The sequence below is a fragment of the Molossus molossus genome, unplaced genomic scaffold, assembly GCF_014108415.1.
Source record: "Molossus molossus isolate mMolMol1 unplaced genomic scaffold, mMolMol1.p scaffold_m16_p_20, whole genome shotgun sequence".
Lineage (NCBI taxonomy): Eukaryota > Metazoa > Chordata > Mammalia > Chiroptera > Molossidae > Molossus > Molossus molossus.
The window spans coordinates 4,935,934-5,008,022 of NW_023425356.1; the positions used below are offsets into that span (position 1 = coordinate 4,935,934).

General features: G+C 45.0%; 1 long non-coding RNA gene across 1 annotated transcript; it reads left to right on the top strand.

The window, feature by feature from the left end:
- Positions 1 to 14,673: 14,673 nt before the first annotated feature.
- LOC118637598 lies at positions 14,674 to 47,586 on the top strand. Its single transcript, XR_004960953.1, has 5 exons — positions 14,674 to 14,711; positions 18,709 to 19,230; positions 45,768 to 45,875; positions 46,975 to 47,186; positions 47,446 to 47,586. It is a non-coding gene; the product is annotated as an uncharacterized LOC118637598 (long non-coding RNA).
- The last annotated feature ends 24,503 nt before the right edge of the window (positions 47,587 to 72,089 follow it).

A 72,089-nucleotide genomic window follows, 5' to 3' on the forward strand; every position in this document is an offset into this window, starting at 1 on the left:
CTTTTTAAAAAATTTCTATTTATTTGAGAGGGGGGAGGGGACAGGAAGAGAGAGAGGGAGTTAGGGGGGAGAGAGAAACATTGATGTGAGAAATATTAATCAGTTACTCTTGTATATGCTCCAGCCAGGAATTGAACCCGAACCTGGGTATGTACCCTGACTGCGAAGCGAACGCGCCACCTTTCAATGTGCTGGACGATGCTCCAAACAGCTGAGCCACACCAGCCAGGGCTAGAATGAACTTTTTTAATCACAGACCTTATCTGCACCTGCCACTCCTTGCTCAAAACCCTTGACTTCCCATTCCCCTTCCAGAAAAGGCCCACAGCCCACATGACTTACAAAGTCCTCCTCTGGCATCTGGCGTGTGTGCCTACCCGCCTCAGTCCCATGTCCCACCGTCCTTCGCTCCCTGAACTTTCTTCAGTTGGCCTGGCTCTTCCTTCCCACATAATGTTGTTTCTGCCTGGAGTCTCTTCCTTCTCACCCTGCTCCCTTTTTCATCTGACCAAACCTTTCTTACTCTGGAAGTCTTAACCTTAAGGTAACTTTTTCAGGAAGATTTTAGTTATAGTAACCTACTATTTAACTAACTATTTAATAAGTTCATGGTCATCAAGTTTTAGTTAATATTAAAATTAGCATCACTCACCAAGTACATAATAACATAAAGCCAAATACTGGCAGCTGGTATTTTTCAATAATAAGGCAGCAGGGTTGCCAAGAATGCAATCAGAGCAAGAGATTTTTCATCCTGCTTGACAGAGAGTGAAGATGGGGTCATCGGAAGGATGAGTGTGGTGATTCCTACTTCACTGACCATTGACTAGATGGGTGTGTTAAACATTCTTTTAAGACTCAATCTATCCTTCAGACTTTTAAAACAAATCTGACATCATCTTCCTATTCAAAACCTTGAAAGCAGTTTAGAAAGTCCTCTCTAATCTGGTTTCAGACTGTCTTTTAGCAACTTGTGACAACATGGATAGACCTAAAGGGTATCGTGCTGAGTGAAGTAAGTCAGACAAGGAAAAACAAATACAGTATGGTTTCGCTTATATGTGGAATCTAAAACAAATAAACAAACAAACAGAGAAGACATATTTCTTAGCCCATTTTCTTTCTAACCATTCAAGAAGAAAACGTTTCTAAGTGAAAATCACTATGTAAGTTAAATGATGAATGACAGAGACTGCTTGTTATCCCCTAGGAGTTGTTCCCATGGTGGCAGGGTCTCAGATAGGCAACCATTCTTGGGGCACACTCTTCTCAGCGTGCGGCCAGGCATGGCCAACAGCATGCCAGTGGAAGTGTCTTGTGGCCGTTGTCATGAACTTCTCTCACTCTTGGCCTCTGGCTTTCCCTGGTCTGCGCCCCTGGATCGGGATGCTGCCATCTTGGTCTGTCCTCTATAAGACAGACATTAAAGTCAATGGGTCCTCGGTTCCTGGCAGCCTGGGCCACTGTGCCAGCCATGACCCACTTCTTAGACATTTCTATGAGACAGGAATAACCCTCCATCTGTCATTTGCTGCTAAATCTGATCTTAGCTAATACAGATATTGAATCTGAACTTTCTAACCAAGTCACTTTAAGCTTATTACTTGCCACAAATAACTAGCCACCACCAATAGCATATTGCTGCCTATGAATAGATGAGGAAAATAAGGACCAGAGAAGTTTCTATTCAGATCTGGGAGCACCGCTCATCACGAGACTGTATTTACATGCTAACTCATTATAGAAAAGTCAATGATTGCCTGCTTTTCTATATAGTTCTGTATCTGTTTCCAGACATTCGTCTCCTCTAGTTCCTCATAACCACTCTTCAAGTAGGTTCATAAACAAGGCCGTGAAAGCATCATCTGCACATATCAAAGTAGACAGTGGACTGGTTTCCTGGGTTCAAGTTCTATGCTTTTTATCATATTGCTCACCATTCTTTTTAAGCCTCATCATAAAGTATGTTACTTTACATCTCATTAACCCATCTGACAGATAATTTCCCTCTCCGTGTAGACATAGGACATCCTTTTCACATCCACGTTTGCACAGTGGGAGAGGAGCATGCGCATCAAAGATGTTCCTGTTTATTAAATAAGGCACCCTTTGGGAAGAAGGTGATATGGGAAGAAAGAGTAGACAAAGAATATGCCTGGATTAAAATACTCTCTGGGTTTAAGGAAACAGTGCTATTGATTGTTACCTATGCTCGTGACCCAGCTAGAGGATAATGAGGTATCATTTCCAGTCCTCAAAAAGTCAAGCGGTCCATTCATTGCCTGAAACACATAAGCCTAGTTAAAAACTCCACATGTAGAAAAAACTCAGTTGCTGACTTGAGTCCTAGCTAGTTCTCACTGACATTTTTAGTGTGCGCTTTGCATCTGGGTTCATAGCCCACTGCACTCAGATTTCACTATTATTCAGTTTCCCAAGGAACCCAAATGTGGACAACCTTAGTAAACACTGTTTTCCTCCAATTCCTATCTGATTGTTTAGATTACTCCTCCAGATTGCTTTTGCTGTAGCCTTAATGTCGGAAGGAAAATTTATATAAGGATGTACTGATCTTGACCTTTTCTCCACCCACTTTAAACAGAAGCCATTGGGGGTGGTCTCTTTTTAATCTGTCTGCTTATTCTGTATTCTGTTTCTCTTTGCTTGTGTTGGATAGCGACTGAATGTTGATGACTGAAAGTTTGGATTTCTTCTAGGACATTCATTTTGGGGCAAGTTCTGAGTCTGTTGGCACTAATATTCACCAACCACCCCCTTGCACCCTCTGCTCCCCACAATATGACATACACCCACTCTTTCCCCCACCCCCAATGTTGTGGGAAGGGTGGGAGTTCTTTTAAAAATCTCTGTAAATTTAAGTACTTATAGAGAAATTCTGGGTAGACACCTGGCCCGTGGACCTTCTTAAGGATAATAAAATTAGTTGTTCTAATATATATCTATTTTTTAAATTAATTAATTTATTTTTGTTACTGATGTTTCTCCCTTTCCCCCCACTGAATCCATCTCCCTCTCCCTCCCCGCCCTGTCCCCAACTTTGTTGTCCATGTCCATTGTTCATGTACACATGCATATAAGTTCTGTGGTTTATCTCCCCCCACCACTCCCTCTTCTGGGGATTGTCAGTCTGTACCCCACATCTACATCTCTGGGACTACCCCATTCCTCAGACTGTTATGTTCATTATATTCCACAAATAAGTTAGATCATATGATACTTGTCTTTCTCTGTTTGGCTTGTTTCGCTTATGATAATACTTTCCAGGTCCCTCCATGTCGTTTCAAAGGATAAGAGATCTTTCTTTCTTACAGCTGCATAGTACTCCATTGTGTATATGTACCAAAGCTTTTTTATCCATTCGTCTACTGATGGTCATTTAAGCTGTTTCCAGATCTTAGCTATTGTAAAAGTGCTGCTACGAACATGGGGGTACATATATTCTTTCTGATTGGTGTTTCAGGCTTCTTAGGGTATATTCCTAGAAGTAGGATCACTGGGTCAAATGGCAATTCAATTTTTAATTTTTTGAGGTAACACCATATTGTTTTTCATAGTGGCTGTACCAGTCTGCATTCCCACCAGCAGTGTACTAGAGTCCCCTTTTCTCCACACCCTCGCCAACACTTGTCGTTTGATGATTTGTTGATGGAGGCCATTCTGACAGGTGTGAGGTGATACCTCATTGTTGTTTTAATTTACAGCTCTCTGATGATTAGTGATGTTGAGCATTTCTTCATATGTCTCTTGGCCATTTGTGTGTCCTGTTTGGAGAGGTGTCTATTTAGTTCCTCTGCTCATTTTTTAATTGGGTTCTTTGTTTTCCTTTTGTTGAGTTGTATGAGCACTCTAGATATATTGGAAATTAACTGCTTATCTGACATATCATTGGCAATAATGCTCTCCCATACAGTGGGTTGCCTTTCCATTTTGATGATTGTATCTTTTGCTGTGCAGAAGTTTTGAGTTTGATGTAGTCTCATGTGTTCATTTTCTCTTTTGTTTTTGTTGCCTTAGGTGATGTAGCAGTGAACATTCTGCTGTGTAAGATGTCTGAAATTTTGTTGCCTACAGTTTCTTCTAGTATTTTTATGTATTCATGAGTCACATGTAAGTATTTTATCCATTTTGAGTTTATTGTTGTGTAGGGTGTAAGTTGATGGTCTAGTTTCATTTTTTGCATGTAACTGTCCAGTTTTCCCAACACCATTTATTAAAGAGGCTGTCTTTACTCCACTGTATGCTCTTGCTACCTTTGTCAAATATTAATTGAGTATATTGTCCTGGGTCCATTTCTGGGTTCTCTGTTCTGTTCACTGGTCTATATGCCTGTTTTTGTGCCAGTGCCAGGCTATTTTGATTACAGTGGCTTTGTAGTATAAACTGAAATCTGGTAATGTGATCCCTCCTACTTTGTTCTTCTTTGTTAAGATTGCTGTGGCTATTCAGGGTCTTTTTTGGTCCCATATGAACTTTTGCAGTATTTGTTCTAGCTCTGTGAAGTATGTCGTTGGTATTTTGATGGGGATTCATTGAATATATAGATTGCCTTGGGTAATATGGACATTGTAATGATGTTAATTCTTCCAATCCATGAATAAGGTATGTGCTTCCATTTTTTTTTATCTTCACCCGAGGACATTCTTCTACTTTTTTGTTCAGACAGAGTGGGAGGGAGAGAGAAGAAGAGAGAGAGAGAAGCATTGACGTGAAAGGGACACATCAAGTGGCTGCCACCTGCACAACCAACCAGGACCGGGGACAAACTGCAAACGAGGTAGGCCGCCCTTAGCGGGAACCGAACCTGGGTCTCTCTGGACCGCAGGGCAACACTCTAACTGCTGAACCAAACCGGCCAGGGCTGTGCTTCCACTTTTTTATATCTTCCTCTATTTCTTTTTTCAATGACCTGTAGTTTTGTGCGAATAGGTCCTTTATTTCTTTGGTTAAGTTTATTCCTAGGTATCTTAATTTTTTTGCTACAATGGCAAATGGGATTGTTTTTTTAGTTTCTCTTTCTGTGAGTTCATCATTGGTGTATAAGAATAACATCGATTTCTCGACATTAATTTTGTATCCTGCTACTTTGCCAAATTCATTTATTAAGTCTAGTAAATTTTTGATGGAGTCTTTGGGGTTTTCTATGTATAGTATCATGTCATCTGTAAATAATGACAGTTTCACTTCCTCCTTTCCCATTTGGATCCCTTTTATTTTTTCTTGCTGTCTGATTGCTGTGGCTAAGACTTCCAGTACTATGTTAAATAAGAGTGGCAAAAGTGGGCATTGTTGTCTTGTTCCTGTTCTTAAGGGAAATGCATTTAATTGTTGCCCATGGAGTATGATGTTGGCTGTAGGTCTTTGAAATATGGCCTTTATTGTGTTGAGATATAACTTCTCTATTCCCAGATTGCTGAGCGTTTTTATCAGAAATGGGTGCTGGATTTTGTTGAATGCCTTTTCAGCATCTATTGATATGATGATATGATTTTTATTTTTCGTTTTGTTTATGTGGTGTATCACATTTGTTGACTTGCGAATATTGTACCACCCTTGCATCCCTGGGATGAATCTCACTTGGTCATGGTGAATAATTTTTTTGATGTATTGCTATATTTTATTTGCTAGTATTTTCTTCAGGATTTTGGCATCTATGTTCATCAGGGATATTGGCCTGTGGTTTACTTTCTTTGTAGTGTCTTTTTTCTGGTTTTGGAATTAGAATTATGCTGGCCTCATAAAACAAGTTAGGAAGTCTTTCTTCTTCTCGAATTTTTTGAAATAGTTTGAGGAGAATGGGTGGTAGTTTTTCTTTGAATGTTTGGTAAAATTCCCCTGTGAAGCTGTCAGGGCCTGGGCTTTTGTTTGCTGGGAGAGTCTTGATTACATCTTCAATTTCTTTTGTTGTTATTGGTCTGTTCAAGTTTTCTATCTCTTCCTTGTTCAGTTTTGGGAGACTATGTGTTTCTAGAAATTTGTCCATTTTTCTTAGATTGTCGAATTTATTGCCGTTAATTGTTTATTATATTTGTTCACGATGCTTTGTATTTCTGTGGTGTCAGTTATTATTTCTCCTCTTTCATTTATGATTTTGTGTATTTGGGTTCTCTCTCTTTGTTTCTTGGTGAATCTAGCTAAGGGTCCATGAATCTTGTTTATCTTTCAAAGAACCAGCTCTTGGTTTTATTTATCCTTTGAATTGTTTTTTTGGTCTCCATGTCATTCATTTTGCTCTGAACTTTACTATTTACTTCCTTCTACTTGCTCTGGGGTTTTCTGTTTGTTTGCTTTCTAGTTCTTTAATTTGTGAGGTTTGATAGTCTATTAGAAATTTTTCTTGCTTCTTGAGGTAGGCCTGTAGTGCTATGACCTTCCCTCTCAGAAATGCTTTCTCTGTATCCCATAGATTTTGTGTTGTTGGGTGTTCATTTCCATGGGTTTCCAGGAAGTTTTTAATTTCTTCCTTGATCTCCTCGGTAACCCATTCATTGTTCAATAACATGCTATTTAGCCTCCATGTGTTCAAATGTCTTTGCATGTTCTTGTTGCAATTGATTTCTAGTTGCATGCCATTGTGATCTGAGAAGATGCTGGATATGATTTCAATCTTCTTGAACTTGTAGAGGCTTGCTTTGTGCCCTAACATGTGGTCTATGTTTGAGAATGTCCCATGTGCACTTGAGAAGAATGTGAACTCTGCAGTTTTGGGGTGTAATTCTCTGTAGATATCTATTAAAGCCATTTGATCTAGAGCTTCATTTAGAGTCTGTGTTCCCTTGTTAATTTTTTGTCCAGAAGATCTCCTCAGTGATGTCAGCGGGGTATTGAAGTCCCCTGCTATGATTGTATTGTTGTTGATTTCTCCTTTGAAGTCCTCCAGAAGATTTTTAATATATGTTGCTGCTTCTATATTGGGTGCATATATGTTTACCAAGGTTATATCTTTCTGTTGGATAGATCCTTTCAATATTATGTAGTGACCTTCTTTGTCTCTAGTTATGGCCTTCATTTTGAATCTACTTTATCAGATATGAGTATTGCTACCCCACCTTTTTGTTTGCTTGAAAGATTTTTTTTTTTTATCCCTTCACTTTCAACCTATGTGAGTCTTTTGTTGTTAGGTGGATCTTTTGTAAACAACATATATGTGAGTCATGCTTTGTTATCCAGTCAGCTACTCTGTGTCTTTTTTATCAGAGCATTCACATCATTCACCTTTAAGGTGATAATTGATAAGTACTTATTTATTGCCATTTTTGTTTAGTGTGGTTATATTTTTCTTCCTATTTCTTCTACTAATTACAGCAGTCCTTTTAGCATATCTTGCAGTGCTGGTTTGGTGTTAAAATATTACCTTAGCCTGTTTTTTTTTGTTTTTTGTTTTTTTTTTTTTGTCTGGAAAGCTCTTTATTTGACCTTCTATTTTGAATGATAGCCTTGCTGGATAGAGTCATTTTGGATTCATAACCTTGTTTTTCATAACCTTGATTACTTTATGCCACTCCCTCTGGCCTGTAGTGTTTCTGTTGAGAAGTCAGCTGAGAGCCTCATTGGGTTTCCTTTGTAAGTAACCAGTTGCTTATCTCTTGCTGCCTTTAGGATTCTCTCTTTGTCTTTAATTTTTGGCACTTTAATTACTATGTGTCTTGGTGTGGGCCTGTTTGGGTTCTTCTTACTTGGTGCTCTCTGTGCTTGTTGAACTTGAATGCCTTCTTCCTTCACCAAGTTAGGAAAGTTTTCTGTCACTATTTCTTCAAATATATTCTCTAACCCTTGCCCATTTTCTTTCTTTTTGGGGACTCCTATGATGCAAATGTAATTATGTTTCTAGTTTTCCCACAGTTCTCTTAAGCTATCTTCCTGTTTTTTAAATGTTTTTTCCTTCCGGTTTTCTGATTTGTTGGTTTTTTCTACCCTGTCTTCTAATTCACTGATCCGATCCTCAGCTTCCTCTTCTCTGCTGGTTAGTTCTTCCAGTGTGTTCTTAATTTCTGCTATGTCATTCTTCATTTCCACTTGGTTGGTTTTCAGTGTTTCTATATCTTTACTCATGGTGCTGATGTCCTTACTCATGCTGTTGAGCTTCCTCAAGATCATGGCTCTGAACTCTACCTCTGATAATTTGCTTAGTTCATTTCATTTATCTCATCTTCGATAGAGTTCTCTTGTTCTTTCACTTGGGATTTGTTTCGTTGTTTCACCATTTTGGCTATCTCAGTGTGTTTTGGAGCCTGCCAAATTTTCCCTGTGTGTGTTGGTGTTCTGCTGTTTGTGGCTCCCTCTACTGGGTTTGGATGAGCCTTGGTGGAGCCACGTTAAACACCACTGTCAAGTCTTACTTTCCTGGGTAGATTTGCAAGCCCAGAAAAGGTTCAGTTATCCTCTAGCTTTTTCCTGGAGGCTAGTAGTCTCAGTTACTCAGTGCCTTGGAATGTAGTCCTGGTGTTCTTCATAAGAGGATTTCCAGAGGGTGGGATAGATACTGTTTATTAATGAGCCTCAATTTGCATTTCTTTGCCTCACCTGGGAAAGGCTGAATCTGGGGGGTGGGGGTGAGGCTGCCTTTTTCCCACAGCTCTGGGAAGGAACAAACTGGCCACCCTCCTTTGTGGCCGCAATTCTGCAAAAACTCTGAGTGCCCTCCAAATTCCGGGTGTCCCCACAGAGTTCCAGCCCAGTCTGCCCTCCCTCTGCAGTAGCCCCCAAGTGAGTGGCTGTGGCTATTTTAGCACTCTGTCCCAGCTCTCTGTACTGTGGAGTGGGCTTGGTCTTTATTCCCCAAGGGTACTGCTCACAGCTAAGACTGCTGCGGTCCGTGGACTTCCAGCCCGCCACCCTCTCGCGCCTCCACAGATCCTACCAGTGTCCCTGGTTATATTGTCCTGTCTTGCTGCTTTTCTGTTGCTTTTTTCTGAGGATTTGTCTTTATTTTAGTTGTAGTTCTCAACTGGTCCTGGGAAATCGTCTGTGTAGCTTCCATTCTCTCTGCCTCCACTTTCACATCCTCTACACCTATCTTGTGCACAGCTGGGTCACACAGGCCTCTCTGGTGCCCCAGCACCCCACAGGTCCCATGGGTGGGCAGCTCTGTTTTACTATTTTTTAAAGGAAATATTTTTAGGTCACTTCTTTGCTGTTCCATTCAAGTTTCTAACTTGCACTTAACCTAATAGTCAATTCTCATGCAACTTTCTTTTTCCCTTCTACAGCATGACATATCTTACATAAATGGCTTTTCCTGGTATAAACATTAGTATTTTAAGCAATTGTATTTTCTGCTCTTTTTCTATATCTGACTATTTGTTTGAGGGTCCACATTCTTGGCATTTGGCTTTTATATTTCCATATTATGATAACTTTGAAATTTTTAAGTGAGTCAGAAGTTCTGAATGTTACTAGATAACCTTTGCCCAATCAAGGATCTCTAAATTTATTATTAGTAAAATTATAAATGATGACCAGTAATCAACTGATCTATACATTTGTTTGGGTTTGTTTAACTAAAGTCAGAGAAACAGTAATTAGTAATTAATTCATACAAGAATCACAAAGGACAGTGTTCTCGTCATTCATTTGGCTTGGATTAAGGAAAAGGAAGAACAGTTTCTTCAAACATTGTCACACGAGTAGTTTAAAAAGACTAGCAACCTTCCTGCTGAGTAGGTTAAGATAATTATATTCATTTAATCTGTTAAAAACAAAAGTAAAGCACCTTTTTTATGACTCCTTGATTCATTCACTCAGTTTGGGTTCCTCGTTAGCCATAAAAAATTCCTGCAATTATTTCATATCCCAGCACTTTCTATCTTCTTTGAATGATTATATATTGTTTATATATCCCATGACACTTATTTCAACCCTTCCTTATATAACAAAACTAGACTTTAGAAAAGGTCTGAAATCTCTCCAACACCACTCCGTTCCTCCCATCAGCTCCTTATGGTCCCATTCTCCAGAGGTTGCTCCCTGTCCTTCTTGGTTCTTCATATACTGTAAAAGCACAGTGACATGTCCACGTGTGTATACACACAGTACTTTTCCCCCCCATAAAATTGGGATTAGGCTATTCACAATGGTCTTGTATAGTCAATTATGTTTTCTTTCTTAATATATTATGTACATTTTACTAGATTAATCTGTACAGATTTATCCTTATTCTTTCCTTTACATTTTTTTGTGAAAATTCAGAAGCATGTAAGAACATGTACAATAATGTATGTTAATAAGCATATGCATAGCTATCCATTCACTATACGGTTAGGACAAAGGACACTGCCCTGTGTCAGGATTCCTGTCAGCACACCTTCTCGAATGGCCGCGTGGCTTTATACCTACACCTTCACTCATTTAGCTATGCACTTGTCAGTAGATACTTAAATTGTTCCTAAACTTTTGCTGTTACTAACAATGTTATAATAACCATCCTCTATTTTATTTTTATTTCCTAATGTAACTGTGTCTATGGGATGGATTACTAGAAGTGGGATTACTAGGTAATCGGATATGTACTTTTCCGATTTTAACAGGGAAAATGACATTACTCTCCAAAAGTTTGCACAGATGTTTATGTCCACCAACAATTTAATAGAGAGCTCATTTCTCTACATGCCACACCTATTCATCAGTTGTTGATAACCTTTTCAATTTGTCTAATCTGATTAGAATAAATATCACATTTATTTGTTTATTTATTTTTAATATGTTTTTATTGATTTTTGAGAGAGAGAGGAAGGGAGAGAGAGATAGAAACATCGCCATGAGAAACATCCATCACCTGCTTCCTGCATGCCCCCTACTGGGGATCAAGCCCGAAACCTGGGCATGTGCCCTGATCGGGAATTGAAACTTTCAGTCCATGGGATGACTTTCAATCCACTGAGCCATGCTTGCTGAGCATATATCACATTTATTTTAACTTAGATGTTTTAGTTGGTGAACTTTAGCATTCTTTCATATGTTTATGTATTCGTATTTCTTTGGTGAATTGCCAGTTTATACCCAAAACTCATTATCCTATTGATTTGTTCATGTTTCCTTACTAATTTGTAGTAATTCTTTATTAAAAAGGATATATAAATCCTTTATCTGTTATCTGAGTCACAAGGATTTTCTTTTGGGTATGATTTTTAAGTTTTTATGCATCATTAAATTCATGAAGACATAGATGCTTTCAGGTTCAAGAATGAATATTTAATAAACCATTTTTCACACTTCCATTTTCTCACAGTATTTTAACCCCTCACAACAAAGATTATTTAAAGACCAAGAATTAATGAATCTAAACTTATATTTGTCATTTGGTTTCCATTCCTCGATATGCACCTGCACTTAAGTCATTTGCCTTTCTTGTCATTCTCACAGGCAGGGTGTTACATTGCTAAGGACCCGGAGTCCTTGGAGACCATTTTAGAGTCGTGTGTCTAGGTTTCAAAAGAGGCAAAGTATTACTGTAGCAAATAAATCACTATTTAGAAGCAACATGTGCCTTAGTAAAGAGGCAATTATATTAGTTTAGAGTTAAGAGTCAAGGCTTCAAATTATCCTTCTTAAAGGTTCTTATGTATACACCTCTAACAGTCTCTTGGGATTTTATGTTTCTAGAATTTTTTTGTTAAGAGAGAAAGTTTGGATGTGATAGAAAGGTGATAACTGTTATGAAAACTGACAATTTATAAAAAATAATTTGAACACTCCATATATTTCTAATATAAATGAATAATTGCTTCTGTTAGAAAGGAAACTATGTTTACTTGTATTCTTATGCCTGATCCCTGCCCCCAACAAAAAAGACCAAACAGAAAAGGACACACATAGACATTTACAAAAAGTATTGACTTAGAACCATGGACACTTTTTTCTTTTCCTTTTTAAATGTATGGGTTATTCATCTTGGAGAAGCAGGGAACATTATCTTCTTGGTAGCCTGTAGATAGCACAGATGTTCTGTAATTTGAATTTTTAAATTAAAAATTTTCTGATTTGATTAAAACTTTTTATCTATAACTTGACTTGGGATGGTGAACACACAATGCAATATACATATGATATCTTATAGAATTGTATACTTGAAACCTATATAATTTTATTAACCAAGGTCACTCCAATAAATTCAATAAACAATAAAATAAGACAAAATAAATTTTATCTATAGTAAAGAAAGAAACATACTTCGAGAAACAGGAAAATCTGATTTATCATTTCTTAAGACTATATGTGCTTTATGGTCATTTATTTTTAAATGTTTTAATTTATTTAATGTATTTTTAATATATTTAATATGCAAGAAAATAAATGTGTTCTCTAGTTTTCCTTTCTCTGTTCATTGTATTCTGTTTGTTGTTTAGTTCATATGCATAAAATAACCAAACACTGGCAAGAGTTTTTAGCTGGGCTTAGCTTTCAGTAAGCCAAAAGAGTTTGAAAGAAGATAGTCATTCTTTAGCTTCCAAAATGTTGACTCTGGATTCAGCAGCTACCAAGTAATAATAGACTACCCACTGACTGGAAGGTCAGAGTCATAGAATGACTCGAACATCACGATTATGTTAAGGAAAAGCCACATTGCATCGTCTAGTGCCCAGTTTGGATTGGACTGTGTTTTGTGACCTACTTTCCTTAGATTGGTTTGGTCTCTATGGATAGAGTATGTACCAGTGTGCTCTGGAAATTATTAATTATTATTTAAAATTAGAAGTTTATTTATTATTTATTTATTTATTTAATCCTCACCTGAGGACATTTTTCCATTTTTTTTGTTCAGATAGAGTGGGAGGGAGAGAGAGGAAGAGAGAGAGAGAGAGAGAGAATCATCGACGTGAAAGGGACACATCGAGTGGCTGCCACCCGCACAACCAACCAGGGCCCGGGACAAACTGCAGCCGAGGTATGTGCCCTTAGCGGGAACCGAACCTGGGTCTCTCTGGACCGCAGGCTGACGCTCTAACCGCTGAGCCAAACCGACCAGGACAGAAGTTTTTTAATTTATTGTTGACACTATTTCATATGTGCCCCATTACCCCCACCTTTGCCCCCTCCATCCAATCTCCACCCCCTTCCCTGGCCTTCACCACTCTGTTGTCTGTGTCCATGGGCTACGTATACATGTTCTTTGGCAACTGTCTTCACCTTCTTTCATCCAGTCCCTGCCATACATCCCCTCTGCCTGTTCCATGTACCCATGCTTCTGGTTCTATAAAATTAGAAGGTCTTAAAGAAGTCATATATTAGTGATTCTTACCTTCCCAGCAACATTATTAATGTGGTTAGTTTTTCAACAACTATGTGATGTACAGAAAGTTATAGTGTGCAGAAACAGAGACAAGCAATATTACTGGAAGCCTTGATGTAGGCAAATATAAACTTCACTGGTACTCATACTGGTTATACAAGTAAGGTTATTTTGTTTATATATATTTAAATAATAACTTTTAAGATATAATTCACATGCATAAAATTCATCCTTTTAACATGTATGGTTCAGTGGTTTTTAGTATATTCATAGAGTTGTACAACCATCATCAATAATTAATTTCAGGACATTTTTGTCAACCCCAAAAACACACCCTGTGCCATTAGCTATCACTCCCCAAAGCTGTTTTTTGGGGTAAGCCTTTGACTAGACTGGCCAAGAAGAATATGGAGAAGACATTTAACAAATGCAGACTTTAAAGACATAATAATAGACTATCATTACTATTGTTATTATGAACAACTTTGTTAATAAACTTGAAAGTCTAGATGGAATAGACTAATAGGAAAACATAATTTATTAAAAGTAAGGAAAAGAGAAAGCAGAAAAATCTGAATAGTTTTATAACTATTACAGAAAATCAATTTATATTCAAAATCCTTTCCACAAAGAAGAAAAGTCAAGATTGAGTTAAGTTCACCAGGGAACTCTATCAAGGATTCAAGGAAGAGATGGCTCTGTTCTGACACAAATTGTTCCAGAGAATACAAAGTGAGCCATTTATCTCATGAGGCCAGCATAAACCTGTCTCCCAAATCAAGGGTGTTATGAGAAATGAAAATTACAAGAAAGAAAGGAAATTTGTGCGAGAAAACCTGATTATCTTCGTAGGTGCAGAAAAAGCATGTGATAAAAATTAACATCACTTTTTTGTATAAAAAAAAAAATCTTACTAGTAGTAGAAAGAAAGTTCATTAATCTGATAAGAGTCTCTACAAAGAAACAATCAGCAATTGGCCATTATACTTGATGGAGATACATTAAAAGCTTTATTTTTGAGATCTGGGCTGAGGCAAGGATGATAACTATCACCCCTTATATTCAACCTTGTTCTGAGTGCAGTAGGCAACACACACATGCACGCACACACAGATTGGAGAGGAATTAATAAAATTGCCGTTGTTTGTAAATAATGATTATATTGAGTAAAATTGCGAAAGCATTTAGATACATTATTGGAAAAACAATGCTAGTGAGTAGATCAGTGTTAGGCAACTGACTACCAATCTGAAATCTCTACTTGGGCACCGTGGAGTCATCTGAAACTTAACCCAAACTTAATCCCCCCCCTCCCTGTAAGACCCAGTGACCCCATTTGTCAGTGGTAACACCATTTACCTAGATACCCAAGCTGGCGTGAAAGGATGGGACTGCTTCTAGCCCTTCAGAAGAAGGCACTACTGCCCGTGCGGAGGCCCTGCTGGGGGACAGGACTCTGAGCTCGGTGTGTATGGATCTCTACTGCCACCTCTAAACTGCTGGGACCCGTGTGGGAAACCTCCCTCACCACTGTATGTGCAGCCCGCCTGGAGGGTCCTCAAAGTCAATGAATTCACAAATACTATATCCAAGCCTACCTCCAAAATATATCTTGACACCAGTGTCTTCTCTACCCCTCCCACCTCAGTCCGAGCCACCACCTCCCAGCCTGACTGCGGCACAGCACCTCCTGGCTGGCCTCCGCTTCTTGTCCCTCCACTCTGCTCTCCATGAACTCCAGTAGCATCCGTCTCCTGCTTTGGTCCTTCAGTGGCTTCTCATTTCACTAAAAAGAAAAAAATCCTAGCTTTTGGCTCTGAACATGGGCCTCACATGATCTGACCATGCCCATGTTTCTAGCTTCACCTCGCGAAGCTCGCCTCTGCCCACCGCTCTAGCCACTCTGATCTTGCTTCTCTCTAGTGAATGTCACACATCTTTCCTGCCTCGGGCTGTTGCACACACTGGTCCTTCTTTTTGGAATAGTGAGAAGAAGTCATATTGGTTTGCTCTGGCTGTGTGCCAGGCACTTTTTTTTTTCCTTCATTGATTTTAGAGAGAGAGGAAGTAAAGGGAGAGAGATAGAAACATCAATGAGAGAGAACATGACTGACTGCCTCCTGCATGCCCCCCTGAGGATCAGGCCCATAACCTGGGCATGTGCCCTGACTGGGAATCGAACTGGTGACCTCTTGGTGCATGGGTCAGTGCTCAACCACTGAGCCACACCGGCCTGACCAGGCACTGCTCTAAGTACCCACATGTAACCCTCACAGCAGCAGTGGGGCGTAGGTACTGTCATGCCCACACTTTATGCAGGAGGAAACAGACACAGAAAGCTGAAGCAAATTCACCAAGTCCCATAGTCTGTAATTGATGAAAGCAGGATATGAAATAAGATTGCTATATTTTAGGGAGGAAAGTTAATAGAATAACTTTGTGGTAAATATAGTCAACCTTCTACCAGCACCATGTATAACCCCAAATGGTAAATAATCTAAATTCAGCTGCACAGAAAATCTTAAAATCTTGTCTAGTTAGATTTAGAACGAATTCTCTGCTTCCCTGCTGTACTGTCTTCCCTGGCAGTGCACCCGATAGGTCGTCCCTTTTCTTTAGGCTCCCAGCATTCAGAATGTAAAGTTACCATGCATTTCCTCACCACATGTCAGTGTCGAAAACTCTTCTGGTGGGTGATAAGAAGGAAACTTGTCTGGGGACTAAGGGCTGCTTTGGAATCCCTAAGCAGATAACAAATCTACATTTACACGGCCATTTTCAGGGTTCCCGTGTGTGTGTGTGTGTGTGTGTGTGTGTGTGTGTGTGTGTATGCAGCCAAGATATCAGCAACTTGCAGAAAATAGTCTCAATCCTGCACAAAGAGGTCTGTGATACTGCAGTCGCACTGTTTGTAAATGTATTTCGGAACCTACCTTTGGGTGGAGTCAGTTTGCTGCCAACGGATTTGGTTGTGGTTTCTGTGTGAGGTGTGCCTTAGAAGACTGCATCATGAGGGCGAGGGCTGCTGTCTGGCCGCCGAGCACCTCCTCACAGTCTGCCCGGCCCCTCTTTCCGGTTCCTGTTTTCGTCTGAAAAATGGCAAAGTTGGAATTAGAAATATAGTCCTCACCCCCCCCCCCAGCCCCCTCACAGTGTGAGTCTTTGTAATCCAATGTCAACAAAAGCATACTTGGTTTTGAAATCAAATATAAAAGTATAGACAGTATGAACTCCTGTTTAAAGGGAATTTAAATACATCTCATGAAATAGCATGGTTCCTGCCTCTCCCTTTTATGTTCACAGCTTTTATCAGAACACGGGCTGTGCTCTTGGCCTTCGGTTACAGGCACACTCCAGTGTCCCTGTGTCTGAAACTCTCCCTGCTAACGGCCCAGCTGCCTCCTTATCCTCATTTTAATCTCGTTTCCCCAGATGCCGTCTGACCTGGCTCCCAGGACACTGCTTGATCGAAGCTTGCTGCTCTCCCCACCCCGTTCGGCTTTTGGGTCATGGGTCCACCCACCCTTTGGGAATCTTGGACCTGCTGCCTGAGCACCTTCTGCCTGAGTCCCTCCAGCCCCCTGGTATTGACTGTGCTTAGAACACACGTCCCAGGTTCAGGCGCTGGCACTTCTTTCCTCCCTCTCTACTGCCCTCGACAAGCTTATTTCCCCACAGCTGTTTGATAACCCTGAAAAAAACCAGTGAGTGTCCTTTGTGATTATATAAAAAATACAGTGGACTATCCAGTGAAAGATTAGCTGTCTTCCCTCCTCCCGTTCACTTTCCTGTATTAGTGTGTGTGCGCGCACTTGTGTTTACATACACGGACATGATACAGTCATGTGTAGATATATTCATATATATAACAAAGTTGGATCATATTAAATATTGCTCTACAACTTTTTTCCCTTCATAACAACACACGAGTGTCTTTCCTCATTGTGGATCGTCAGGAAGCCACATCACTGTGATGACTGTGCAGCTGTCTGTCCCCTTCACAGGCTGCAGTATTCTGTATGGTGGAAGCACCACACTTCTAACACCTGGACAGATCCACATGGCTATTCCACCAGCTAGTCACACTCAGTGCACAAAAGCCCTAAAGTGTCATTTTTATCCTAACAGTTGCATATCTACCCTGTGTCCCATATTGAGGTTAATGTCATCGTCATCCTTTCAGAGTGTAACTTGGATATTAGCACTAACATTTCCTGAGTCCCATACATTTCAGCTTCTGTTAAAGCCCAGTAGAGACCCTGGACTTGTCGCAGATGCTTCAAGCTCTGCTTATTCCAAACTGAACTTTCACTGGGTGCCACAACTCTCAACCTAGTAGTCAATAAAAAAGGGAGTTGGCTGCTTCACATCCCATGTCACTGAGTTTGTCCAGTTTTATTGCCTGAATACCTCTTAATTTTATTCTGTCCTTTCTCTATTATCACTGTCTTAGTAGGATTTCAATCCTTTTATCGGACCTGTTGCAACAGCCTCTTTGCCATGTCCATTCCCTCCTTACTCCTTCGACCCATTTATTCGCCAAGCTTTCATCAACATGCTTCTCATCTGTCCTTTTCTAAAGTGTGGATCTGTCGGCTGTTGTGCGACTCCCAGTCCATTCACATAATAAAGTTCCTGCTCCTTAGCTTGTAATGCCAAGAATGTTTATCCCTTACCCAGCTCTCCAATCTCATTTCCCATCAATTCCCAGTTCCCTTTTGTGATTTATGCTTTTCAGTAAATAACCAAAATACTTACACACACACACACACACAGGTTTTGAGACCTCCACATACTTGTAGGGGTTAATTCCTCTGTACGAGATCATCTCCTGTACCTCCTAACTTTGAAAATGCCTACTTATTCTTTTTTTTTTTTTTATCCTCACCCGAGGACATTTTTCCATTTTTTGTTCAGATAGAGCGGGAGGGAGAGAGAGGAAGAGAGAGAGAGAGAAACATCGATGTGAAGGGACACATCGGGTGGCTGCCACCCTCACGACCAACCAGGGCTGGGGACAAACCGCAACCGAGGTATGTGCCCTTAGCGGGAACCGAACCCAGGTCTCTCTGGACCGCAGGCCGATGCTCTAACCGCTGAGCGAAACCGGCCAGGGCGAAAATGCCTACTTATTCTTAAAAATCCTACTCAATCATCATTCACTCATTGGAGTCTTTTCTCACTCTCCCCAGACAAAATAGATTCCTTCTTTCTTGATATATGTGAATTTTGTATGCACATTATTGCATATATGTGTACACAATATTGCATATTATTTCATTTATGTACATTTTTATTTATCTATTTACTTAATTGTCACTCCTAGGTCTTTGATAGTAAGGACCAGATATCAGTCCACATTTGTATATTTAATATCTATCACACTTCTGGCACATAGTAAGGGCTCAATAAATTTTTGTTGGGGTAAACTGAATAATGCTTTATTCCTTTGTTTCCCTCAGATCAGCATCCAGCTAGTTATCATCTCTTCCCAGCCGCCTCAGTTACAGGGCCTCTCGTTTCTGTCACCACCACCACGAGCAAGTACAAGCACTCATGCCCTCTCGCCCACCAGTCAGCAGCACCTGTTAACATGTGTGGTTTGGGATACGTAAAGTCGTGGAAAACCGGGTGTCTGGCCTGGAGGAGCCCATGACAGCCCTCCGTGAAACAGACAGACAGACAGACCAATCGCTGGAGTGACTTCACCAGTGCTTTTGCAGCCATCATCTTCTCTTGACCTTATGTCCTCTTTACAGTGCCCTTCGGGAACTCCTCATAGCTCTGACCCTACCCGTCTTTAGCTTAAAACCTGTAGTCCTTCTTTTCTTACAGAATGAAGATTCGCCGTTGAGACTGGTCCCAGGAGCACACCTTTTATACCCTGCCTACCCTTCTTTCCTCTACTGCTTTCTGCTCCTGCCCACTCATCAGAGATGGATTCAGATGACAAGGTTCCCTGAAGCCTCCCGGACCGCCTAGGGGTCAGTAGCACGCCACTTCTCCTTTCCTTGTAACGCTAATGAGCATCCTTCCTGGTGGTACAGTTATGTATACATTTGTCTCCATTATCAGAGTGGGACAGTGCCAAGATTTGGGAGGTTTGGTTTTTTTTGGCTTCACAAAATCAATACTAACAGAAAAACAGTGGGCCTATAAATTTGAAGCTTATTTCTTTAAAAAAAATTTTTTTTAATCCTCACTTGAGGATATTTTTGTACTTATCTTCAGACAGAGTGGGAGGGCGAGAGAAACATTGACATGAGAGGGACACATCAGCTGGCCGCCTCCTGCACGACCCCGACCAGGGCCAGAGATAAACTGCACCCGAGGTTCGTGGCCATGACTGGAATCAAACCTGTGACTCATTGGTCCAAGGGCTGACACTCTACTGCTGAGCCAAATGGAATAAGCTATTTCTTATTCCATTTGAAAATCATTTACTCTCCCCGTTTACATAGTTCTCAGTGATACTTCTGTCTATGAGCTTTACAAGATCAAAGACCATGATGGTAAAATTTATATTTTATAAAGGACATGATTATTAAAAGATCATATTTTATATGAAATGATTCTTTTATGTAAAGAATAGGAATATTTTATGAAATAACTTCACACCAAGTTCAACCAATTCTTTAGAAAGGATGCCATTGCCTAGAGCCACAGTGAAATTACATAGCCACAAGCCTTCTTTAATGAAGAATAATCATTGCAGTGTGGTAATCTCAAATGCAAAGCAGTATGACAATACAGTATATGTATCACAGTAGCCAAAATCAATATTACTTACTCTTTTGATGAAAAGATCAAAGATTTTTTTAATTATGTCTGTGCACGTTTTACATGTAACCTGCTTAACCCAGTAACAAGCGATAACAAACCTATCGTTGGTGCGAATGTTCAGACGCCATACTGTGGTGAAGCTGGGGTTAGCTCTCACGGAGGAATGAGGGTGCACGTGTGTCGTCTTCTCCCCATGGCAGAGCCAGAGCATTCTGTTCTTCCAGTTGAGAGTCATTTACTAATACAAAAGTGACTTTCCATGGCCTTTAGGTCTTTAGTTGATAAGTGGGTCTGGAGGACAGATGGCTCACCAGAAAGAGTCGTGTGGAGTCCAAGGTAGACATGAAGAGCTGTGGCGGGACTGTACGGTGGGGAGGGTTTCCGTGCTTGCTGCAGTCCACAGGAACTATGATTCATCTGGATACACGACATTCCTTCTAACTAGAAATCAAATTTTCTTTAAAGATCTGTATATTATTGAAGTTTTCTTCTATTTCCATTTTATTGAGAGGCAATTTTGTACTTCAGGATCTGACTGTCCTCAGCTTTGATTCTGGCTTTGCCACTTACTGTCATTGTGACTTTGGGCAAGGTACATATATTCCCCAGTAATATAGCCGTACAGGACTGTTTGAGGATTAAATTATTTAGAATATGTAAAGCGTCTAGCACAACACTTGGCACATGAGAGGTCATCACAGAGTGGCAATCACTGATATCATCATCATCATCATCATCATCATCATCATCATCACCATCACTGGACTGTGTTCCTTAGACTTGATCTTTTTGTTATCGTGAATTGGACCCCAGAGAAACCTAGTTTTATAATCTGAATGTTTATGTCTGGCTTCCCTTGTTATCAACCTTTTAGTGCTTTGTGATTTGTTACTCTATCTAGAGCGTATCTATAACAGATTGTCATTCCCAAGGTCATTTTAGTTATCTTGTAAGTTATAAATGTAGTTAAAATATTGTTTTATTCAAAGGAGATGTGATGTTTACTGCCATAAGGATTTGAACCAACGATCCCAAACAAATGTGATAAATCATTTCCTTGCATGGTTAGCCATGCAGATTTTAAGCTGGAGATTAAGATTTATTTTTTAATATTGTTCCACTGGCTTGCTTTGATGATTCATGTGAATTCAGATGATTAGCTCAACTTCATACCTCTATCAGCATATTATAGAACTAGTAACATTACTGGAAAACAATACAAAAACACCCAAGGAGTTTAAGTGAGAGGTCATCTAAGAAAGTTCAGAAAAAAGAAAGGCAAGTTGTTAATAAGCTACTTGGGATTTTCTGGAAGGAAAGTTGGAAGACCAAGGTAAAGGGTGATTATTAAGTAGTGCACTTGCACTCTGGTGAGAAAGACTAACGTGGAACATCACCTTGACCATCATTTGTTTCTTTGTAGCAAAATATTCTAAGGGCAATGAAATTTTCTAACTTTTCTTTCTTGCTAAAATCTTTCTAAAACATAGTCTAAAATAGTGTTTTCTTAAAATTATGCACATTTTCTTTATAGCGAAAACATTTGTGAGTTCTTAGGGAAAAAAAAAAACACTGACTATTGCTTCATAAAATGGTTTCAGAGAAATAGACTCTTGGAGCTTCTTTAGTGTCTTCTTTTCAAATGAAATGCATCCTGTCTGAAGTGGAATTACTAACAAACCAAGGGCAGGAGCTTCAGGGTGACTGGACCTAAAAGTATTTCGCTTTTTTTTTTTTTTTTAAAGGTAGTTCTAAACATAGTGGGTGATAGGTTTTAGCATAGTAATAGAAAAAACAACCCTTCAAGGTGCTGTGGTAAGCCACAGTTATTTTTTCAATAGCTGTTAAACAGAAGATTGTGGCTCACACTGGTGGTCAGTGTGTGAGGAATTAGAAATGCTTAGATTTTTAATAAATCAAATGTAAGAATTGGAGAATGCAGGTATTTCTCTCTACATGGTAACTCCATCTCTAGGATTTGAAGGTTGCATAAGAAAAGGGGAGTGCACAGGATCACTTTGAAGACGTGAACCTATCCACATAGGGTGCTTTGAAAGGAGAACTAGGAAGCTCAAATACAGTTCCGTCCCTTTCGGTGCTATTTCCCTAAAAATGAGACCAGCCAGGGGCACCATCATGAAGGAGGTCCCAAGCTGCGCTCCTGCCGAAGGGGAGCTGCTGTTCCACACTGTCTCCCGGCTGCTCTTGACACTGACTTGCTGGGGTCAGATCTCCTGTCAGTGGAAGGAGTAGCAGCAACAGCAGTTCTGCTTATTCTTTGGTACTAATTTGTCATCAGCCAACTAGTAACAAAGAAGTATTTTTACACCAGAGGAAGAGAGAACAGTGGCAGCCACAGGCAGAGAAAAATTCTGTAGAAGAAAAAGGGACAGACCGGGATGTGCCACCATTTGTCGTGCACCCTAGAAACCTGGGGTCGCTGGGTCATGCGGCAGTTGTTTTTACTTTTTTGAGGAACCTCCACACTGCTTTTCACAGTGGCTGCATTGATGACATTCCCACCAACAGTGCACGAGGGCTCCCTCTTCTCCACATCCTCCCAGCACTTGTAGCTGTGGGTTGGATGACAGCCATTCTGACCGGTGTGAAGTGCCCAACTCTGAGGTTCTAAGAAACCACAGGGGCAAACTAGGACACAGACCACTGGCAATGAAAGGGTTGAGTGACCTTTCTAAAACAGCATTTGGAAAACTGAGAGGAGTAGCCGAGTCTGAACAGGGTCTCAGGGAGGGCTGGTGGCTGTGTAACAGTTCCGAGCGATAGTGGCTGGTCCTGCACCGGCATGGCCGGCTGGTGGCCCCTGAGCGTGGATATGCCCAGACAGCGGGGAAGCAGAGGTGTGCTCCACCAACTAGGGCTGTGCAGTCGTAGCCACTGGTTCTGCATCTGCAACTCTGTGAGCTTCCTCTGCGTTATTTCAAACCCGTGCTCCTGGCCACCTAGCAGGATCACCACTTGGAAGTGCCACAGGCACTCAGACTCTCCCAGGTAGAACAGAATTTGTCATCTTTCCCACCAGACACACTGCTTTCCCATTGTACCCTCTCCCAGTTAGTGGCACCACCATCTATTCGGAGACCCAGGTGAGAGTCTCAGCTATTCCTTTGCACCTTCCACTCCCACCACCCACATGCAGCCTGCCACCCTTTCCTGTTGACACGAATGTATTAGTCTCACATCCCTGTGCTCTCTTCAGCCTTCGATGACGGCTGCGCTTGCTTCTGATAATAACGTCCCTGGCTGGTTTCCCTCCCTCGTTCATTCTCCGTGCTGCAGCCAGTGTGTGAGTCCCAGAGCTCACACCTAATCATGGTACCTCTGCTGTTGGAGACCCTACAGTGATTCCCCTGCGTTACTCTCAGAATGAGGCACCTGGTGAATATTTGTTGAATGAATTGTCTCCTTGAGTTTTCAGAATAACACTGTTGGACATTATTCTGTTTTCTAGGTAAGGCCATGAAGGCTAAAGGGAGCAACTCGAAGGGCCAGGCTTGTTTGACCCCGAGATGGCTGTTGTTTCTGTGTTACTCTGCCTGTCCTCTCTGTCAGGATGTCCTGTTCATGCAGATAGTGAAGGAAGAAGCTGGGTACATGGTGGGTTTCCACCAGTCATACGCGAGTCAACAGTCTCTGGTTCCCCAAAACTGTAGTGAGTGCTTACAGAACTATCTTGTACTACAGGAAAGTGTGGCTACCCAGAAACTTCAACTAGGTAGCGTGAAGCAGGAGCCTGGGGGGAGGTCCCAGCAGAGCAGGTGGCAGAGCCCAGGTAGATGTTATTGGAAGAGCATGAGAGAAAAGACACTACAGAGTTGTAGCCAAAATAGCCATGTTACAAAACATGTTGATAGGAACTCTAAGAGCAGTTTGCAGGGTGGAACGTGGAACCTGGAACCTCTGCACAGCGAGCCCTGCTGCTGTACCTCTGCAGCCTGATAGAGGTTTGTCTAGAGCAGGACCCGCACATAGTAAGTGTTCAGTAAATGTTTGTTAAATGAATGAATTGATGAAGGGGAAAGGAAAACCCTTAGTGTTCTGAGATCCAGAACCACTTACTTATGGTTATCATATTTTTCTCACTAAGGGAATAATGCTCATAGTAAACTCTTATATTTTAGCCAGGTTTTCCAGTACATAGATCAGAATAAACGGGTTTTCTTATTTTCATTAAACTAGAAAATTCATTGAATCAGGACCATTTATTTCCCAAATATACTTGTAAAAAACACATATGATTCTACTTTTTAAAGTTTCTATGAAAACTTAACATAGATATTTCTATTTCTGCTTGTTTTCAACTATGAATTTATCTACATTGAGAAAGGAGATTGATATAGTTTACTGAAATGACAGTTTTGGATTGATGTGCAGGTTTCAATATCAGTTATCCCAGTCTGCATTGACATTTCAGATCCCTCCTGGTCATCTTTTCCTCACTGTCCACAGATTTGTACCTCACACATGATAACTTTAAAGGTTAACCAAGAATCATATTTATCATATCAAAACAAAAGAAAGTATCCTGGCTTTCTGGGTGAGTGTGCAATATGTGATTCTTGAATAGTCAGGAAAAAGATACCACTCAACTTGCACATATCACACACTATATAATGAGATCTTTATGTTAAGATGAAAAAAAAATTACACTTTTTATATTGTCCTCAATGTTTTAATACATAAAGGTCCAATTAGAAGAATCTAAAGGTGCAGAACTTAAGGACATTACATTTTCTCTGTCCCCTATTTTTTGGGAAAAAAGATCAGATCTTCGTTTGTATTACTGGTTATGGTGCTTGATCTGCTCTCAGTTTGTGCTGTAAATAAGACCAGAAAGTAGGGGGCAGGGAGCTGAGTTCCTGCTGCTGTAAAATTATGGTTTGGCTAGAACACACAAACGGCTCGTATCTTTATGAGTTTATGCTCCCTGTTTATGAATGTGGGTTAATATCTAACTGCTTCTAAGAGAATCTGTGTGGAAATTCATTGTATCACCAATACCATGGGTTTCTGATGGAAATTAATCCCATCCTGAGATCTGGATGAAATTATTTTAGGACCAAGAGTTCCACTACTTTAATAAAAATTGTTTTCAACCATGGCCTAATGCTGGCAATTTGGGAAATCCAGGGGTGGAGGTGATAATCACATCCATGTTCGATTTTAAAAGCCATAGATCGTTCAGAACCCTTTTGACAGGACGTGGGCTTCAGGAGAACCGGCTACAGCTGTCTGGGCATGGGCCTTGGCTGGGGAAGCGCGGCGTCGCTGCCTTCCTGGGGCCCCCTCCCCTCGCTGGTCCCGACCCGCTGAGGCGGCCGTGCAGCCTGGCACAGAGGCTCGGCCTCACAAGGGCTGCGCTCCGTGGGCAGCGAACGCGCCCTCCCTGCGCAGGTCAGGGCGGCAGGACCCCAGCGTGGCCTTCCTGTGCGGACTCCGGCCTCCGGCCTCTGGCCTCCAGCGCAGGCTTCCTTCCTGCAGCCAGCGCGGTGGGAAGCTCTCCGCAGCGCCCGGCTGTTTCACGCCTAGTGAGAGGCGTGGGGGCGGACCCATTCTCCGTGTTGACGTGGTCCACTTTCCCTCGTCGGACACCTGACGAACTGTGCACGAAGCGTGAAGCAGGGGCCTGGGCAGGTCCCCCAGAGCAGGTAGCAGAGCCCAGTGGCCCGTCTTCCCATCCTCAGCTGCAGTCTGCCCCTGTGTGGGTCCCTCAAGTTCTCAGGTGCCACAGTTCAAGGAAGTCTGACCATGTTTTGATTCCAGTAGAGAGAGAAAAAAAATCAACTTGAAATTCAAGATACCTATGTAATCACTTATGAAAAAAAAATCTCTCAACCTCTGCTTTAAAGAGTAAAAGAGGAAAGAGGTAGGAAATCCCCTCAACAGTTTTATTTAGAACAAAAAAATACATCACACCTATGCTACCTCCATGGTGACAGATAGAAATAATGCAGGAGAGGAGCTTGGTGGGCTCGCTTGTAATTGGATTACCAGTGCTCAAGAGCGCAGGGCATACGCTACTTGGTTTAGGCTCGGAGTTCACCACTGCAAACGGAATGACTTTCGCACGCAGCGCTGCTCCTGCTAGGGCAGCTTGGTGGTTACTGTGCATCTTGAACCCCACCCTTTTGATCAGATAAAGTTAAAATATGATGACAAAGGGAGAAAAGAAAACACCTTCATATTCATCAGCCAGTGTTTATAAAGGCATCAAATATCTAAAATAGAAATTTATTTATTGGACTTTTGAATAAGTTTGCAGCAACATTTTATGCAATGCCATTGCTTCTCAAGTTGCCTTTGGTTGGATTGGGCTGAAAGCTTTTGAACATCCAAGTTAATAGGAGGCTTAACTGATTTTTATCATGTTCACATTTGAGTTGTTAAAACAGCTTGAGTGTCAGGTAAATTGTGTTGTTGGTTATTGTGCCCACATCAGTAAGACTTCCTTTGTGCAGTGACCAGTCTACACAAAAATATTTCGGGTCCTCCAAATGCCCCTCTCCTTCCCCCACCCAATGGACACCCTGCAGCTCCCACAGGATGGGGTCCTGAAGCTGTCACCGGTACCAGTTTCTTCGGTTTGATCTTTAAAATCTCCAGAGCCCCCTCTTTTCTGTCCTTGTCATCAACGCCATCTGACAAACCTTTACAGCCATTTGCCTACGCTCTTCCAGGAAAGCTTCGAACTTTTCTGGATGTCTACTCCACAAAGCTGCTAGAGTTATCTTTTTAAATGCAGCACTGATAAGTTCACTCCTCTATGACACCTAGTAGTCCATGCACAAGTCTACTATATCAGGTATGCCTTTTCCTTACCTTGCTCAGGGGAAAGAACTGAGGACCTTGAGTTTGCAGGCTCAGCCCTGCTCCATTTCTTGGATTAATTTCTACCAAAGGAACAAACCAACACTAGTTTCAGACAGGCTAATAAATATATTACCACCTCCAACACCACCATCACTACCACCACCAACATCACCAACACCACCTCTACTACCACCAACACCAACACCATCACCAAAACCATGTCTACCATCAACACCTCCAACACCATCACCATCACCAACACCACCTCCACCTCCAACACCATCACCAACACCAACACTACCTCCAACACCACCTCCACCAACACTACCACTACCACCTCCTCCAACACTATCACCACCACCACCACCACCAAAAACACCTTCACCACCATCTCCACCACCACCACCACCATCTCCATTACCACCAACACCACCTCCAGCAACACCAATACCACCTCCAACACCACCACCAACATCACCTCCAACATCAATACTACCTCCAACACCACCAATATTATCACCACTATCAACACCACCTCTACCACCTCCAACACCAATACCAACTCCAATACTACCACTACCACAGTAACCACCACCACCACCTCCAACACCACCACCAATAACAACAAGAACACCACCACCTCCAGCACTACCTCCAACACCAATACCAACACTACCTTCAACACCACCAACACTATCACCACCAACACCAACAACACCTTCACCATCACCACTACCACCTCCAACACCACCACCACCTTCAACGCCAACACCACCTCCAGTACCAACACCATCACCGCCTCCACCAACAACACCTTCTATTTGTTTAGAGCCCTAATATCTTTATTTGCCTGCTCTCTCTTTCTCATCTCCTTATCTTGGAAGCCAGTTCCAAATGAAAGGCTTTCATAGGAATCGTTAACACTGGATCTTTCTTATTGCCTCTTAGTATTCCTACCCGAACTTAGAGATCAGTGCTCAACCCCATGGAGCCTAATAGTTCAGTTTGAACTGCTTGTCACTCTGTTAGGGAAGGCTGAACTTATAGCCAGTTTAGTTTTCCTGACCAGGGTCAGCCAGGTTTGTTTTCTACTTTGTTCTTTATCCAAAAAGCCTAGAGCAAATTGTCCAGTGGCAATGTTTGATAATCCCTATGCCTAACATTATGACTTCTCCAGAGTGAATAAATGAATGGACAAATGGATATATACACATATATATATATATATGTGTGTATATATATATATATCCACTTGATGTGTCCCTTTCACGTCGATGTTTTTCTCTCTCTCTCTCTTCCTCTCTCTCCCTCCCACTCTATCTGAACAAAAAAATGGAAAAATGTCCTCGGGTGAGGATAAAAAAAAATTTTATATGTGGTACAACGTTGCTGAACCTTGAAGATATTATGCTAGATGAAATAAACCAGACACAAAAAGATAAACACTATAATTTTGTTTTCAAAAAATTAGTTCAAACTCTATGAATTTGACTATTCAGTGAAATGCCAGAATAGTCAAATTCATAGGGACAGAAAGTAGAATAGTAGTTATCAGGGGCTGGGAGGAGGGGGTAATGGGTATTGGGCTTTAATTTGGGATGACGAATATTATGGAGATAGTGGTAATAGTTATAAAATAATGTGAATGTATGAAATGCCACTGGATTGTACACTTAAAGTGGTTAAAATGGTAAATTTTAACATAATTATATATAATTGTGATCTTTATTTCTTGTTTACCTAGGGTTTTGGGTCAGGCTTCTTTGTGCTTTTACCCTAGTTCCTCCTAAATTAGTTGTTCTACTCTCTGTGTATATGTGCGCACATGAGAGTGTGTGTGTGTGTGTGTGTGTGTGTGTGTGTGAAGGCCCTGACCTCACAGATTGAAATAGGTAGGGCAAGTTAATGTTGATAGTCATCTCTGCAGTCTGAGAGCTTGTCTTCAGTGTCCTGTGGCTCCCAGATGCTTTGTTCTACTCTAGGTATTTTTAACCAGTGGCCATTCGCCTTGGCATTGTCGTTTGGGATTTGTTCATCAGCAGAAAATGAATGCTGCTGACTCTGAGGAGAATATGAGTGGGAAAAGCATGATGTCCATCTTTCTTTTGCATCCCATTGCCATCATTCCACTGAGTCCCATATAACTTCACACCTAGACCACTGGGTAGTTTCCTTTTTGTACTTTTAACTCTTATCTCATTCAACATTACCTGCACTATTCTGCCATATTGATTTTCTAAAACACCACCTTTTGTTAGTAGATGACTTTACTTCCTATTTCACAAAGGCTGTGTCAAGCATGATTGAATGCTCTTAACTTCCTGCCCTTCCCCCTCCCCTACAAACATATCTGCTTGTGCTGTGACCTGGCCCCTTTCCTTGGTCCAAGCAAAGAGGTTTCAACCCTGAGTCAAATTCAGCCACTGTGCTCTGGATCATTCCTCCCACCTCCTCCAGGGCCTGGACCCACCAGCTGTCTCTTCTCTTTTCTGTACCTTTAGCCTCTTCCTCTTCTTAAGCTCCTTCCCTTTAGCCTATAAACAGGTTCAAGTCTTTTTCAGCTTAAAGAAACTAAAGAGTTCGTTTCTCATGCTGGGATCCTGAATGTATCCTTCTGCTCACTTCCAAGCTTCTTGAGAGACTGTGTTCTGTTTGCTTTCTCCGCTTTCTTCCCACCCCTAAACATGCCTGCCCCTACATCTCCATTGAAGTTGCTCTAGGAATGTTACCTGAGACGTAGGTGCTAAGTCCAGTGGGCAGTTTTCATTATTGATTTATCCGGTCTGTCTGCAGCTTTGATACTATTGGCCAAAAAAAATTTTTTTTTGCTGGTTTTCATGGAACTATTTCTCTGAATTCTACAGTCATTTCTTATTTTCCCTCTGCCTACACTCAGTTGCTGGTGCACCCTCAGCTCATCCCATAGATGAGGCAAGGGCTTCACTGAAGGCTGAAAGCTCCAATCTCTCTCCCTCTTCTTCAGCTTTCACCTATTTGCTAGGCTCAGTTGCATGCTGAATGTGTGTACAGTGTATTTTATTGTAATCTCCTTTCCCCAGAACAGTCCCTCTCACCCTGTTTTCCATATCTTGGTAAATGGCACTACCATCTATTAAACATAGGAAATATTCTATATTCTTCCATCTTCTATACACTTGATCCAGCTAGGCATGAAGTTCTGTGCATTTTACTAAAGTATCTTTTTGAGACTGTTTCCTTTATTTATCTATCCTTCTTGGTTCTTTAGCAATTTAGCTAATAGTTCTTTAATGGGTCACTTACTCCAGTAAGATGGCACCATGTTAAGATCCTATAAAATATATATTTTTTTGCTATAAAACTGTCAGTGATGAATTCCAAATCTTTTGAAAGAACATCTAGAAGTTTAGGCCAGGCACTTAATTTTATTCATAGTCACTACAATGACTATTAAAAACAACAGCAGCAACAACAACAAAACAGAAAATAACAAGTGTTGGCACAGATGAAGAGAAATTGGAACCTTTGTGCAATGGTGCCACCATAATGGAAAACATTGCGATAGTTCCTCAAAAAAATTAAACCTAGAGTTACCATTTGATCCAGCAATTTCACATCTAGGCATATATCCAAAAGAATTGACAGCAGGAACTAGAATGGATATTTGTACACCCATGTTCATAGCAACATTATTCGCAATTGCTAAAAGGTGGAAACCACCTAAATATGCATTGACAGATAAATGTATACACACAATGTGGTGTGTATATATGTATATATATACAATAGACTATTACTTAGCCTTTAAAAAGAATGAGATTCTGATACATGCTACAACATACATGAACCTTGAAGACATTACACTAAGTGAGATAAGCCAGACACAAAAGGACCGATATTGTATGATTCCACCTATGTGAGGTCCTAGAGTAGTCCAACTCATACGGAAGGTAGAATGGTGATTACCAGGGGCGGAGGGAAGGGATGATGGGGGCCATTGTTTAATAGGCACAGAGTTTCAATCTGGAATGATGAAAAGCTCTAGAGATGGATCGTGTTGATGGTGCACAACGATGGGAATGGATTTAATGTCATTGGACTACATGCTAAAAAATGGTTACATTGGTGAATTTTGTTCTACATATTTTTTTTTATCCTCACCTGAGGAGATTTTTCCATTTTTTTGTTCAGATAGAGTGGGAGGGAGAGGGAGGGAGGGAGGGAGGGAGAAAGAGAGAGAGAGAGAGAGAGAAACAGCGACGTGAAAGGGACACATTGAGTGGCTGCCACCCACATGACCCAACCAGGGCCGGGGACAAACTGTAACCGAGGTACATGCCCTTAGTGGGAACCGAACCTGGGTCTCTCAGGACCGCAGGCTGACACTCTAACCGCTGAGCCAAACCAGCCAGGGCTGTTCCACATATTTTACCACTGTCTTTTTCAGTTCAGGCTGTTCTGTCAAAATACCACAGACTGTGGAGCTTAGGCAACAAACACTGATTTCTCAAAGTTCTAAAGGCTAGAAGTCCAAGGTCAAGGTGCTAGCAGACTTGACATCTGGTGAGGTCCTGCTCTCTGGACTATAGACAGCCACCTTCTTGCTGTGTCCTCACGTGGCTGAAAGACCATCTCTCTCCTGTCTCTTCTTTGGAGGGCACTAACCCTTCTCATGGGGGCTCCACCCTCATGACCTAATCACCTCCCAAAGAGCCCACTTTCTAAACCATTGCACTGGGGATTTAGGCTGCAACACGTGAATCTGGGGAGCACAGACATTCCGTCTACAGCCACCAGAATTTTAAAATTAGAATATATTCATCATACTTTTCAAAACTGCCATTCTTGAGATGTCTTTAATGAGCGTTCCAAAAGCGGGTCCTTCGTGCTCAGTGGTACAGGGCACGTAAACTCTTGTTGGGAGGGGTTGGTTCTAAAAGACAGTGAGAGATATCAAAGGGACTGTCAGAACTCCTGGGTGAAGAGAAACAGAGCCCATCTGTAGAAGTGAGGGGTCCACCCCTCCACGGGGGCTGTTCCCACAGCAGAGGTTCCTCCCATCCCGCTCCCTGTACCCTCCAGAGCTTGGCAGTGGAGCGTGCTTCCCAGCTGGAACAGGACCCTGATGGTGACCTGCAAAACAGTGTGCACTTCGGGAAAAAAAGTTTAAAAAGACATGCATTTTTGGAGTAATTCTGAAGCAATCCAAAAGTGGAGTAAGAGAAAATCACCTAAGAGCTGAACAAAGCCTGTGGGAGTTCTCTCAGGAATATGTGGGATGGTTCAGGGCCAGTGTAGACACAGCCCCCAGCTGCTTCTGTGTGGTTTGCCCAGGGCCAGTATCTGTGCAGAGCCGGTCTGACTGCACTGAAGCCATTCAAGGTCATGGAAGTGAAAACAAAGGTCAGACTGTCTGCAAACCTTTGGCGAGCGCGAGCCAGGTTTTCTGGGTATCGTCTCAGTTCTGGGGGGGTCGGCAAGAGGGGCAGTATGCTCTCTCTCTGTCTGCCTCACACACTATTTTCTCTGAGCCCCAGGAAACAGAATTCAAATTTGCAGTGAAAGGTTACCAATGAGAGAGATGACCTCCTTTTAATAAATATGTATTTTCAAGAATAATTGCACTGTAGTTAAAATGAAAGCTATTGTCTTTAAAAGTGACCTGCTTTTCGGGGCAGTAGGTGCCCTCTTCAAATTTTCCTCCTTGTTGTCATATCAAAATAGCCTCAGATAAAGGAGTGAATGACACGGTGCCTGCTGTAGCCCAGCAGGTCACACCTCTCTCTGTGGCTGTGCCGCAGTTTCTGAGCACAGCTTGGGGCTGTTGAAGTGTTAGGTGACAAATTACATTGGTTGAGAAAGCAGCTACACTCACAGCTGAGGGCTGGGGACAAGCCCCGTTTCTGTTTCAGTTGGTTTGGGGGAGTGGCAAGGTGTAGACACGAAGCAAGTAGTCCCTTCGCGTGTACTGACCTGCCCTGTGCCGGTCACCGCTAGGTGCAGAGGTGAGCTGTTAGAAGCTCACATCTGTTGAGTAACTTCCTCAAGGTCCCATGCTAATAAGTAACAGAACGTAGGCCTCTGTGACTCTAAAGTCCATGCTTTCCACTCCTGTGTTACCTTTCAAGTCTGTTTGCTGAAAGGGCAAGGTTCCCATTATCTGTCACACTGGCCACTCAGCCCTATGCCCTAGCACAGTTCCTGTCCCATCGGCCCCTCCTGTGAACTGCACAGTCAAAAGGTCTTATTAGCTGACCCCAAGTTCTGTGTCGCTGCCACTGCTGCCACTGCAGTTGACCGTGCTGTGTCTGTGACACGACTGCCACCAATAACAACACCTGGTAACTCGCACTGAGTACTTACTGCGGACTGCGCCTCTGCCAGGACCGTCGGCAGCCTTCCTCCCTTTAACACTCTCAGTGGCAGCAGGAGGTGTGTGCTCTGGACCAGACACGTGCCTCTGGCTAGATCCCAGTCCCTTCATCCTTCAATGGCATGACCAAGGGCAAGGTATTTAACTCCTCTGACTCTTGATTCCTCATCTGTCTAATGGAAATAATAGTTTCTAAGAGTGTTGTTGGAAAAATTAGGTAACATAATTTAGAGAAATAGTATAGATAATAAGTATTGGCTAATTATTCTTATTGTTAATATAAATGCTACTGAGAGTTTCATCTATTTGTAACATCCCTGCCGCGTCCCATCCCAGTGCAGCTGTGAGGGCTTTGGCCTTGGTGTCCCTGTTTGTTTGTTGATCCTCACCCAAGGATATTTTTTCATTGATTTTTAGATAGAGTGGAAGGGAGGGAAGAAGGGAGAGAGAGAGAGACAGAGAGAAACATTGATGTGAGAGAGACACATTGATCGGTTGCCTCCCACACAACATCCACAGGGGCTGGGGATCTAACCTGCAACCCAGGTACATCCCCTGACCAGGACTTGAACCTAGACCTTTGGTCCAAGGGCTGATGCTCTAACTGCTGAGCCAAATCTGCCAAGGCATTGCTATCCCTTTTTAAATTTCAGTTTCCTGCCTGGAACTGAAACCCTATTTTGAACCCCCGTCCAGTTGGCTGGACCTTTAACACACTGTGCTCCACTCCTGGGAGCTGGATCTTGCCTCCCTCTCTACTTCCGGCTGGGACACTCCATGCCACTCACTCTAGTGCAGCCAGGATGCTCTGCACTTGCTGGTTCACTGTCTCTGTTGTAGCCATATCCCTGGCCCATTAGATCACTTGGCTCTGCCTAGGCTCGAACTCCAGCCCAACATGCTCCTTTGTTAGCTGTTAAGTGGTTTTCTGTTTTACACAATCCTCCTTCATTGTCCTAGCTGTCTATGACATCAGTTCACCTTGAGGTCAAGCTCATCTAAGACAGAGCATGTAGCATTAGAGTTTAGAAGGTTACCAGAGAAATATGTGGATGGTTTTTCTCTGCTGCTAATGGGAGCAGGATTCTTGGTGTACTGCTGGAATAAGCATTTCCGGAGGCCCTCATGAGAGGATGAGATGTGGTAAAAGCCTTATTTTCATGGAGTTACAGCCCATGGTTTCCAAAGTCCCATTTCCCTTACTCCAGTCCTGGAAGAAGTGCAGCTGGGGATTCAGTAGAGCTAGACGCAAAGCCAGTGTCCAGAGTTTCCGTTCCATGGTGGAGCTGGGTCTGGCACTGCACTGGGCTGGCTGCAGTCCATCAGTCCATGGTGTGGGGTCCACATGGCTGTGAGCCAAGTGGGCAAATGCAGGGGAGTCAAGAGAGCCCGCCCCCTGCAGCAAGAGAGTGAACTCCGTTGTTTAGGAGATTAAATATCCCAAATCTTCCCGTGCTTGCAGGGACCACGCCTACTCTGGCCAATGACTGTTCTCAGGCAGGCACCTTCCCTCCGTCACCCAGACCTTACTGGGCATGCATCTGTTCTCCCCTGTCCAGTCCCCACCCTGTTAAACTGCAGCCTCCTGGCGAAGCTGTACAGACGGCACGCCTGGACGCTTGGGCCTTCCCTTCGCTCCTTTCCAGTTGTTCATAGCTAGGTTAAACCACAATGCTTGTCCAAATAGCCAGGTAGCCAGCCATGTGCCCAGAGTCTGTGGGCACTTCTCACACTTCCGGGCATGAAATTTGGCTTCCTGGTCAGTCAGATATGACATCCAGAAGTACAGGAGAATGAACTTCCTGTGGGGTCTGTGTGAACCCGTGGAAACCAGGAGACCAGATGGAGCCAGACATCAGTTCTCTCTCCTCACTCCCTCCCATCATTCGCAGGCAGCTTCCCAGTGTGGCTGAGCAAGTGAACCTCACAGCAGTGGTCTCAGTCTCTGCACGGCTTACAACGTAGCCGAGGCCAACACGGTGCCTTTGTTACTTCTCACCCTCCCCACGCTCCCCTCCTTCCCGTCTCCTCACCCTGCAAGTGCGCCTCCCTGTGAGGCTCACTCACAGCATCTGTGCCCCGAGCTCTATTTTTAGGGAACTCGGGCTACAGTAAGTGTAAGCAGAGCTAATAGTCATATCCTGGTGAGATTTCTAGTAGAATTATTAAGGTACTTTGGGAATCTAGAAGAGGAAAAGATTAAGTTAGCTCGACTTTGGATAATACCAAGAAGGGTTCATATGTATTGACTACCTGCTAAGGACCAGTCATTTTCCTATGAGATTTGCATGCATTATGATTTTCCTCATTTACATGTGAATAAGCCCAAGCAGAGCACAGTTCAATACCGTCCTCAAGGTCCCATAGCTGACCAGTGGGCACTGAATCCCCCTGGAAAGCCAGTGCTGTTCCTCACTGCACCCTGGATAGTTCCATGGAGAGTGCAGAGAGGGAGGAGGGCCCAGTGGGTGGGCCCAGAGCTCCACACCTGAGCCTCTTGAGCCAAGGGGTGGGAGGGCACCCAGCGAGAGAAGAGTAGGCGTGGAGGGAGGAGGGACCCCTACTTGGCCTAGTGTTCTTCCTGACCCTTATTCTCCACACACTTCTTCCTCCAGCACCCACGCCGCCCTAACATAACTAACATTGTTTGGCCTTCACGTTTAGCATCTAATTCAGCATTTTCCTCCCACTAACTGTTTTGCCTAAAAAAAAAATCACATTGCCGATAAAACTTTTCATTCCACAGTTAGAGATAAGGAACTTAAAATACAACTATCTGAATCAGTTTTAGTATAGATGATATCAACCTCTTTCCTGTTTCGATGGAGGAGTAGGGTTAGAGGGCAAGCAGTCACTGGGCCCTCCGAAGAGCAGCCTGGAGCCAGGGAACGTGATCGGATCCAATTAGGCGATTCGTCCAAGGACCTGCACTGTTCATTTCCACCTGAGAAGAAGCAAAGAAAAGCCGATCAGCAGTCCTGTGGGGATGTACTGAGACAAATTTCAATGGGAACATGACCACAGAGTAAGCTTACGCAGAGATCTAATTCATGATAGAATATTTATTTTAAAAAACAGACTATTCTATATTGAATGTCAACTGTATTAAACAAGGCAATTGTATCAGATGTCAGGTATTATTGGAACTGAATGAACATTATTGTTCAAATTTTGTTGAAACACATGTTATTTCAAGACAATCCCTTACAGAAGGTAATCTAAGCCTAATCTTAGCATGATAGTCCCTTGAATTAAAATCACATTTATTACACTGTATCAGCAAAATGCAGATCTCAGAGTTCATTGTCAGATGTGTGAGGTACTAGTGAGGAAGATCAAAAGGAACTGGCAACATTCGAAGAAGAGTTGCAATCCTTTGAAGTTCCTAAGCTTGTCTTTTAAGTTCAATTTCCCATCAGTACTAAAATGTTTTATTTTTCTCACTTTGTTCAGTGCCCTCATATGTCTTGGATGTTCTCAGTTATGTTACCATTTTAAACAAGGTCATCGATGTAGTAGCGTTGCCCAAGCTTGTGCATGTTGTAGCTATTTAATATAAAAATAATCTCTGTCCTGATTTAATCCTTTTATTCACATCCTAATTTTCAAACCATTGCTATTTGTTTGGTTAACTTTAGTTAACTATCAGAGAAAAAGCACATGCCTGATTCTGTGTGTGTCTTCCAAGAAACAAGAAGAACCTAATTCATGACAGTTAAAAGCTCCCCATAGTCCCATAAGCTAATTAAAATGAAGTAGAGTCAAACATAGTAGCAATAAGAGATTCATATTTAATTTAAAATAAGCAGTTTTAAATTGCATTTTTGTTTTCCAAAGTCTATTATAATCATTTTTATCCCAAAGTTTAGTAATGTGAAATGTTAGTTTTTCTATTGCTGCTATTAAAAAATTAATCACAAATCTAGTGGCTTAAGACAAACACACTGAGGGAACATGAATGCAAGCCACTGGGCTGTGTTGCTCACTTGCTGTGGCCCCAGGGCGAGCTTTTGACTGTGCTCTGCTTGTTTCCTTCGCTGACCGTGTGAGGTTGCCGGGAGGGTCAAGTGTGTAAATGAACATAAAATGCATTGCCTGGCATATATCAAGAGTTCAGTAAGTGTTAACTATAATTATATGTGTGTCCGTGTGTGCATGCACGTGTGTACACATAAATATACATGCACTTATATGGGTAGAACTTATAGAAGATTCACAGAGTATGGAATATGTAGTCTTTGAAAATGCAGTGAAACAGGGAAAGTATTCGTATCTTAAATAGAAGGAACATTTTTTCCAAATGAAAAAGTGGAGTTTTATTAATTACGTTGACTTTAGTTTTAAAAAGTGAAGGAATTGTACTTTCCAATCTTTCCTTTGACCTTTTTTATAATTTGGAGAATCTTATTTTATTTATAATGATTTATTTTCTAGGTGGTAATAATCTATCCAACTTCCATAACTCTGCATATAAATGGTTGTTTTGGTTTAATTCAACAAGAAAAATAAGAGTAATAGCTGTCATGCATAAAATACCTGTGTGCCAAGCAGTTATAGACACTTTAACTGTCTCATGTATTCTCATTTAAAAACGAGAAAATGAGCTAGAATTAAAGACACTGTCCAGGTTATATGACTAAGACGTACATAGCCAGAATTGCATCCCAAGCCCCACCTTTCCCGCCATGCTTGCCCTCCACCCCACCTCTCCACCCCCACCCTCACCCCACTTGTCCTTGCAGCGTATGTGAGGAGAGCTTGGAACTGCCCTGAGATCAACACTTGGTCCCCTTCTATCAATAGTTACCAAATATGGCTAATGATTACATCTTTTGGGGACCCAAGTGTCCATCAATGGACCAATGGATAAACAAAAATGGTCTATCCATACAATGGAATATTGGCCATCAAAAAGAATGAAGTGGCCCTGGCTGGTTTGGCTCAGCAGTTAGAGCATCGGCCTGTGGGCTAGAGAGACCTGGGTTCGGTTCCCGCTGGGGGCATGTGCCTCAGTTGTAGTTTGTCCCTGGCCCTGGTTGGGTTGTGCAGGTGGCAACCACTCGATGTGTCCCTTTCGCGTTGATGTTTCTCTCTCTCTCTCTCTTCCTCTCTCCCTCCCACTGTATCTGAACAAAAAATAAAAAAATGTCCTCGGGTGAGGATAAAAAAGAATGAAGTGCTAATACATGCTACAACTTGGATGGACCTTGAAAATGTTATGCTGAGGAAAAGAAGCCAGTCATAGAAAATGACATATCGTGGGATTCTATTCATCTAAAATTCAGAAGAGGGAATACTCTAGAATCAGAAATGGTTTCTTAGAGCTGAAGGTGGGGATGGGGGGATAGTGGGATAGTAGCTGAAGAGTATGGGGTTTCCTTTGAGGTGATGAAAATGGTCTGAGATTCACAGAGAATGGTTGCACTTATCTATGAATGTCCCAAAAATCATTGAAGTGTATTCTTTAAATGGGTGAACTGTATGGTATGCAAATTATATCTTAGTAAAGGTATTTTTTTTTTTATTCCTCTGGGGAAATTATTAAACAATTCTGCCTCCCAGCTTCTGCCTCACCCCACCTCCATCTCAACTGCCACCTCTAAAACTCCAATTCAAGAATCAAAGGTACCTTGAGTGATCTAGTGATAAACTGTGTTTGAAGAGATTACTGCTTTAGACAGGGGAGCAGCAGCCAAGAGCTAACCCAGCACTGGGCCAAACATGTTATAATCAAGAATTCCAGGGGAGACCTGGCTGTTCATAATTGATAGGACTTTTGGGGTGGCTGGTGGACTACCAAGGGGCTCAGTATAGGCCCACCTTGCTGGCTACCAAGGACCCCAAAGTTTTCTTGGACACTTTTTGTAAGAGAATAAAGTAACATCCAATAAAATCTAGAAGAATGTTGTTTTACCAAAACATCTTGGCATTCCGGTACAGCAAGATTTTTACTTTTTGCACAATTTTGGTGATCCTCTTTTCTCCATTATAGATAATTTCAAAAGTTCTCCATTGCTTTATTTTTTAAACATATCAAGTTTGTTAATAGAGTACTCTATTTCTGAGGGGTGTAGATGAGGAGTGAAAAAAATTAATATGGAGAAAACATATTAATTCCAGAAGAAGGAAGTATGATAAGTGTGAAGATTAAAAGCAGAAACCTCATTTAAATTGGAGTTGGGAGGGCCTGTAGGGGGAGCTCTCATACCCTACCACTCACTGACAGTTACCCCAAAGGGGAGGAGACTACTCTCCATCTCCAATAGGAAGATTTTTTCTTCTCTACTGCTCCAGCAGGAAGAAGGAAGATCTCCTTGTCCAGCAACAACTCATCCAATGAAAGGCTGTTACATCTCAGCCAATGAAAAGACACTACACTTCAAACACCCAGTTTCCTCCTGGACTCTTTGTTTACTGTAAGGTTTCTCGCGAGGAAGAAGGAGAAGGGGAGCCGCAAAAGCGTGCAAGAAAGTTATATTGGAGCACCCCTGGGCAAGGTCCGCTGGTCTGGGGTTGGGCCAGGGAAGTTGTGCTGTATGGCTGCCCAGGAAAGTGTTATGGGACAGGTTGAGGAACAAAGAGGGGAGGTACTTGATTGGTCGAGGGGTAAGGTGGGGTGGAGAGGGGAAGTATTTGATTGGTGGTTTCAATTTCTCCTCGTGCCATCTCCCCGCCCCCAAGTCATGTGACTCCTCGGAGCCCACGGACCTTACATTCGGACCTTTGTGTTAGACATGGGTGCCGTTTTGTGTGTGGCTGCTTCCTGCTGGGTAGGGGTGTCATGGGGAGGGAAGGTCGGTGGTCGGTGGCTCAGAAGGGAGTTGCTCGTAGGGGTGAAGTAACATCTGGTTGACAGCTACTGGAGATTGCGGATGTGGCTTTATAAAATTCCGAGGAACAAAGGAGCAAACATCAGTAACAGGCAGATAATTACGAGAGGGCCTAGGATGGGTGCAGTGCAGTCCATGTAAATGCTGGTGATTGCCACCGTCCTGAGAAAGGGTTATCCGTTGTCTGCTTCCTGCGGAGCTCATCTTCAGGACGTTGATATTTTCTTCTACTAGACCAGTCTCATTGATATAGTAGCAGTTCTTGGAGGAAGAGACAAGTCCCTCCCTGTCCGCTGTTAGTAGGTCTCGTGCCCATCGATTTTGGAGTGTAACCTGAGCAAGGGAGGTGACCTGGCGCTGGAGAGAGGCTAGGGATGTTGCTGACGTCTCTACAGCTACGTGGAGTTTTTTCTTCCAGCTGGGAAGCGGTTGTTATGCTGTGTCCTATTGTGCCACCTCCCATACCTGTGGCAACGAGGGAGGAGGCTAGAGAGAGCCCACCAGGACTGGGAGGAAGACTGTTCTTTTCTCTCGGCGGGCCGGTCGGGATAGCAAGGAAAGGAATTCCGCTTGGCCATACATCATAAGTTGGGGCACTAGGGTAATCGGTAAGCAGGGAAAAGGGGATGAGGTGCTTATAGATTTAGTTAGGGTTTCATTGCACCAGGTGGTGCATTAAGTAAAGCAGTGACCACGACAGCGGAGTTGCAAGGGAGATGAGATGAGGTGGGAGAGCCTATGTAACAGAGAAGTTTTGGGTGAGGAATTCCTAGAATAGGGGTACCTCTATTAGTGGAGGAAAGGGTGGGCTGGGCAGTCGAGTCGTTGAAGCCCTGGGTTAGGGGAACTGCCGTGAGGGGTGCACGGCCAAGAAAAGCACACATGAAGCAGCCGGTAACATTGCCCAGCCCGGAGTGAGCCAAGGTTTCTGCCCCTTGACGTATCAGGGCCAGCCAGGAGAACGGGTCTTTTCGGGGTTGCAGGTGACTATCCTGGGCGGCTTCATTATGTAGGGTGGTATTGGACATTTGTCCCAGTTGTTCTATGGGTTCTGGGATGATGGGGGTATCGGTCCAGAAGATTTTTAAGGTACCTGAGGGGTAGTTGTCCGCGTGCCATCTGTATACTTTTCCTTCTGCACCTTTTACCCATTTCTGTCCTGGGGGTCTTTGATGATAAGTTTAAATTTGGAGGGCCCGAGGTAGTTTATGGCACAGGCCCAGTAGGGGCAGCCCCCAACATCCCAGGCCACCGCAGCAGTGATCCCGGGTCTGTTTGTGCAGGAAACAAATGGCGGAGCTACGGAATCAGGTGCGCTTTTCATTCTTGACATCTGGGCTGTGATGGTGACCGCTGCTTGGCAGCCCCCAGGCTGGCAGCCCGCTGTGGTTAGGAAGTGGGTGTGGGTTGTCCCACCTTCAGTCCAGCTTTCTTGTACATAGAAATGCCAGACGTAGGCCTGGATCTGGTTAGTCTTACTGGGAATTCCTGGAATAAGGATCAGGAGAAGGAGAAGGGGCCAAGGCAGCCGGGCTCCGGGTAATCTGGAGGCTGGTGGGGCCCAAGGTTTCATATTGCCAGTGGTCTTGAGTCTGGGCCAGTTTGAGACGGGAAACATGGTACCAGGGCGTCTGTCCCAGGAGTTTGGCCGCCATGGGGGTGGTTAATGTTACCGTATGGGGTCCCGTCCACTGAGGTTGCAAGGAGTGAGGCTGGAGTTCTCGTAGGAGGACGCTGTCTCCTGGCTGAAGGAGAACCACTGGCTGGGCACCCTTGGGGCCCCCTATAGGCCGGGGGGTCCGATCTGCATGTTCCCTCAAGAGATGGCAGAGCAGCGATAGAAAAGGGAGGTATGTGGCCAGAGGTTTATGGGGAAATTGTGGTTAATTAGAAACGGTCTCCCATAAAGCAGTTCAAAGGGGCCGAGCCCTGTAGGGCCCCACGGAGTAGCTCTAGTCCTGGTGAGAGCGAGAGGGAGAAGGACCGGCCAGGGGAGTTTGGCCTCAAGAGAAAGTTTGCTCAGGTGGTTTTTAGGATACCATGGGCCCTTGCGACTTTACCAGATGATTGGGGATGACATGGTATGTGGAGTTTCCAGGCGATGTTAAGGGAGTTCGCTACCTGCTGAAGCACTTGAGCAGTAAAGGAGGCCTGATGTCTGATTGAATGGCCGTAGGCAGTCCAACGCGTGGGATGACCTGGTCAATGAGGATAGAGACGACGCTGTCTGCTGTTTCCTGGGGGGGTGGGAAAGGCCTCGATCCACCCTGAAAAGGTATCAACAAAGGTTAGGAGGTAGTGGAGATTTTTGTGGGGAGGCATATGGGTGAAATCAACTTGCCAGTCTTGGGCTGGCTGATGTCCTCTCATTTGGTGGGTAGGGAATCAGGGGCAGAGACCCTCTTGAGGAAAGGTCTTGGAACAGATAGTGCAGCCGCGTGTACTTTTTCAGTAGCTCGCTGGAGGCCTGGGAGGAAAGAGTGGCTGCAGAAAGCGGTAAAGGGTGTTAGGCCCTACATGTGGGGATCCCCGTTCCCTGCAGAGTGCAGAGTGGCTACGGTGATGAGGAAGGCACATTTAGAGTCAGTGTAGATGGTTACCTGTTTCCCTCGGGCTAGAGTGAGTGCCCAGGTAAGGCTGTGAGTTCAGCCTTTTGGGAAGTGGTGTCATCTGGAAGGCACTGGGCCCCTAGAGCAGTCAGTGACTACGGCGTAGGCCGCCCGCCGCAACCCATCGGGCCCCAGTGCTGAACTCCCGTCTACAAAAAGGATAAGGTCCGGGTTTTCTAAAGGTGAGTCAGACAGACCCTCCCGGGGTCTGCTGAGAGAGTCTGTCAGTTCTGGACAGGAGAGGGTAGGTCCTGGTAGCATGGCCAGAATCGGAAGTAAGGGGGCAGGGTTGAGTTGGGGGGAAGGTGAGAGAGTGAGGGAAGGAGGCCCACCGGGGAGAGGTCAGTGGGATGGTGGCTCCAAGGCTGTGGAGTATGTCTCGGCCCAAAGGAGGTGTCGGGCAAGGGGCATGACTAGAAAGGACTGTGAGGATGGTGGCCTTCCAGCATGTGTGAGAGAGGCCGAGTTCGAGGGGGAAGGAGGGCGTCCCATCACTTCCCATTACCGAGACCTGAGAAGGAACCAGAGGCCCGGAGTGAGACGGCAGAACAGAGACGGTAGCCCCGTGTCCACCAGGAATGAGATGGGCTTACCCGCTACCTGTAGCGTTACCCTGGGCTCAGTGAGGGTGATGGGGTCCTCGAGTCCGGGCCGCATCAGTCGTCCATGAGGCCGAGGAGTTCAAGCGATGGGCCCGCTTGGCCAGCTTGTCCCCCGCGTGGAGGCGCCGAGGATGAGCCCGTCGCCTGGAAGGGGCAATAGCTACACCATTGACCAGGCTATTTGCAGCCTGGCACGTTTCGTAGGTGGCAGTGGGCATGGACCCTGACAGGCCCAGTGGCTTTCATTGCCACATTTGAAACAGGGCCCTGATGGAGTTCCCTTTGGTGGCCCAGAGACCTTCTGTTCCTTAGGTCAGGCGCTCCCCATACCCTACCCGTGCTGGGCTGCCGGCCTCAGGGCTGCCACTAGAGCCTGGGTTTGGAGGTTTACCTTCTGCTACATTCGGGCCTGACGTGTGGCCTCAGCCTCGTCTTCCTGGGCATTAAAGACTTTAAATGCCATGTTTATCAGTTCTCGGATTGGGGTCTGAGGGCCCTCCTCTGCCTTTTTAAGTTTCTTTCTAATGTTTGGAGCTGATTGGGAGATAAAATGTGTAGCTAGGACTATAGCCCTCGCCACTGAAGTAGGGTCTAGTCAGGTGTGGAGAATCATAGCATCGGTCAGACGATTAAGAAAAAATGCCGGATTTTCATCAGGTCCTTGAGTGATCTCCCTTTGTATCATAATTTACTACCTTTGGGCCTGCGTTCTGCATGCCTGCTAAAGGCATTGGACCATCTGATCTTGTCTATGTCTACTGTCCTGTCCTGCTTGGTAAGTCCAATTGGGTTCTGCCTCGGGACCGCCAGAGTCCCGACGGGCATTTGGTTGTCTGTGATGTGTGCCTGGTCAGCATAGGCCCCTGCCGCCGTCCGGATACGGTCGCGTTGTCAGGGGTGAGAGTAGAAGACATGACATAGAGATCATGCCAGGTGAGGTCATAAGCTTGAGTGAGGTATCCATATTCTTTGGCAAAGGCAGTGGGGTTAGTCAAGTAAGACACTAAGCGTGTTTCAATGGCAGATAGGTCAGAAAGAGAGAAGGGAACATGGACCCCAACTACCCCTTCTGTTCCCGTCACTTCACGGAGAGAAGGTTGACTTCTTTCTGTGAGGCACAATGTGATTGGGTGTGGGCGCTGACAGGGGAGGGGAGAGCGGGGTCAGAAGCTGGAGGCAAAGAGCGGTTAGGGGAAGACAGACCTGGGTATGGCGGAGGAGAATTGGGAGTGGGATCAGGCCGGATGGCGGTGAGAAAGTTCTTGTAGGGGTCAGCAAACGAGGAAAGATCAAGAGTGGAGGGTCTGGAGGGAGTGTCCTTGTCTTGGAGGACCCTGGAGCAGGAGGCACACAGGTTAGGACAGGAGCGCAAGTGCCAAAAGGCCTGAACGTAAGGGACTTCCGGCCATTTCCCATTTCTTTGGCAAAAGTTTTGTAAGTCAGTGAGTATGTTAAAATTGAAAGTCCCTCAGGAGGCCATTTAGACAGATTATCTATTGGATATTGTGGCCAGGCCATGTGGAGAAGAAGGTAAGTTTCTTCCTCTTTAGGGAGGGATCTATCTTTGAGAGATTTAGTATGAGACACCCTAGCGGTGTCTCTGAGTTCGGTTGAGATTCCTGATTGCCCATGGTCAGCCTCAGTCTTGGAATGATAAGAGATGAGAAGTGGCATCCCACAACTCAATCTCTGGTCACTGGATGGACAGATAGAGTGGGGAGCGTCCGGGACGTCTCCATGGAACCCCATGCCCCTGGAACGGATAGGAGGGCTCTGGCGCAGATGCGATTATGGATAGGGAGCCCTGAGGCGGAGAACTGAGGGGAGGCCAGAGGCAGGGGGACTTAGCACATTGTATGCCGAACTAGGTAGGAGGGCGGTGGTTCCTCATCTTCCTCGGGAGGGAGGGAGAGGAGCAGCCCAGGCGGGCTCAAGCTCCTCTTGGGTTTCGGCACCAAATGTAAGGTATCTCGCTGAGGAAAAAAGAGAAACGGAGCTGCAAAAGCAGGCAAGAAAGTTTTATTGGAGCGCTCCCGGGTGAGGTTCGCTGGTCCGGGGTTCGGGCCAGGGAAGTCGCGCTGTTATGTCCAGCCAGGAAAGTTTTATAGGGGAGGTGGAGGAACAAAGAGGGGAGGTACTTGATTGGTCGAGGGGTAAGGTGGGGTGATTCTGCATAATGAAGAGGGGAGGTATTTTATTTATTTTTTATCCTCACCCGAGGACATTTTTTCATTTTTTGTTCAGGTAGAGTGGGAGGGAGAGAGAGGAACAGAGAGAGAGAGAGAGAGAAACATCGATGCGAAAGGAACACATCGAGTGGCTGCCACCCGCACAACCGACCAGGGCCAGGGACAAACTGCAACCGAGGTACGTGCCCTTAGCGGGAACCGAACCCGGGTCTCTCAGGACCGCAGGCCGACGCTCCAACCGCTGAGCCAAACCGGCCAGGGCAAGGGGGGAGGTATTTGATTGGTGGTTTCTATTTCTCCTTGGGCTGTCTCTTTCCTTTGTCTCTAGACTTGCATGTGATTTGCCATTAAACATCATGTCCCAAATTGCAATTCTTTGCTGTTCCTGAATAAACCCATGTTGCTGGAGAAATGTCCGGCTGGCTATTTGTTGAAGGTCAGTGTAAAAAAGAAGTAATGGACAAAAGTTCAGGGTCTGAAATTTTGTATTTTAATGATAGATTAGCTAAGTGACCAGAAAATGCATAAACGGAGTTGACACTAAACCGGAAAGGGACAAAATAAATGAGCTTCTCACCAATGTTTAACCATTTTCCATGATTATAAATATTTAGCCAGGTGCATTTGTGGGCGTGAATGGGGATCTATTCAAATTAGGCCTCTGAAAAGAAGGCTCTGTATTACTATCCTAAAACCACAAATGCATTTTAGTTTCTTTAGAATGTGATTTGCTTTTGCTGACTAAACAGCATTCTCTCCGCAGAGGCCCGATGCTACAATCTACTCCCTCTGGCAAATTAAATACAATTATGCAAACTACTAGGATTTGGGCATAATCTAATTAATACGGCACATGTGAAGCAGATAATAATTTCCCTGGTTGAAAAGGAGATTGTCTTATTTCATGTCTGAATTGTGTTTCAGAAAGACATTGTGCTCTGTAAGCAAGATTTCATTATCTTATGTATTCTGTTCGCTCAGTTTCATAATGGATACATTTAGAAAAATAAACTAAAATTGGAATCTTCAAACAATGGCATTCCCCCCTCTCCCCCAGAAATTTATAATTACAAAACAGAATATTCTGTGTAACTAGAAAATACTCAATTGGAGATGACTGTGTTTCACTAATAAAGTGAAAATGTAATACTACTATAATTTTTTCTCTTTATAGCAATAAGCAGTGTCAAATATGATTTAATGGAAATAATTCTGTTCATTTAAAAAAGTTAGGAGCTTAAATTGACCCAGATTAAATGCATACCAATAAATCCAGTGACAAATTTTTGGAATGATAGCTACAATCATGAGATCAAGTGTACTCTTTTTTAAACATGTGAATCCCGTTAGCATTAATCAGTACTACATGCGTGCACTGAGCAGAAATCAGGAAAGAGCTTTCAGTGACCCGTACCAAGGAAACGAAAGACATTATCCCTCTCATACAAAGAAGAGAGATTTTTCCCCCTTTCTTACAAAAGTGAATTTCACATGTGAGAGAAGCTCTGGCCTCACAGCCCTGCTTTTCTGTACAGGAAGTGCACAGTGTACCCCGGCCGCAGTGTGGGCCTGCCATTCCCAGCGTGAACACAGCCCTCGCCTGTTGGTTCCTCAGCGCCCTGGGGAGACGGCCAGCAAGCGTGCGAGCTCGGGAGCGGTACTGGGCAAAGGTTCCCGTCCACGAGGGTCTGGACTTCTGTTCATAGGTCATGTCAATGTCATGAAGGCCCCTCAACAGCTGGTAGAGGTAACAACTTTTGCAAAGCAGTAGCCTGTGTTAACTCTGTTATATTATAGCACAGAAATGCTAGTTTGGTGGATACAGAGGAGAAAGGTTCTGTTAAGAATTCTAACATTGTGTTTTCTAATCTGTTTGTAAACCTTCTGTGACAGGTATGTTCCTGAGAAATAAAGCAGTAGGAGCAGTATTTTTTGTGAGTATATGTAAAGGTGCTAATACATAAGCACAATTCTTAATGATGTTTCCAACTGTTTTTATTATGCAGGAGCATCCCCACCATGGGCTGCAGATCCCTGTGATGGGAGGAATGTCAGAGTCACAGCAAAGAGGCGGAAGTGGGGTGGCAGTAACCCATATGTACATGTCAACTGTCTTAATCGAGTATTATTAAAAATGCAACCATTGCAATGTAAGTGGGGAGGGCCCTCAAATGTGTTATATTAAAAACAAAAACAAATCATCTTATATCTTGAATTTGCGTCAGAGAGATCTGGGTGGAATGAGGAGGTGGAGCGTAGCTGAATGACTGGTCACGAGCTGGGCGATGGGTACATGGAGGCGACGTAGCATCTTCCCTTTGACTTTGGATTTTGAAATTTTCCCTTATGATAAGCTTACCAATAATTCTACTAAAAATATTGGGAGCCAGTGCTTTATATTAAGTTGTCAAGTAATTTGCTTAAAAATTTTTCCATTGGAGCCCTGGCCTGTGTGGCTCAGTTGGTTGAGCCTTGTCCCAGGCATCAAGAGGTTGCTGGTTCGATTCCCAGTCAGGGCACAAGCCCTGGTTTTGGACTCCATCCCCAGTAGGGGGCATGCAAGAGGCAGCCATTCAATGTCTCTCTCTCTCTCTCTCTCTCTCTCTCTCTCTCTCGCTCTCTCTCTCGCGCGCGCTCTCTCTCTCTCTCTCTCTCTCTCTCGCTCTCCCTTACTCTCTAAAAAAAGTCAACAACAACAACAAAAAAACCACATTGTCAATCAGTGATTTACTATTAGAAAACCCAGACCTGCTGTTCTTACACTTTACGCTAAGAATTCAAAAGAAAACAGCATCCATACCCCTCTAAGGGGCTATAGGATGCACAGACATGAAAATGAATTTCTCGCAGTTACCTGTTAAGGCCTTTCCCTCCCTCCTTTCCTCTCTGTCTCTTCTCCACTCTGTTTTTTTCTCTAATGCAGCTAGATTTACCCAAAGTTTGAAGATAATGACCTGTTTCAAGATGTAAGTGTTAAACACAAACCAGAACGCATCCTTCGGTCTGTTGCAGCTGGTCCATCTTCCGCCACTGTTGACTTCCTTCAGCCTTGGCAAGCGACTCAGAACAACATTTCCTTCTTTCACGCGGGCTGGGTGATTGTTCAGTGCTGACACCACATCGGCCTTTCCCATAACCGAGCTGAGTCTCACACTAGGGAGTTTCAATGGTTTAGACTGTACAGCTTTTTCTGAGCACTCTTGTAGCAGAACCCCACATCCTAAGAGCCTCAGCACAGCTGTTTTCCGATACTCTTTCCTGAATGTTCATTGGAAATCAGTTCCATTTTTAACCTGGGTGCTTTTTTGTCACTTTGCCCCAAAGACAAATTAAATGGTGCAGAGAGAGTGTCACTTCCTGATTGATGTGTTGTTGCCCTTCCTGTGTACAATGCCAGTCTTCTTCCTTTAGGTAGATGCCGTTCCATGGGGGTCACTTCCTGATTAGTCATTAGGGAAGCTGATATAATTCCCATGTCAGCCAGGTGAGTTACAGTGGGGGTCAAGGATTATGTGCTCGTGTGTGTGTGTGTGTGTCTATAATATGTAAAAAATGTTTTATTACAGTGTGGCTAATCACACAGAGCTGTGCGATTATTTTACATCTGCTTCCCGAAGTCTTATCTGTGTGATAAGCACGATGAGTTGGCCAGTAGATTTCAGATGCAGTCAGAAGAATCAGACAGCAGGAGGTGTGGCTAAGACACAAACCTCTTGTAGGTTCTGTTTGCTTTAGTAATGAACTGCTGTGATCCTGTGCTCTTGGGGCGCAGCTTTCGTCTTCTACCCGGGGTTTCAGAAATCCCTGCCTTCCTCGCACAAATATGAGTCACAATGAATGACATATTCCTGCAGCACAGTGGTCCTCAAACATGCAGCACGGCTGGAGACTGAACAAGTGTGTGTCCCTCCGGCGTGCTGGTGCAGCTGCACATTTTTATTTTAAGTGTCAAAAGTTGCAGGGGATGCAATTTCCCTTACGTTGTAAATGTTCTACTTAAAAATAAAACTGCTATCTCACTGTTTTTAATAGTAACTAATGTGATCTAAATATCATAGCAACTGTATGAACAATGGACATGGACAACAAAGGTGGGGACAGGGTGGGGAGGGAGGGGGAGGTGGAATCAGTGTGGGGGGGGGAGAAACATCTGTAACAAAAATAAATTAGTTAAAGAAAAAAAGAAATATCATAGCAATTTAATATGTCCACCATCCACTTAAAAAGTAAACCGTTAAGCTTTCTTTGCAGATATTTATGTCATTTTTCCCCTTAAACTCATGTTTCTGTTTCACTACACCCATGAAATTTGATTCTAATGTAATATATGTTTATGCTTCAACATCCTTTAGTGATGACCCTAACATGTTTCACATCAACAAAAATATTTATATAAACTGATATTTAAAAGGAAAAATTTCCTGTAATCATGAAACTCAAAATTCTTTTGGAATGAGTCACTGTTACAATTACTGTTAATAATAGTGTTGATCAAAAAAGGTATACTATTTGACTTAAAAGTAAACATATTTTATTAAAAATATACCTCAGGCCCGGCTGGTGTGGCTCAGTGTTTGAGCTTCGACCCATGCGCCAGGAGGTCTCGGGTTCGATTCCTGGTCAGGGCACATGCCCAGGTTGTGGGCCAAATCCCCAGTGGGGGGCGTGCAGGAGGCAGCCAGTCAATGTTCTCTCTCACTGACGCTTCTGTCTCTCTCTCTTTAAAATCAATAAAGAAAAAAAAATTTTTTAAAATACCTCAGTGAGGTGAATTAGGCTTACATTTTTTTAATTCTTTTTTTTTTTTTTGCTGATGTTTTGTTTTGTAATTAGTTTGTGTATCTCTTGATGAATATTGCTTTGAGCAGGATGAGACAGGTTCAGCATCAATAAAATCTTGTTTTTATTTATTTATTTTTTATCCTCACTCAAGGACATTTTTGCATTTATCTTCAGATAGAGTGGGAGGCAGAGAGGTAGGGAGAGAGAAACATTGACGTGAGAGAGACACATCGAGTGGTTGCCACCCACACAACCTCAACCGGGGCCTGGGACAAACTGCAACCAAGGTATGTGCCCCTAGCGGGAACCGAACCCAGGTCTCTCCGGTCCGCGGGCCAACACTAACTGCTGAGCCAAACCGGCAAGAGCAAAAGCTTCAGTTTTTATTTTTATAGATGCATCTCCTAAGAAGCCTTATTTATTTGCATAAGTAGATAGCTCTGAAAGGAGAGCTTTTTGGTTTTGCTTAAATAAAAATTTACCTAAACTCTTTCTATTGCTTCTGGTCCATATACCCCACACCACTCTATAATCTTTCATTAAACAACCATTTGGAGGTTTATCAGTGGGCAGCTTAATGAGGTTTTATACTTGGCCACTACTTCCCACTGCTTTTCTGCTAGGACCTCTTCAGTGAGAAACAGATCTCAAGGTTCCCCAAGAGCTCTCTGCCTGGGCGGGTCCCGACACTGCTGCTCTGACTGCCAGCCGCTGAGGCCACAGGCATATACCCACAGGCGCTCCTCCAGCCGCGGCCCGCCTCGCGTCCAGACAGAGCCTTGGCGGCTCCCGGGGGCTCAGCGAGAAGGCCCAGCCCAGATGCTGCTCCTCAGCGGAGTCACTTTCTTCTGTCCTGTCTTCATCTGTAAAATGTGGCTGCTCTCAGTATCTCCCTCTCAGGGTACAGTCAAGGCTCAGGTGAGATGGCCCATGTGAGGCTTCCCAGGGAACTTAAAAGGCTGCACGAGTACTAATTGCTCCATGTTGAGGGTATCGGAACATCATCCATCCCCCCTCTTGATCTCATTAGATGAACACAGTCCGAGTACAGGACCTGTTGCTCAGAAACATAAAATGCAGCCCACACGTTTGGACCTGCGCTGCATGTTGTGCTCGACCACCTGGTTTCCCAGCTGGGGTCTGGTCATCCGCCTCAGCGCCCCGCTGTGATGAGCACAGGGCCCTGGGGGACACTTCTCTGCAGCCTCTGCCTAGGTAACCGTCTCCGGTGCTCCCCGCCCCTTCCACACGGTAGCATTTGGGGCAAGAGCCATTCCTGTCGCCCGGCTGGTACGGCTCGGTTGAGCATTGTCCTGTGCACCAGGAGGTTGCCAGTTTGATTCCCGGTCAGGGTACATGCCCGGGTTGCAGGCAGGGGGGCATGCAGGAGGCAGCCAATTGCTGTTTCGCTCTCTACTTCTCCTTTCCTCTGTCTCTAAAGTCAAGAAAAACTTTTCTTTTTTTTTTTTAAATGAGGCATTCTTGTCTTCTGCCTTGGTTTCTTGCAGGCTGAATTGATCCCAGACAGCCCCTTCCTGGAGAGAGCATACTGGATAAATATGTCCACAGTCAGTGATACAGTAAAGAGGAGAATTGAAGTATACCAGCCTGCTCAGTAAATACACCAGATAAAAATTCAGATTTTAAAATAAGGCAGCTTAAGAATTTAACAACTAGTTGTGTGCAACTTTCTTTGGGTAGTAATGGCTCGTTTTTATTTAAATAATGTCAATTAGTGCCCGGCCACTGTGGCTCAGTGGTTGAGCGTTGACCCATGCACCAAGAGGTTGCTGGTTTGATTCCTGGTCAGGGCACATGCCCAGGTTGTGGGCCCGATCCCCAGTAGGGGGCATGCAGGGGGCAGCCAATCGATGTTCTCTCTCATCGATGTTTCTGTCTCTCTCTCCCTCTCCCTTCCTCTCTCTCTAAAATCAATAAAGGAAAAAAATTTTTTTAAATGCCAATTAGCAATATTTCTATGGTGAGAAATTAGACAAAGAATTAAATAATTATTAATAGAGCCTTTATTGTATATTTTTTTCTTTCTTATTTCAAAACTCACTTTGATTTACTGACCTGAATTTTGCCTCAGGTTGATACTACAACTGTTGCAGTAAATTCACTTGTGTGATATTCAATAGGAAACTCTTTCCACATTCCAGGGTCAAGATAAGATTGGATGATATTTAATGCTGTATATCTTACGTGAAGGTTGGGAAAAGGTTACTGAGTCAGTTGACATTCACTGTGTACCCACTGAGAGTGTGACCCTGGAGAATTTGTTAGTATGTGCACTAGTGGATCTGAAGGACTTCTCCAAAGTGAGACTCACCGCGGCAGCAGAAGTGAGCCTGCCAGCTGTGGAGACAGCGTGTAACTCCTGTCTGCTCGCTGCTCCCGTCCAGCAAGTCCAACCTTCGCTTGTGCCCGGGGCCAGGGAGCCGTGACATCCAGCCACTGGTGGAGAATGAGCTCGGGACATATAGGGAGCAATATGGTAGGAGACCACCCGGGATGAAACGTGGGTGGCCCCAAGGCGCGCTGCGGTGGGACCTGGGGACTGCTCGGTGAGTGCTGCTGATGACCCGCTCACACAGCCTCGCTTCCCCAGGCCTCCTTCCGGACAGCGCGCGAGCCCTCGGGGTCTCCAGTCCATCTCACACTTGTCCTGCACAAAAGGAAGTGTCTTCTGAGGTCTTCTGAGACTGTTTGAGGACTTGTAAACAGCCCTCCTTTTTTTACATATAGTCCCCCTATAACTCGACCTTTTCAAAAATGTATAGATATTTTCCTTTGTCTTTTAAAATATTTGTATTGTGGTAAAATATACATCCATTAAATGAACCACCTTTAAGTGTACAATCCAGCGGAATTACCAGTGTGCGTGTGACAGAGATGGGTGAAGTATCAGCTAAGAAATAATTGTCATCAGCTAAGGGACACTTCAGAATCACAGAATCCTGTTGGGAGACACCAGCACAGACCACAGCTGAGCTGTGTAGGCTCCCGAACGCACCCCGAAGAGTCAGAAAGCCAGGTAGGTGCTGCACGGGTGTCCGGGCGCCACCGGGCCGGGGTTGGCTCACGTCAGGCCAACCAAAACTTGGCATAATTACTGAACAGGGAAATGGATTGACGAGATTTTGCTCCAATTAATGTGGCCCTAATATTTGGCTTGAGAACAAAGCCGCCTTGATCAGCAGCGCGGGTGCTGTGTGTGTGGTGTGTGGGTGCTGGGTGCCGTCTGTGGGAGCGGCTGGACGTCCCTTGTTTGAAGTGTTTCCCTGTCTGTGCTCACCCTCCTCCTTCATTTCCACAGCCTTCGTCACGCCTTCTCTCCCTCAGAACTGCCAGGGTGTGTTTGTACACGAAGGGGGGGTAGTGTCCGACGAGGGACTCCACATTCAGATGGGTGTCTGGGCATCCGTGACATCAGCAGCATTTCAGAATCCAGGTGGGGAAGCAGAGAGGACACGTGCTCTGTGTGCAGCTGGCTGCCACTCCTATTAGTTATCCCGTGCAGGCCAAGCGCCCTCTGGAGCTGGTGCTGTGCTCTCGTGTAGGTCAGCACCAGTGATCTGTCATCACCGGGCAGGAGAGGTGACCCTGCTGGGCCCGAGCACCTCGCGCAGGGATTAGTGGCTAGCATTAGGATCTGAACTTAAAATCATCTTTTTTTTTTCTTATCCTTCGAATTTATTCTACTGTTGTTAATTAAGTCAAATACTCCCCCGGGAAGTGAGCGAATGTGTGTGTGTTTGTATATGGAGTGGGCAGGAGGTGGAGGTAAGTGAACGTTGATGCCGAAGAGGAGGAACAGTTTTGTACTCGTACCTCAGGGTACCAAAATGTGGTCGTTTTCCCAGTCTGGAGTCGGAGTACATGCCTTTGCAGACGTGAGCTCCTCCGAGGGCTGTGTCTCTGAGTTCTCGTTCTAGTATGAAATAGCTGCTGTTGAAAGATCTACTTCCTCGACTAAGCATTTCTGTATTTGACAGACATTCATGGAATATGCACGAAGTCTGCGATGTGCCAGACACTCAGTGCTGCGCAGGTAATGGAGACAAGCTCTTGCCCCCCAGGAGCCCCCCGACTGGTGGGCGAGATGGACACATAGGCAGGTGTTTGAAACATGGGTGCACAGTGCGCTGTGCAGATAGCTTCAGTGAGTTGTACACTTGAAACCTGTATGATTTTACGAACCAATGTTACCCCAGTAAATTCAATAAAAAATAAAATAAAATAAAATAAAACAGGAGGGAGCAGTTCCGTTTGCTAGAGATGGCGCTCAAGGTCGAGAGCGATGCGCGGGAGCCATTCCTAGGGGAGCGGAGCTCCGTGTCTGCCCGCCCTTCGTCAGGACGAGCACTGCTGTCCCTGACTGATTTGACAGGTCAGAAGTGGTGTTCTTGCTCCCAGGAGAGTTTAGCCCAAACCTGCCACCCCTGGCTGCGGCAGCACCTCTCCCGTCTGGGACAGCCTGGAGATGAGTGGGGACAGGCGGCCGGGGCCCCTGGGGAGGCACCACGTGGTCACACATCCCAGTTTACGCCAGACTTCCCGGTGCAACAATCAGTGGTGGCCTCTGACACGTGACAGTGTCCTGATTTGGTCAACAGGTCATCTAATCCCCCTAATTTCTCCTACATTTCGTAAGCCAGGAATCACTGACACAGTCACACCTGACTCTAGGGGAGACTGGGAACCTGTGTCCTCCAGAGGACAGTGTGGGTTGTGGTGACTGCAAGGTGCTCCCGCCGCGTGTGTGAGGGGCCTGCACAGCCGTTGCCTTTCGAACATTTTTACCTAAACACTGATCTTTCGTCGAAATCCTCTAGTTTACCTGAAAAATTCACTTAAATTTTGCATTTTGCTCCACATTGTATTCATGCTTTTCTTAAAAAAAAAAAAAGTTTCTTTCTATCTTTAAAAACCTTCACAAATAATGCTCCAGAAATACTTGCCGTGGTTAGTTCCTACTTCACTGACTGGTGGAGGGGCCGTACGAAACTCCCACCCTGGGACACCCACCCTGAGCATTCTTGGGCAGAAGACCGAGCTGGCCAGAGTGCCAGAGTCCACCCTGACAGCTGTGTGGCGCGCAGGGCCCCGGGCAGAGGCTGCAGCCCGGCGGGGAGACTCGGTCAGAGTGCTGGAGCTGTGTGACGGATAGCCAAGCCTGTCCTGAGTTAGCAATAGGACGAATGTCAGGAGAGCAAATCAGCAGGGCTAAGCTGAAAAAGAAACTACTGGTAAATCTGGCTATGTAAAAATTAAATGCTTCAGCAAAAACATCAGAAAATTAAGTTTGAAAAGCCAGAGACAAACTAGGAGAAAAGAACAGCCTGTGACACACGAATGACGTGAAATAGGAGGGTTGAGGCCCTGCACACAAAGAGGTCTCCTCCTGATCTATGGAAAGGCACTCGGTGGAAATGGACACACCAATGTATCGAAGAATATAAATACTCACCAAAGATAAAAGTAAACAGAAATAAAAACACCAGGGCTGTTTTTCATGATCAAGTTACTGAAGATCTCATAATAGCACATATATGTGTACAAAGTATTAGTATCAGTGTGTCAATAAGTCAAATTGAAAAAAAAATACTTTTCTTCAATGGGAGGTTTGTTAAATCAGTTATGACACATCCCCTCCATGGAATAGTACACAGCCATTAAAAATGATTGTGTACAGACCTCTGGTCAAGATGGTGGGTAGGTAACCACGGTCTTGCCCCCGCCCACAACCACATCAAAATTACAGCTAAACTACAGAGCAACCATCATTCAGAACTACCTGAAATCAAGCTGAATGGAAGTCCTACAACTACAAGATTAAAGAAGCCACATGGAGACTGGTAGGAGGGCGGAGGCAGCAGGGTGATCCCATACCCACGTGTGGCAGATAAAAATCAGGAGACCTCGGCTGGGAAGGTCCTCCCTGAGGACTGAGGGGTCCCCGTCCCACACCAGGCGCCCCACTCAGGGTCCTAGTGCGAGGAAGAGAATCCCCATCACTTCTGGCTGTAAAACCGGCAGGAACTGAGGCTCAGGGAGGCTGCGGCTGCTGGAGCCCTAGGCAGCTCCTCTTGAAGGACTTACTTGGACTCATTTCCTCCAGGCTCCAGCATCAGGGAGGCAGCTTGAAAGGTACCAGAGATGTGAGTTGTTTGGCATGAGGTGAGAACAGGAGAGGCAGCTTTCTCCAGGGCAGACGTGCTGGTGAGGCCATTGTTCCTTTGATGAGCCCTTCGCCCACAGGGCTGGCAGACAGGCGGCATATCTGGGACTCCAGCAACTTGGCTCACACTATTTGCCCTGCTATGGTGATTCCCTGAGGCCCTGCCCCACCCAACTTTCAGGCCCACCCAAGTTGTTTCCAGTGGTTTTACCATAGGATTGGCCTGTCTTGGCTCTTGCTTCAGATTTTCCTAAATTCTCTCAAACAAGCAGCATCTGGCCTCAGCGAGCTCCATGCCTCTTGCTTTGTGGCCCCAGGCCTGACACTAGAAGCAGCCAGCCTTGGTTCACAGCTTGGCTTTGCCTGGGCACCTCCAAGCCCAGCACAAGAAGCAGCCATTTGCAGATCACTTTGTAGCTTATGCCTGGTGGCCCTGGTAAAACACAGGCAGTGGCTGACCTGGCCCCAGAGCCAGCACACCCAGTGGACAGCTTTAGACCATGTCGAAGCACCAAACCCAATCACCTCCACAAGTGACACACTCAATGAGTGGACTCAGGGGGTACCAGAGCTCTGCTGAAGTAAGTATTGCTCTGTGTTGGGGGCCCCCTGCACAGCTGATCCTCTAAGAGAGTCAGAGGTTAGTGGTCAGTGGGCAGTCAGTCCTTGCAGCTGATCAGCCTGAGTAAATCCCTCCCATTGTCGTGCTAACAGCAATCAAGACTCAATTACAACAGAAGACAGTACAGTACATGAGGGGTGCACCTCATGGGCCCAGCTGAGTGACCAGGGCTGCTGTGCCTCTGGACCATATAGGACACCTACTATAATAGGCCACTCTAGGAAGCCTGGGAGACATAGCAACTCTACCTAATACATAGAAACAAACACAGGGAAGCAGCCAAAATGAGGAGACAAAGAAACATGTCCCAAATGAAAGAACAGAACAAAACTCCAGGAAAAGAACTAAACAAAATGGAGATAAGCAATCTAACAGATGCAGAGTTTAAAAACACTTCTTATAAGGACGCTCAATAAACTTAGTGAGAATTTCAAGGAACTTTGTGAGGACCTCAAGAGCATAAAAAAGGAACAGTCAGAAATGAAGGATGAACTAACTGAAATAAAGAATAATTTACAGGGAATCAATAGGAGAGTAGGCAAAGCCAAGAAGCAAACCATCGATTTGGAATATAAGGAAGCAAAACACACCCAATCAAAACAGCAAAAAGAAAAAAAGAATCCAAAAAAATGAGGATGGTGTAAGGAGCCTCTGGGACCACTTCAAGTGTACCAACATTCACATCATGGGGGTGCCAGAAGGAGAAGAGAGAGAGCAAGGAATTGAAAACCTATTTGAAATAGTAATGACAGAAAACTTCCCTAACTTGGTGAAGGAAACAGACATACAAGTCCAGGAAGCACAGAGAATCCCAAACAAGATGAACCCAAAGAGGCTCACACCAAGACATATCATAATCAAAATGCCAAAGTTTTAAGACAAAGAGAGAATCTTAAAATCAACAAGAGAAAAGCAGCTAGTTACCTACAAAGGAGTTCCCATAAGACTGTCAGCCGATTTCTCGAAAGAAACTTTGCAGGCCAGAAGGGAGTAGCAACAAATATTTAAAGTGATGATAAGCAAGGACCTACAACCAAGATTGCTCTATCCTGCAAAGCTATCATTTAGAATCAATGGCCATATAAAGAGTTTCCCAGACAAGAAAAAGCTAAAGGAGTTCATCACCACCAAACCAGTATTATATGAAATGTTGAAGGGTCTACTTGAAGGAGAAGAACAAAAATATGAACAATAAAATGGCAATAAATACATATCTGTCAACAATTGAATCTACAAACAAAATGAACAAGCAACAGACTCATAGATACGAAGAACTTTTTGATGGTTGCCAGATGGGAGAATGGTTGGGAGGATGGGTGAAAAAGGTGAAGGGATTAAAAAGTAAAGGTGAAGGGATTAAAATTGGTTGTTAGACTGATGAACCTCAAAGGGAAGAGGGGAGGTGGAGCAGGAAGAGATAAACCAAAGAACTCCTCTGCATATATGCATAACCAATGGACACCAACAACAGTGTGGGGAAGGCAGGAGGGGGCAGGAGTGGGGAGGAGGGAGTTGAGGGAGGCAAAAGGACATCTGTAATACATTCAACAATAAAGATAAATTCAAAAAGAAAAATAAATATTACTAAGACCAATGTAAAAAAAAAAGATTGTGTACATTAAAAAAAATTTTTTTTCCTTTATTGATTTTAGAGGAAGTAAGAGACAGAAACATTGATTGGCTACCTCCTGCATGCCCTCCACTGGGGATCGGGCCCACAACCTGGGCATCGACTGGAAATCAAACCGGCGACCTCTTGGTGCATGGGTCAGTGCTCAACCACAGAGCCACACCAGACGGACGATTGGCACATCTTTAGTTATTGAAATAGAAAGATAGCCACGACCTATTATTAAGTGGAAGCGGAAGGTTACTGAGCCCCTGGCACCACGTGTCTCCCTTTCTGTAAAATTGTCTGTGTGTGCAGGAATGTGCAGGTGTATGCAGAGGTACCTTTAAGGCTTTTCAACAAAATACTAAAACAGTGCTGATTTCTGGATGGTTGATTTGGAGATGATTTTTAGTTTTTCTCTGTATTGTTTTGAAATGTAAAATATACATGTACTGTATGATTTATATAATTTTTAAGTGAATAAAACTTTATTATTCGGGGAGTGGGGTACCAGCAGGTATTTTTATCACTTGGAGTGATAAATGAGAACTTGACGATCAGTGTGTGTGAACTATTGGTCGAGGACGACTCCTAGCTCTCCGTCCCTGGGGTTCCCTGGCACAGGGTGGAAGGCAGCCCTCCTGCCACTGCCCACCCTTGCCCCGGGGCCACTCCTCGTGCTGTGTGACTTCCCAGATTCGGCTCCTCAGAAGTCTGTATGCCTGTCCCAGTGTTAGCCCCTCTGCCTCCTCTGCCTGTTTCAGATGCTCTCCCCGTCTACTTTCCTTCACCAAGTGGCAGACAGCACAGAGGAGGGACGTCGTGGGAACTGGCTGGCCACCATGTTCTCAGGTTGGCATGGGTTGTTTTGATGCCACATGTTCTGAGGGTCCCGCAGGCCATCAGAGAAGACGGAAGTGAGTCTATTGAGTTTATGGAGCACCCAGAATTGGGTGCTGTACCTCTTGGTGGTCAACGTGGTGATGAGCCCGGGGGTAGAGAAAGAATTGCAGTTTGGAGAGGGGCAAGGCAGCATCATTGTCCCCGAGCCTGGCCGCCAGCGCAGGCCAGCAGTGGGGAGTGGAAGCAGTGGCCAGTCTTGGGGACGGTCTCGGAAGCACTGCCACCTCCGTGTGCTGATGGCAGCCCTGTCCTAGACTTCTGCTCTTTGACGAGCCCTGCTGTTCGGACACCACCTGAACGCCTCCGTGTGCGTGGAAACCCTCCGCATCAGGGCTCTTCACTTGTCCACACACGTCACAGATAACAATCAGAGATGTGTCTGCTGGCTTCTCGAGTCCCATTCTCTGGGGCCGCCACTCCCCGACACGGCGCTCCTGTGGTCCCCGAGACCGCGCGGCGCAGGGCTGACTCAGCCCAGCTCCCACGCCAGCTGCCATTTCTTCGTCTGTGTTGAACTCACGCCAAACTATTGTTTCACCCCGATTGTTGTCTAAAAGACAGTGTGTACTAGAAATGTGAAGTAGGAAATGTCCATCTGACTGTTTTACGGTAGAAGAATTTTCCAGGGCCCATATGCTGATGTAATTATTTTAAGAAATTTTTTTCAAAAACATGTTTAGTGGCCAGATCTTGGAACAATTGCCTTTGCTGGCATGGGCCTACCTTATAGCTTATCACCTCTCTTTTGGAGGAACAGAACACTAATTGCTGTGACACGGTTTTATGTTATTTTTCAATTAGGTTTTAAAGAGTTATTTTGTGTGTGTGTGTGTGTGTGCGTGTGTGAAGCATATGTATTTGAATGTCTTCCTTTCCTTTTTCCTTTCTGGGACTGTCCTTAATTTACTTTACACGAACACTTTCCTCCACCTTCAGTCTTCCGTTCCAGTAGGGCTTTGAGTGGTTTCCTGTGACCAGCAGCCGGCGCCTTCAGTGTGGCCTGGCTGGTGGCTCCGTGTCCTGTGCTCCTACCACGGACATTTCTCAGCACAACGAATCTCTTTCTTCAGTTTGGTCCTGTTCTCATCACACCGGTCGGTGCTTTGACATGAACGGAAATGCTGCACTTTGGTGGATGAGCATCGGAGCCGAAGCAGCGCCCAGATCGGTGAGGGGAGAGCCCTCGCAGCTCCGGGGTTTCCCCCGAGAAGTCGAAGGCCCTGAGCTGTCCCCCTCGCACAGAGGACCGGTGTTCTGGGGCTGGCCCCGCCGCCCTGCACTGCTGTCGTTCAGAGCCCAGCAGAAGCCCGCCGGTGGTTTATCACAGTGCAGGGCCTGGTCACCCAGGTGCCAGGAAGTGGAGGTCCTAGAGCAGGTGTGACCGTGTCTTCTTTCTCTTGCATTTAGTGTAAGCAGCTTCGTATTCTTGTTTCGTATCTGTTTGACTCCATGATCTTTTTTCATCCAGTGTATCTGACCTTTTCATCCCATCTTTCAGTTCTTTTCCTCCTGACGGTTCTACAGATCCCAGGAATCTTCTGCTCCGGGTACAATGCCGTCACCAGGGACATCCTGCCTCACGTCAGCCCGAGCGTCCTCACCGGCACACTGTGTGCAGGGGAATTCTTCTGTGTCGCATTAGAGAATGAATGGTTGGCATCCAGCCATGCCTCGCCTGTCTTTCCATGACCGAAAACAATTGGGTGAAAAGGGAAAATTCAATTAGTGTCTTGTTTTGCCAGCCTGGTCCCAAACAACCCATATGAATATTTTGGATTTTTTTCCACCACGTGTATGTATTTTATGTAGATTGATGGTTGAATTTTTCTTTATGAAACTACATAGTAAAAAGTTTTGAGGAAGCAACTGCTTTCTCTTTTCAATAGCCATTTCAGAAACAAGTGACGTCAGCGTGCCTCGTGTCTGGGGCGGGGGCGGCGGGGACACTGGAGGGGAGCCCGCGGCAGAGCTCAGCACGCTGTCCTGAAGCACCCGCCGCCGGCGTGGCTGGCATCCCAGCTTGTGGGGATCACATCTTGCCCCTTCTCACATTAAATTACCAAGTTGGTAAATATGGCGAATCTTTACTTCTCAAGGATCCCTTTCCCTCCTTCCCCTTCTCTAACAACCTGCATTTCCAAAGACCTCAAAGCTCATAAATTATTGTTTAAAAGTGAACACGTTCTCAAATGCCACTGCCCGTTAGCCAGAGGGGAGGTTCTACAGGGGACAAAACTCCTGGGCACGCGGGTAGGTCAGGGGAACTTGCGGATGGCACCCAGTGGGGGATGAAGCGGTGAACAGCGTGTGTGTTTCCGGGCCTCACACTGAAGCTTCAGATTCATAGGCTGCAGGGACTTCATTCTTCTTGTCCTTCCCCGGCTTGTGTATTTCAGTTTTGTCTTGAAATGTTTCCTGGGTGCCACAATATTCAGGAATTCCATAAAGAAGAAAGGTTGGGGATTCTGTTAGGGGGACTCAGGAAAGCAGGCTCTACCCCAGGCCCACGGTCTGAGTTCCACTAAAGGCAGTGAGTGTAGGAATCCTGAGCGGTAAACACTGGAGGCTCCCGTGTGGGCAAAGGCTAATCTTCGAGTTCTGATCTCTAGCAGCCTAGGCTGCCTCAAGTCCACAGTCCCTTCTCTGCCATTCCAAAGTCCGGAAAGCTCTGACAACCAAAAGTCTGCTATGATCGGTGCCAGCACTGCCTGGGCGGCAAAATCTGACCTGACCTGGCAGGAAGCTACTTTTAATGTCATGTTTCACTGTAGAAATACTGTGTCTTTGTCAGTGCGAAGCTGTATTCACTGGCGGGGGTGGGGTGGGGTGCGTCATATTAAATGTCCCATATATTGTCTTACTTTTCAGAAAATCTATAAATAGTGTTGGTTCTGAAGCACTTGTGGCCCAAGTGCTTGGTGCAAAGATGGGCGGAGCTGCAGGCCACCTGCTTGCTAGTCCATGTGGAGTCCCCACAGAGGAGGGTCTCTGGACCCTCAGCCCCGACTGCTTACACCTGCCTGCCCCCTTCAGGGGCTCAACAAATGTTGATCCAAGAAATACGCAAATGAATATTCGCTTTCAATTGAACACATTTACATGGTTCGACTTTCTTCTGTTCTTATTTTCTACATGTTACTACTTTGAGAAGGAAGAATCAGAGCTCACAGTCCTTTTTTACTTCTCTCTCTCTCTCTTTTTTTTTTAACTAAAAACATAAATATTTGGCCAGATTGAAAAATCACCAGCAGAACCAAGAATAATATCATGTTTCCTGGTTTTCAGATTTGTTTTCTTGTGTAGATAAGACCAACATTATGAATGCCAGATAACTCAAAGGCCAAGAGAAACAGCTTTCTTTAGAATGCTATCGAAACCTTACTAGTTAAAGGATGGGGAAAAAATCATAATATAGGCAAGGACACGGTGAAATGGGCGTTCTCCAGCAGCGCCGCAGGAGACGGTGTTCGCTGCCTGGACGGCCTTTGCAGTGGCCCAAGACGGTGGGGACGTTTGCATGGGTAGCAAAATGGCAGAAGAGTATTTGGCACACTTTGCCTAAGAAACATTTAGGTTCTTGAAGCATTTGTTGGGTTATTTTTTTAGGAGATTCCAGCAGATGAGACCGCGTCTCTGGAAGCAGCCAGTATTCAGTTTTGTGAGGCCTGCTATGTTACTATATTCATATGAAAAGTTTTCACTACTTTCTTGAGCTCAAACATCCTTTTAAAAATGTTACTGTCCCTATTCCATCCTGTTTGAACATGTCGTGTGAATACAAGACAGGGGAGTTTCAAAATCTCTCCTATGTAACATGCTTTGTTGGTTTTGGCAAATCATTCTATTTATCAATGAAGAATAATTTCTGAACAGCCTACCAAAGCAGTGTGGACAAGGAATAGGCACTTCCACACTGTATTCAAGAGTCCATGTTGAAAACCAGAAGAAAGTGTGAAGGGCTGAAGGGGCTTCTAAACCACTGGAAGGGCTGGGGGAGTAAAGATCAGGAGAGCTGGTGCCCAGAATTGCAGCAGGCATTGCCAAGGTGCTTGGCTCCGAGAATGTTCTTGGAAGCCTCTGCTTCTCTCGAATCTCCAGGGAAGCTCCCACCAGCTATCTATTTAGAGCAGCAAATAACCAAGAACAAAATAACAAAGAACAAAATAACAAATATAAAATATATATATGTGGACAAAATAACAAATAATAAAAAACAAAGAGCTCTCGAGCAGCCCTTCTAGCCCCTCCTGCCTCCTCTGCCTGCAGACCTGCAGCGCGAGTCCTCCACCCAAGCTGCAGCTCATTATCATTTCAACAAGCAGACAACCTCTTGTTTTCTGTCCTTCCCTTTACTTTAGTTCATTTTCTTGGAGTTTTCTCCTTTCATTCAATTTTGTGATAAGACTTCCAATGTCTTTTATGTTGTACTCCCTCCCTCTCGGAAATGACGTTTATAACTAAGGTTACTATGTACGATGTTACTTTAATTTGATAAAGCATATGATCTCCACCTTATAAACTACCTCCAGCGCCTCCAAAACAGCCGTCGCTGCACACGAAGCAGGCGGAGTGACGTTCTAGGGTTCCTGCAGCGGGACAGGTGTGGAACGTGTGGCTGGGCAGACTGTTCTGGCTTCCTGGGGCAGTTCTCCTCGTGTACTCCATCTTAGTCATGCCACGGACAAAGCTTGTGGTTGTTTTTTTAAAATCAAAATCTGGAAGTGCGTATTTCACTTTTGTTTTTGGTCTCTTAAGCTTAACTTCTATGTAATTTTATAGAAATTTAATTTTATGACACTATTAGGGGGATGATTCTGGAAACTTGTGAGGAAGAGAATACTCAGCTTCATTTTCAAAATTAGTTTAAAAACGAATCACTTGACTATTTAACATATACTTGCTTTTCTATAATTGCATTTATTGTCTATACCATATAATTGAAGACTTTATTATCTGTTATCCACTCTGATTACTCTGTGGTGAAAGTCGCGTCTTTTGCAATGATTGTGTTTGTTCTTCGGAACAAGAATCATAGTTTGCATCTCTGTCGTATTCCTGAAGCCTGTCCGGTAGCCTGAGGCAGAGTGTGGAGAGGCCTCCTTGATTCATCAGCGGTCAGTGACACTCTTTCCAGGTCTCCCTTGCCTTGCTTAACCACCCTGGGGCAGGCTCTCCTCGGGCCTCGCTCAGGCTTCAGAAGCATCGCTGGTTACTTGTGCACAGGTCTTTCTGATTTGAATCTTTCCCCTTAGCATTAGAGCAGAGATGGGGCATTTATCTTTCTAAAGAGGCCTCTCTCTGTCATGGGTTTTTTCACGGATTTCCACTAATGCAATAGTACAGTGGTTATGAACATGGCCCTGGAACCAGACTACATGGATTGAAATCCTAGCTTTGCCACTTACCAGCTCTGTGTATCCACAGGGAAACTTTCTGTGCCTCCGTTTCCTCCATTTCAAAATGGGGCTTTCGCAGTAGTAATTCCTGAACAGGCCCTGCGCGGGGTAATGGTTCGCGCACGCAGCCGAACAGGCCCTGCGCGGGGTAACGGTTCGCGCGCGCAGCAGAACAGGCCCTGCGCGGGGTAACGGTTCGCGCACGCAGCCAAACAGGCTCTGCGCGGGGTAATGGTTCGCGCACGCAACCGAACAGGCCCTGCGCGGGGTACCGGTTCGCGCACGCAGCCGAACAGGCCCCGCGCGGGGTAATGGTTCGCGCACGCAGCCGAACAGGCCCTGCGCGGGGTAATGGTTCGCGCACGCAGCCAAACAGGCCCCGCGCGGGGTAATGGTTCGCGCGCGCAGCCGAACAGGCTCTGCGCGGGGTAATGGTTCGCGCACGCAGCCGAACAGGCCCCGCGCGGGGTAACGGTTCGCGCACGCAGCCGAACAGGCCCCGCGCGGGGTAACGGTTCGCGCACGCAACCGAACAGGCCCCGTCGCGTGGTAACGGTTCGCGCCGCGCAGCAGAACAGGCCCTGCGCGGGGGTAACGGTTCGCGCACGCAGCCAAACAGGCTCTGCGCGGGGTAATGGTTCGCGCACGCAACCGAACAGGCCCTGCGCGGGGTAACGGTTCGCGCGCGCAGCAGAACAGGCCCTGCGCGGGGTAATGGTTCGCGCACGCAGCCGAACAGGCTCTGCGCGGGGTAATGGTTCGCGCGCGCAGCCAAACAGGCCCCGCGCGGGGTAATGGTTCGCGCACGCAACCGAACAGGCCCCGCGCGGGGTAACGGTTCGCGCGCGCAGCAGAACAGGCCCTGCGCGGGGTAATGGTTCGCGCACGCAGCCGAACAGGCCCTGCGCGGGGTAATGGTTCGCGCGCGCAGCGGGTAGGACGGCGCCCCGCGGGGACGCAGTGCTGGCCGCGACTGCAGCGCTCTCACCGACGTGCCGTCGTTCCCACTTTGCTGATTGTATCTTCATGAGTTTACTAAATGCCTCTGGAAGCAGTCACATTCGGAAAACGATGTAAGCGGACAGCTTTCATCCACAGGCTTGTTTCTCAGCTGCTTTCTGAGGGTAAAAAAAAAAAGCAGGACAATTTTGTTTTTCTAGTACCAGCATTTCATCCTCCCATCCTTCTTCAGGAAAGCTTTTAACCCACGTGTTGGGGTTGCTGCTATGACTACATTTATATGTCGCCCCCAAGTCGTGTTGGGGCGAGTCCTCTGGGGGTTTGGGGCCCTGACGGTGGAGCCCTGCGAGGGGAAACGCGAGAGGCCGTCTCCGCGGGGAGACCAGCAGGGCTGCGTCTGCAGAGGGTGACGCTCTCGCCAACCCGGGTCAGCCTTGACCTCGGTGTCGCAGGCTCCACAGCGGGGAAACACACGACTGTTGTCTAGGGCCCCCAGTGTCTGATCCAGCAGCCTGACCGGACTAAGACACATACGGCCAAATAAACAGCCTACAGCATCGCAGATGTCACAGAAAGTCAGACACAGGGACGGTCTCCTGGCGCAGGTTTCTGTCGTGGAATGTGCCCTACCCACGTGTCCAGTCGGACAGAGCCGCTGGCTGGAGAAGTCCAGGGGGTCCTCTCTGAGCAGGGTGGGACAGGAGCGAGTCTGGAAGGTGAGTGGAAGTGAGCCGGGCGGGATGGAGGCGGGAGCCAGCGCGGGGCCCTGGGCCCTGGGCCTGCGGGCGCCCAGGGCACCACCGGCTGCAGGTGGCCCGGCTGGAAGAGGGGCGGGGCCACCCCCGCAGGGCTTCCGTTTCTTTTCTGTCAAGTGAAAGAATTTCTATTTTATTCTATAAGTGGGAGTCAGCCTTCAAACCTTTTATGTCATGATTGTTTTAAGCAAGATGACATGGCCAGCAAGAGGGTGATGCCATCAGGAAGACAGCTTCGTGCCAGAAAGTTTAAATGCCAGCTCCAGTGCTGAGCAGCTGTGTTTCCTAGTTAGGTAACCTGCCCGAAGTCCCTTGTGTAGAAATGCTACGGTAATGCAACTCGGTGGCATACGGGCATCGTGTGAAGGAGATAATGCATTTTAAATGGGTGACAAGGTACTTTGGCATAGAGGGGACACCTGAAAAGGCTCCTCTCCCCTCGCCATGAAGAGAGGTCTCTCCCAGGCAGTGAGGAAGGTGGAGCGGAATAAACCAATAAGGAGCATGGGGACCAGTGAGGTCACCCTGAAGGCACAGACTTTGGCACAGAACTTGGAATGGTGAAGAAAGGGGCGATTAAAAGCCATGTCTCTTCAAAGGTAAAAGTGTTGTCGCTGTTGGCAGTAGCCAGTTCAAGACGGAAACCTAGACTGACATTGAGAGTTTTAGTCAAGGAGGCTTGAAACACCTGCTTGGCACCACTCTGAACCTGAGAATGAACAGGTGGAATAAGACAGGTCCTCTGCGACTAGATGCAGTGTCAGCTCTGTGCTCTAGGCGGGGTTTTCTAGCCGCAGCACCTGTGACTTGTTTCCCAAACAGAGATCATTCACTGTGGACACTTGACTGAATGGTTGCTACGTTATGTGAGCGCTGTCAGATTCCAGAACTTACTCTTATTAATCATAGTCACCGAGTATTCTCAGCACTGACTTCCAGAGCAGTTTTTCATCCCTTATATAGAATAGCTTAAACATAGACACCAGTATAATTTTTTGTATGTTCAGAATATGATTAGGAACATCTCATTAAGATTTAAGAGAAGCACTTTAAGTCCTTGCAAGCAGTCTTGTAATTGCAAATCTCAGAACACACCAATTCTTTAAATGCATAAGATTGAAAGGAAATAGAAAGAACCGTTAAGAATAATCAAAAAGAAAATGCAAAAGTTCAGTGACACATAAAGAAATGAGACATTTACAGAGAAATAGTGCGTTTTTTTTTTCATTATGAATTTTCTTCCCTCTAGACTGACTAATAAATCACATTTTCAGTTAATTGTACCTTTTATATTTAAAACGTTCTGTAGTAGTGTTCTCACTGTGACACATGTCTCCTGAGTACAACTCTTGCTATTGCCCTTTCTGAGGCTGCCAATGGTTTCTGTTTCTTCACCGGAACACAGAAGAGCGGACTGTTTCCCCTAAACTCACCATCTCCTCTGCTCCGTCATTGCCCCACTTTAGTGTGTGAAGAGGTCTGAGACTTTACAATCTGAATGAAACAGAACCCACATTTGACTCTCCTCCGAAGTGCTCGTCACAGCTTCAGTTCCTGTGGGGGGTTTGTGAAGCCTGTGACAGCGAAGCTGGAAGAGGGTGGCCAGGTGACCCCGGCCCCCCGTGCAGTGGCACGATAGCAGACTATGGGGCAGAGGGCACACAGTGAGAGGAGACCAGGGGGGAAGTGGAGCCCCAGAAATAAGAGTCATAGGCATAGGAGTAGGGTGCTGACTGTGTATTCCTTTAAGAAGATGACAGATTTTGAAAACACTTGCCGGTGAAAGGATTGGAGTACGTGACAGCCTGTTGCCATGGTAGCTCATAATAAAAGCAGGGGGACAATTATTGTTTCCCCAGAGGAAAATTGAACCTCTGAAGGCTCAGATAAGCTTTCTAGCATAAAGGAAAATAAATGCTCTATAAAGATGGATACTTGAAGGGACCCAAGAGAGGCTTCTGGCATTGTTCTATTTCTTGACCTGGTTGGTGGTCAGGTGTTCATTTTGTGATAATTTGTTATAAGTCCACTAATATTTTAAGCACTTTCTCTATGAGTGCTATTTTTAATTAAAAAGAAAACATTTGACTTCTAGCTTATTCAATTTCACTGCATTTTTAGGATATCCCAGATTATACCTAAATCTCATCACTGTGTCTTTCTAAACAGATCTGCATTTTTCTTCTCATCCACGTCAGTTCAGCAATGACTGAGCGTCTGAGCACGCGCAACAGCGCGCAGGCGGCGGTGCAGTGCGGGAGGGGCCGGCGGCCTGCGCAGGGGTCTGTGTGGCTGCGGACGCGGGAGCAGTGAGAGCAAGTCAGGGAAGGCTTTGTTGGAGTGGTTTTTGAGCCAAAGAATCAACTTATATTGACGTTTAGAAATCTCCCAGGTAGGGAGGGCATTTCAGACGCGTCTCACACGCATGCAGGCTCACACCACTACTCGTAAGCTAGGGCAGGTCTGCGTTGCTGAGTCAGATCCCTGTGCTGTGCAGGTGGGGGCACAGGAACAGGACTTGTTTCAACCCCAGACCCACGGAGCCAGAGACAGTGTGGTTCTTCATCTCCTGTACATACAGCAAACAAAAACCAACCCTAAACCAAAATGCAAGTGTAGGGAAGCCAACAAGTTCTGATTTTCTAAGATTTCTATTCAGATGCATTTTTAATAGTAAACATAAGAGTATTTTCCTGATATTTTTCTCTTTTTCAGGTATATTAAGAATGTGTAGGTGAAAGCCAAATAATAAAAGCAATTATACCTAACTTTACCAGTGCCTGACTGTATTCCAGGAGCTAGGATAACCCTTCCCCAGATTATTCCATTGAACCCTCCCAGCAGCGTTATGGGGAGGGTACCATGACTGCTACTGTTGTTATTACAGGTAAAGGTAATTATTACAGATAAAGAAATTGAGGCTTAAAGAGAGTAGCCTATCCAAGGTCATACAGCTAGAATGTGACCAAGCGGGACAGATGGACTGGCACTCTGACTGTGGAGCTGACCATGGCGTCCACAGCCTGCGGTGACAAGGCTTCATGGGCACCCCGACAGCCATGCCGGCAAGGCCCTTCTCCTGTGTGCTCTTCAGACCTCTGCTGCGTTCGTGGAGCACGTGCTATGTGCTCACACGAGGATCAGAGGTGAACACCACAGAAGCCATCCAGGGCCTCATGGAGTTCTGTTGTAAGGAAGAACACAGAAATAAGCGACCCATCACGGTGGAGTCTGATAAGGACTATGACAAGGAGGGGACTGAAGAAGTGTGGGGCACCTGACCTGGGAGAGAGGCCAGCTCTATTAAGGGATTTGGAAAGCCTGGGTGAGAATTACAGTGAGAAATGAGCTCGGGCACTGGAGACGAGTTTGGTCAAGGTCAGTAGGTGAGGAGGACGTACAGAGGACCCACACAGACCCCCTTTGAGGGAGGATTTGCTGTCCCCGATGCTGGCAGTACCGGCCGCCCCTTTGGGCATTGCCTGGGCTGCCGAGAGATGCCCACCCATGGTCACGTACACCCAGGCTAGCTCTGACGGGCCCTTAGTTTCCCAGCACCTGGCACGGTTGGCTGAGGCTGGCAGACTTGCATCACAGCTCGACTCCTCCCTCTTCCCAATCCTGCCTCGGCCCCCTCCCTTCCATGGGTGTCCGGCACTCCCTAACTAACATCCTGAACGCCGAGCTCTGCCCACGTCTGCTTCCTGGAGAACCCAAAGTGCATTGCAACATGCGAAGGCTGTGGGCCTGAGCTAAGGTACAACACGCATTCAGATGGCTGTGGACTGGACGGGAGACAGATGGGCTGAGGCTAGGAGGTGACCAGGCTCCAAGCCTGATGCCCCTGATAAGCCTTGCTAAGGACTTTTCTTAAAGGCAGCGGCAAGTAGGAAACCACTGTAGAATTTTCAGCAGAAACGTGATCAGATTTGCCGTTTTAAAATATCCCTGTGCTGCAGTGACCAATGGATTCTGGAGTGCTTTGGACACTGAACTCCTGTCTTTCAAAATCTTTTTTTCTGTCTGGCTGGTGTGGCTCAGTGGTTGATTGTCAACCCATGCACCAAGAGGTTGCCAGTTCGATTCCTGGTCAGGACACATGCCAGGTTGTGGATCCAATCCCCAGTGGAGAGGCAGCCAATCGATGTTCTCTCTCATCAGTGTTTTTTTTTCTCTCTCTCTCATTTCCTCTCTCTCTAAAAAAAAATCAATAAAGGAAAAAAAATTTAAAAAAAAAACACCAATATCTTTTTTCCTTCTTTTATGCATTAATGGTCAGATGAAGGTACTGACCTGTTTTTCCTGCCCGAGTTATTGGTTTTCATTCCTTCCCTTATCAATAGAATCTGCTCCAGGGTTTATGCAGGTACACCCTCTGAGATATTATCTAGCATGTATGTAAGGACCTGGAGAGTCGCTTGTCCTGTGCTGATGAAGGCAAGCTGTCAGTGTGGCCAGACAAGTTGAAAGTGATGAATCGCTAGAGCTGTAACTTGCAGATACAGCATTGAAGGAAAGACCTGTCCCCCCACCAGTCACACGTCTGTGGTTTTCTTAGTTTTATTTTCACCTTAACCCCCAGATCTGTGTAATAGGGTAGTCCTTTTACCACGGCTCATCTGGACAGGAATAACCTGACAGTCAAGGTTGGATTTGTTTTAAAGCTTTATTGAGGTGTAATTAGCATAAAATAAATTGCATATATAAAACATGTACAATTTTGATGCATTTAAACCTATGTATACATTGTGAGACCATCATCATAATTCAGATAAATGTTTGCAGCACCCCAGAAGTTTCTTTGGGTCGCCCTGGCTGGCTTGGCTCAGTGGTTAGAGCGTTGGCCTGCAGTCCAGAGAGACCCAGGTTCGGTTCCTGCTAAGGGCATGTACCTCGGTTGTAGTTTGTCCCTGGCCCTGACCCAACCAGGGCCGTGTGAGAGGCAGCCACTCGATGTGTCCCTTTCACGTCAATGTTTCTCTCTCTCTCCCTCCCACTCTATCTGAACAAATAATGGAAAAATGTCCTCAGATGAGGATAAAAAAAAGAAAAGTTTCTTTGGGTCCCTTTGTAACCCCTATCCCCTCCCCTTCTCTGCCCTCTCTCCCAGGTGACCACAGTCCAGTTTCTGTCCCTATAGATAACTTTGTGGTGTCCAGAATTGTATAGAAAGGTAATCACACAGCATGTGCTCTTTTTTGGGGGTCTGGCTTCTTTCACTCAGTATAAGGATTTGGAAAACTAGATGTAAAACGTTCAATTAAATCATATTTTATAGGTGATCAGACTTGCTCCACATAAAAACCTCGTGTTGAATGACAGGTACCATGTGCACTGTGAGTGTCAACAGAGAGGGTGATGCTCAGCTTTTTAAATATAATTAACTATTCATCGTGTCTCAGACCGAAACTTCCCTGGTTTCGAAAGCCATCGTCC